Source organism: Mugil cephalus, chromosome 9 (assembly GCF_022458985.1).
Source record: "Mugil cephalus isolate CIBA_MC_2020 chromosome 9, CIBA_Mcephalus_1.1, whole genome shotgun sequence".
Classification (NCBI taxonomy): domain Eukaryota; kingdom Metazoa; phylum Chordata; class Actinopteri; order Mugiliformes; family Mugilidae; genus Mugil; species Mugil cephalus.
Window position 1 is genome coordinate 19,040,523 of NC_061778.1, and position 61,273 is coordinate 19,101,795.

At 42.1% G+C, this 61,273-nt stretch overlaps 5 protein-coding genes across 7 annotated transcripts; 3 read left to right on the forward strand and 2 right to left on the reverse strand.

Annotated features, from left to right (window-relative positions):
- The first annotated feature begins 367 nt into the window (after positions 1–367).
- serpine2 (serpin peptidase inhibitor, clade E (nexin, plasminogen activator inhibitor type 1), member 2) lies at positions 368–7,474 on the forward strand. 2 transcript variants are annotated; one of them, XM_047593985.1, is made up of 9 exons: positions 368–543; positions 1,758–2,036; positions 2,141–2,368; positions 2,967–3,164; positions 5,466–5,664; positions 5,751–5,848; positions 6,400–6,486; positions 6,617–6,700; positions 6,938–7,474. In XM_047593985.1, the coding sequence occupies exons 2-9, from the start codon at positions 1,775–1,777 to the stop codon at positions 6,973–6,975; spliced, it is 1,194 nt and encodes a 397-aa protein (XP_047449941.1). In that variant the 5' UTR covers positions 368–543; positions 1,758–1,774; the 3' UTR covers positions 6,976–7,474. The 2 variants fall into 2 exon arrangements, with proteins under 2 accessions (XP_047449941.1, XP_047449942.1); XM_047593986.1 differs by having other exon boundaries at positions 368–539.
- An 875-nt stretch (positions 7,475–8,349) lies between these two features.
- Positions 8,350–24,391, forward strand: wdfy1 (WD repeat and FYVE domain containing 1). The gene is made up of 12 exons (XM_047595162.1): positions 8,350–8,568; positions 10,317–10,384; positions 10,515–10,588; positions 10,718–10,772; positions 14,183–14,333; positions 14,408–14,520; positions 17,887–18,013; positions 18,792–18,897; positions 19,034–19,135; positions 19,221–19,351; positions 19,437–19,545; positions 20,685–24,391. The coding sequence occupies exons 1-12, from the start codon at positions 8,432–8,434 to the stop codon at positions 20,742–20,744; spliced, it is 1,233 nt and encodes a 410-aa protein (XP_047451118.1). The 5' UTR covers positions 8,350–8,431; the 3' UTR covers positions 20,745–24,391.
- Positions 24,392–24,443: 52 nt separating this feature from the next.
- On the reverse strand, positions 24,444–33,742 carry dhrs12la (dehydrogenase/reductase 12-like a). Its single transcript, XM_047595163.1, has 10 exons — positions 33,592–33,742; positions 31,391–31,524; positions 30,225–30,307; positions 30,020–30,115; positions 29,773–29,854; positions 29,620–29,681; positions 28,330–28,434; positions 27,184–27,274; positions 26,936–27,073; positions 24,444–25,330 (listed from the first exon to the last, which is right to left on the reverse strand). Exons 1-10 carry the CDS (start codon positions 33,645–33,647, stop codon positions 25,215–25,217), a joined length of 963 nt encoding a protein of 320 aa, XP_047451119.1. The 5' UTR covers positions 33,648–33,742; the 3' UTR covers positions 24,444–25,214.
- Positions 33,743–34,361: 619 nt separating this feature from the next.
- On the forward strand, positions 34,362–38,863 carry ap1s3a (adaptor related protein complex 1 subunit sigma 3a). 2 transcript variants are annotated; one of them, XM_047595166.1, is made up of 5 exons: positions 34,362–34,663; positions 35,562–35,740; positions 36,219–36,327; positions 37,475–37,612; positions 38,277–38,863. In XM_047595166.1, the coding sequence occupies exons 1-5, from the start codon at positions 34,661–34,663 to the stop codon at positions 38,310–38,312; spliced, it is 465 nt and encodes a 154-aa protein (XP_047451122.1). In that variant the 5' UTR covers positions 34,362–34,660; the 3' UTR covers positions 38,313–38,863. The 2 variants fall into 2 exon arrangements, with proteins under 2 accessions (XP_047451122.1, XP_047451121.1); XM_047595165.1 differs by lacking the exon at positions 34,362–34,663 and adding an exon at positions 34,752–35,402.
- scg2a (secretogranin II a) lies at positions 38,634–42,425 on the reverse strand. The gene is made up of 2 exons (XM_047595161.1): positions 42,303–42,425; positions 38,634–40,979 (listed from the first exon to the last, which is right to left on the reverse strand). The coding sequence occupies exon 2, from the start codon at positions 40,969–40,971 to the stop codon at positions 39,034–39,036; it is 1,938 nt and encodes a 645-aa protein (XP_047451117.1). The 5' UTR covers positions 40,972–40,979; positions 42,303–42,425; the 3' UTR covers positions 38,634–39,033.
- Between the last annotated feature and the right edge of the window lie 18,848 nt (positions 42,426–61,273).

Consider the following 61,273-nt stretch of genomic DNA (forward strand, 5'->3'; position numbering starts at 1 on the left):
ATTTCTCATATGACGAAACGTGACTAAAGTCACACAACTTAGTCATTAAAATGTCTTTCTATTTTTTTAAAAAACTATTTCATTACTTCCTGTTTTAAAAATATATCGGTTACGTCAAAGTTGACACACATAACCGGAAGTAGCTGCATTAACGTAAACATGACAGTATGCTCTGTCTTTTTTTGCGTCTCTTTGTATCTCTTCTGGAGACATGAGCAATGACTATGTAAAATCTAAAAATAAAATCGCATCCCTGCGTTGTTGTTATGAGAAATAATCGTAAATGTGTTGCTTTTACTCTGAAAGTCTAGCGGAAGCGCTGGATCTGTCATGTTGTGGCGGACACCCGTAGAGACGTACACACACACACACACACACACATACGCAACACTTCGTACTGCGCTTTCTGAAGGCGGAGTTGAGACCAATAAATTGCTCCACGAAACAACGGTGAAGTCAGTAGTAGCGCTCACTTTCACTGGAGTAAAGAGTTTTATTTTCCTGTGTGTCTCGGGAGCCAGGAGAACTAACGACTCGTGGTAGGTACGAACTGACTGTTTTTTTTACGCTCTCCTAGAAACTCAACGTAGTATATCCTTAACAAGTACTAACGTTATCACGCAGCCTAACAACATCTTGTAACCTGCGTTTGTAGCGCAATAAGTTCCTTCTTTTCTATTTAAATAATACTGCCGTATAATCATCACTAATATGCAACAGACCCCTTGGTCGAGTTTGTTATCTTTAAATAATTAACGTTAACCTGCCACAGGAAATTTGCTTTTCGTTTATTTTTAACTTGTAGTACAATTGTTCAAACAGGAAAGTGCGTTTCACGTCCTAAGTTGCTTCCTCCAGTCTCTCGCCTGCAGAGAGGGATGGTGGCGTTTGGTATTAAAATTCTGCTTCACTGGACATTTGTTGAGTCCTGTACGAAAGACTGTACGAAAATAAAAATAAAAATAAGAACGTTCTCCACATCTGCATGTACCTGGGTCTGCAAATATTATCCTGCAAAACGTTTCGTAATTGGGCCACTTTTTTTATTTATTTAATTCAATTGAAGCATAATAATTTAACATGGCACATCTACTGAAGTTAATCCTGGATCGGTCACGTTAGGTTAAAACGTGCTTCACAGTGTGAACCATGTCTTAGTTAGAGCTAATTGTCGTATTATTGTTCCTACCAAAACCTGAATCGATTACAACCCTCGTTTGTTTGTTTTTCAGTGTTTATTTTTAATTGTGTGTCTTCACCTTTTTTTTTAATATAGAGCAAATAGAGTTGCCTTGTGCTATACAAATCCAGCTGCCATGCCTCAGCGCAGTTTGATTTACGGAGCGTCCATTTACAAAACCTGTCCTGTTCCCTGTAGGAATGGATTCAACTGAGGCACAGTTCACACTGTAACTGCTTGACGATTTAACATGTTTACACTGTACAATAAATCATTAGCAGAAATCCAGTGGCAAATACTTTCCGTGCACTAGATTTGAACCTAGACTGCGATATTTACACAGTGTGAGTAAGGGTTAGTCACATCTTGCAGCATTGTATTAAAGGTTTTCATCCAAGGAGAGGTGCCTGGGCTAATAGTTGCATATGCTTTTCACGTGAGTCATCTTGGTCAAACTTCCTATCTTGGAAGTGACTTTATCCCAGTTCTTGGAAACTCGTAGTTGGTGCGGTGCTCGGATGCCGTGTGCAGACGAGATGATTCATAGATGCTGATCTTCTGCTCTTTGCTTCTGCAGGTGTTGTTGGAATCAAAATGAAGCGCCTCTTCTTGTTTTGTCTGTATGCGCTGGTGACCCTGTACGGTCATAAGGGCGTGCTTGCCCAGCCTCCCTCCTACGGTGAACGGGGCTCTGATCTTGGCATACAGGTGTTCCAGCAAGTGGTGCGCAACAAGCCCCTGGAAAATGTGGTGCTCTCGCCTCACGGAGTGGCTTCCATCCTCGGCATGCTGCTGCCGGGGGCCAACGGGGAAACGCGGAAGCAAGTCCTTAATGGGCTCCGTTACAAGAAAAATGGTGAGGCATGTTTATTGCATCAGAATATCGTTCCCTGGAGAGAGTTTTTAATGTTTAAACTTTACACGGTGTCTTAAAGTTAAAATTCTAATTGGTATGCACAGGCCCGTACAAGATGCTGAGGAAGCTACACAAGAACTTGACGACCAAGTCCAACCAGGATGTTGTGCTGATTGCCAACGGCATGTTCAGCCAGAAGGGTTTCCCCATGGAGGAGAGCTTTGTGAAAACCAACAACGACAACTTTCAGTGTGAGATGAGGGGCCTGGACTTCAGCAACCCCAATGCTGCGGCAGATGAAATCAATAAGTGGGTCAACAATAAGACCAAAGGTAGGAATCATGGTGGTGGCAAATAGAATAGTTCAGAATTCTGCTCATCCTTAAATTGCATTTTAAGTCAGTTATGTGTTCAAGTGTATTTACGTAGATTTCTTGAATTTTAACGGGATAGACCTGTCAGGAAGTCAGTTGTGAGTTGGATGCAGAATTATTTGATGTAATTCCAAAAAAACAGGCTGAAACAGGAGCAACTGGACTTACGGAGTTTCTTAAAGATACTTTGCCACGCGTCGGTGTAGCTTCTCCAGTTCTAAAAGACTGGGGGAGACTTGTGAAACACAAACATCTGTGGGTGTTTCCCGTTACAAACTAGCACGACAAGTGACTGTTAACAGCCAGACACTTACGTGGATGAAACGGTTCGAACCAGTTTTCTTTCTCCAGTCTCACTGATGAACCATTGTCGTCCAGAGACTCCACCCGATGTTTGTGAATGGGGGTGAAACTTGCTGATGCGTGTCCTAGCGTGGCACTGCAACTGCATCATTTCTTTGTCATTTGTCCAGAAGTGAATCTAAAACTAGAGGTTTTTTTTTTTTCTTCAAACCTCACACACTTGACAATGTTCTCCTGTTGCATATTTATTCAGGTCACATCCCCAGCTTGATCAAAGCAGACATGCTGGATTCTGCTCTGACCCGCCTGGTCGTTGTCAACTCCATCTACTTCAAAGGCTTGTGGAAGTCCCGCTTCCAGCCCGAGAACACCAAGATGAGACCTTTCACCGGGGGAGACGGGAATGTATACAAGGTCCCAATGATGTCTCAGCTGTCGATCTTCAACATAGGTGAGCTGATGTGTGAGATGACTCGAATGATGTAAATGCATCATGTAGCTGTGGCCTTTTAGCCTTTCTTTAAAAGCTTCCGCTGTAGATATGCAAATAAGATACAGGCTGTTTAAAACAAGGTGGCCAGATAATGTTATCAGGTTTACCATTGAAAATAACCAGTTTGATCTGATAACCACACGTTTGTGAGTTGAGCAGGAATTCAATACAGTAGTGGGACTTTTTTTTTCTTTTACCTTGGATAATACAGAATCACTCTAATTTTGTAGTGATGCTCAATTTGTAAGTACATTGTTGAAGTATATGGTGAAACAATAAGACCAGTGTGTTACTTATGGGTTTGTGGGTTTTCCTACAAGTAATATGGAATACATGGTTTCCTGAATTTCCCTGACAACCATTGATTGTATATTAAAATGGACAAAACTTCTTAAACGTTACCCGTGGGTTTCCTGAAGAACAGTTTTAAAGCTCAGTGTGGTGACTTACCTGCTGCTTGTTTGGTGAGCATAAGCGTATGTGTTTCCTGTTTTCTACCAATATACATAAGCCACATTCACAGTGGTCGAGTATACCACGACCAAGATCCTCTTATTGTGCCTCCTTAGCTTACCTTTGTATTTTCATACTGAAACCAACAAAGCCATATAATTCTGTCACAGAGTGTGTGCTTTCAGAAAGCATGGCTGTGTTCAGGGTTCAGAGGAGCACAACAGGGTTTGCCTCTGGCGTGACACGTAGCCTACAGCTGTTTTGTCTCTGCTTTTCACGTAGATGTTGATTCTGCTTTAGAACTACCTCAGCAGTCCGTCTGACTCTAAAGTAATACACATTGTGATCCTTCAGATACAGCAAACTAATCCAACAGCATCTGACGTCGAATTCTCATTTGCCAAATTGATGTGTTTTAAATTTAATTACGTTTAAATTCGGTTTTGTTTTCCAGTGTTATCTCAGCCATTTCCTGTTCGTGATTCACAGACGGGCTTGTGTCGAGCTGCAAAGAAATGCAGGCTTAGACATGCTACATCCGTAGCATATCATTTAGTCTTGTGTGAAATGAAATGATATACCAGTCAGTGGTCTATATTTAGAGGAGCTGTCAGAGTTGTGAGCGCTGTGGATAGATTCTCATACAGCGCTGCTGATAAACCGAAGCCATATTCAGCAGTGACGTACTAATGTTTGTTTCTCCCTGCGGTGTATTAACTTGAGTGTGAATTTCCAGATTTATTGCTGAGATTATCACCTTCCAATTACCACTCTTAGGTGCTCAAGAGAACATCATTTGTGCAAAATAACTTTCTGAACTTACATAACGCAGTAGGGCTTTATGACTATAATGTGATTTACACATTGTTGACTTAATGACTTCATAAGTTAATGAGATGTAATTTAGCTTGATAGCTTCACAATGCAAGAAAAGCTATTCAGTGGATGCTTGTGGTGTGAAGCAGGTACTGCTGTAACTTAATGTGTTTTCCAAAGCCAAGGGTAACTTTAACATGACTACGCTTATCAGTCTTGATACTTAAGTATCTCCCAGAGAGGAAAAGTCAGGCCAAAAGGCATAGAGTACACTGTCATCACAAGCCTCAAGCAACATTTGAAAGAATTCAAAAGCTCATTAGAGCCTCAATAAAACCCTAAAATTGCATCCTGAGTAAATGAAGTCATAACTCGTCCCATTTATTTTTACTGTTTTGATTAGGAACTGATATGACCTAGTGTTTTGCATTTGCTGTGTCGCATTTTTGTCTGGTATGTCTCTTTTGAGGCACAATGTTTCTCCTGAAGAAATGCTGCGTTTTCAACAGCTAGTTTGACATAATAAAAACACAGTTTATCACAGTGATGGCGATAAAGGTCAGACACACACAGAATTGATGTTGACTTAAAGTCCTGTTGAATAAAACCTTTAAACGTTCTTACTACTTTATGCAGGGATGCAAATACCAACATTAGGGAACTAGTAATGTCATTTAGTTTCTCTTACACATCACACACGCATTGTAAAAATCTGATTGTTGTGTCTATATTTCTGAAGAGGTGAAGGGTCAAATGCCTAGTTTGCATTGGTCCTCACCCCCAGCAGAAAATAATGGATTAATTCAGGGAGGCCGTTAACGTAGCGCTTTCCTCCTTCTGGCAGTAACACAAGTGATGAGAGAAACTTTAGTTTAAATTTATATTTTTGTGTGTATCTCATGTTGAACTGTGTCATATCGTCGAATTAAATCTAAGAAATCAGGAGAAGGTAGAAGCAACACTAACTCATAACCTCTCTCGTTCTGTCAGGCATTGCCACCACTCCTCAGGGTCTCAAATACAAGGTAATCGAGCTACCCTACCACGGGAATGTCATCAGCATGCTGATCGTCGTGCCCGTCGAAGAGGAAACGCCTCTGTCTACTCTCATCCCACACATCAGCACGGCCACAGTGAAGAGCTGGACTACGCTAATGCACTCAAGGAAAGTCCGCCTCTTCATCCCCAAGTAAGACGACTCAAACACACGCGCACATCCGCCAGGCTTACTGAATGTGGTGCTAGTAAAAATTGTGTGCGTGTTTGTGTTCGTAGGTTCACTGCAGACGCAGAGGTAGATTTGAAAGCACCACTGTCTGCACTGGGAATAACAGACATGTTCGATCAGGCCAAAGCCGACTTCAGACACCTGAGTGAGTAAAAGAACAGTCACCGCAAACCCGACCATTATGCAATGCCTCTACGTACATGAAAGTATTTATCACATTGTATGCGGATATGAGCAAAGCTTGAAGGTATGAAAGGATTGCTGGTTGTTTATTGTTGAATGCCAGTAAGACGTATGAATCGTGTCTGGCTGTCCAGTGTGACAAACTGAATCACTGCTGTTTTTTTTTTTCTTGCCTTACATTTTCTTCCTGAGGGATGGGAGGGAATGAAAAGAGCTGTGAAGGTGGAGCTTTGGCGCCATCATGTGGTATATTAAGAGTTGATACCGTTACTGTGTGTAAAATCCACCCAAGTTGGAAGTTGCTCTACTGCCATCATGTGGTGTAATGTGTGTGTACACATGGACTGTTACAGACCCTCATTTATAATCAATCATCACTCCTCTAAAATGCAAAGGGAGCTCCTTATGTTGGAGCTGGACAGTTTCAGCTGATTCATATCAGGAAAAGTGAAAATGGCATCAGATTAAACTAATATTATACTAAGGTTTAACCATTGTTTTTTTTTTTAATAGGTTCTGAACCTGTGTATGTATCCAAGGCGCTCCAGAAAGCCAAAATTATTGTGAATGAAGATGGAACAAAAGCAGCAGCTGCCACTAGTGAGTGTTTGTGTTTTCTGTCTGTATTCTTGATTGATGAGAATGTAGCGTGTGACAATTGAACTTTACTACATTAATAACAGTATTTCAAGCCGTCGATATTTCTGTAATGTGTTGCCTTTTTGTTTAGCTGCTATTTTGTTGGCACGGTCCTCCCCACCATGGGTTTCAGTGGACAGACCTTTCCTCTTCCTCATCAGACATAACACGACAGGTATGTAACGTCTTCATGCAGGGGAAGGTGGAAACATTGCCACTATATAGATCTGATAGAGGAATGATGGAGGAATACTATTGAGAGCAAGGTAGAGATTCAGTAGATGGATAAATAGTACAGAAATGCAATAGATGGATAGATAGATGCTTCATTATATATAAAATATAACCAAGACTTTCCAGTTGAAACTTTGTCTGCATTTCACCCTTCACTTTGACTTTTCTCTGTCCTCAGGTACCATTCTCTTTATGGGCCAGATCAACCAGCCTTGAGGCCTGCCAACATCACTTGGTAGCACAGGAAATGCTTCTCCATTGCCACGCATGAACAAACGAGTACACACGAACACACTTTGCTGTAGACTTATGTACAATGTGGACATATGATGTTATTTGTTTTAAATATTGCTTTTTATGTTACCCACTTTCTGTGATGCATAACATGGTGTTTCGCAGACTGCGTTTTGAAGCTGTTTTAATTTTTTTGTATACTTTTTTTGAATTTATTACATTTTTAAATGACTTTGAATGTCGTTTGTGTATTTTTCTCAACTCTGGAGTAGGGTAATCAGTTTATTTATCATGTCACAGTTTCAGTTTAAAAGTTCACCTATTCAAGACGTATAACTCCAGTCTGTATTTAGTTTCACTCCTCATCTTGAAGACTTTGCACTCATCTACTGTGTGATGATGATTTCCCTGGATGAGGAAGTCTTCTGTTTTCATACTTGCTTCACATTTGAAAAAATAAATACACATATTTATAACATCATTGATTTTGCCACATTTATTTTTACTGTAAGAGTGTCTTTGATATTTTTTAGTGCTGTTGTTTTTTTATCTTTCTGTGTTGTTTAGTTTTTTTCCATAAGAACATTTTCAGGTAGTGACACACATCCACACCTGTGTATTTCATAAACCGCTTGATTGGAGTTGTGGCTCACATGTTCCTCATGGGGATGGAACAAATATAAACGGACTAAAGAAAACTGGTGTCAAAAGAAGGAAAAGGGAGATCTTGAAATATTCTAACCAACATTCAAAATTAGAATGTGGTTTAACATTTATAGAAAAACAAACAAAACAGTCATGTGCAAAAGTAGATCTGGAATACAGTTTAAAAATAATTGCCTGATAGTACTGCAGCATTGGATCAGAATTTTAGTTTTACAGTTTAGCAATGGGTTTTATCAAAATCTAGTGTCAAGTTTTTATTTGTAGCCACGTTCAGGTTCTGAAACTGGCAATACCAGATGTTCTGAGTGAATCCAAGTTTCTTGACTTGGATATAGTAATGGCTGTTGTGCAGAAAATCTATTTTTTTTTTTTTATATATATCAAAAAAAAGTAGAACATTAAATCTCAGTTCTGGAAATAGACTTAAAAAGAACCTCGTTTCTAATGCAGATTTATTTGTAGTTTGACATTTATAGGTTCTACACTACAAATGTTTACTGTAAAATTCAAATAACTCTGATCAGTTCTGTATTATATAGAATTTAATCATTCTACATACGTGGTTTTCTCCTCTATCAGAGAATTTTCACTTCTACATCCCCAAACCGCTTTCTCGCTCATGTTCGTTTTTCCCCGTCTGAATTTGTATGCCGCACTATTGAGGTCATTACGGTAATCCTGACAGCGCTCCGGGTGTCAGCTGATCCTCCTTCACTGGCGAGTGAGGAGGAAAACCAGCTGAGGGAAAACACTGCTGGCTAGTTCAAAAACCATGGCTGCAGAAATTCATTCGAGGCCCCAGACCGCTAGACCGGTGCTTTTGAACAAGATCGAGGGGCACTCAGACTCTGTCAATGCCGCCGTTTTAATACCAAAAGAAGACGGGGTGATTACGGTCAGCGAGGACAGGTGAGTTTGCCAAGCGGGCTAACGGTAGCAGGAGCTAGCGGGCTCCGTCTATTTACTGGTCAGTACATTCCTAATATTTGGCACACTGGCTTAATGTGGGTGAAATGAAGGAGGAAAAAGCCAAACATTTCCCTCTCATGCGGACATTTTTTTACATTTTTTTTTAGCTAGCTGTTCCATATGGAACCAGAGAGAAAGAGACTAGGGGGGTGTTGGGACACTAACCCACCAAGAGTGAGTCCATTCCACAAATTATCCGCAAATAACCGACTGCAATTTAAAAAAAATAACATAAAAACACAAAACAACACTGGCTTCTATTCTGTTTTGACTCATGGTTTGATACAGAAAGCCTTATTAAAATGTGTCTTTGTTGTCTTAGCTATCCAGCTATAACAGTAAACATTAGTCTCAAACTAACGACCTGCTGCTTTCATGTGCTCCTCGTAATCTCCAAAGGTCTTAGTGATTCCAAGACGCTTTTAGCAAAACCTAGTAGCCGAAGTGGTCATTTATTAGCCAGTGTTTAGTGCAATACAGATATATGTTTTAAAAAGTATACCATAAATTGAAATGAGTCTTTCTTTGATAATACGTGAGATGTGGAGTAAGCGGGGCATGGCATGTTTTGAAGTGACCGTGATCTCTGCCGCCTGAACACCACATCAAAACATGTCGGGTATCAAAGGAAATCACTTTGTTTCCTTCATAGCCACCAAAACCCCAAGACGCCGTTGAAACTACAGTTTGGCAGCAGTTAAATAATCTCAACTGTGAAAGTGTAAACGTCGTCGGATCGGTCCATCAACTTCAGCGTTGTACTTGCTCTCACACTTGGTTAGAGAAGCAACGTCCTCTTCAAAGTAAAAAAAGGAGCTTGGCTGCTGTGGAGAACTGCGATGCAGTTTCCATCACACATCTAACGCACTTGACACAGAAAAAGGAGAAGTTGTGGTGCGGGGGTTCCGGCAGGTTCCTTGATGAAACAGGGTTGCGCAGCAGCTGCTGCTTTCAGTATCGTTTATTCTGCATCATGCACTGAGATATGAGGACAAAAAGGACAAAGCAGAGCTTACTTTGCATGCACTTGAACTGGACACTGCTCAAGACACGACAGTTATGTTGCTGCAAAACTCCTTTTGAAAGAATAAAGGTCAACTAAGTGTCTATTTCAGAGTGGGGCTGGTAATGAATCAGCACAGCTTAGATGTCTTTTTTTCCCCAGAGCTTATGAACAAGAGGTCAAGTAAAGTAGTGTGATAGCATTAGGTCTCATTTTCCACATGGAGAATGCGTTGTAGTCCAAGATGAAGGCTCCTTTTAATGGATATTTCCATTACTGGGAAAAAGGGACATTTTTTTATACCACGCAGGACATTTGAGTGGCTCTTGCAGAGATTGCTTTAAAAGACATACGCTGATCGGACATAACATTACGACCACTTTCCTAATATTGTGTAGGTCTGTCTTGTGCCTCGATATCAGTTCTGATTCATCAAAGAATGGACATGGGTCTCCTGAGGGTGTCCTGTGGCGTCTGAAAACGGGATGTTGTTAGCGGGGGGGTCCTATGAATTGAGAGGAGACGTGATCAGTTTGGGATCTAGTGAATTCGGAGGTCAGGTCAACACCGTTAATGACAAACGTTTCCCAGCAGAGCACTGAATTGTCACAAGATGGTCAATCTTATTTACTTCTCTTGTTCTCAACATAATGTTGTGGCTGATCAGTGTGTTTCCGATCCTCAGAACCATCCGGGTGTGGCTGAAGAGAGACAGCGGTCAGTACTGGCCAAGCATCTACCACACAGTCTCCTGTAAGTAAGACTTGTATTGCTTCTTAGTGGGAAGAGTAATTATTAATGTGCGTGTGCGCGTTTATTTATGGTCATGAAGGAATACCACCGCCACCATGTCCCTACTCATGTCTGCGTCTGTCTCCTTCAGCTCCATGCTCCTGCATGTCGTACCACCACGACAGCAGGCGCATTTTCATAGGCCAGGACAACGGAGCTGTTGTGGTGAGTGAAGTTAATTCAAATGAAACTTTGTATCGTCACACCAGGCTCATGTTTTCGGTTGCTCTAAAAGCACCTTAGGTTATTTGTACTGAAACTAGTTTGAGTGTGTGCATGTGTTTTGCCTCGTAGGAGTTTCTCATCTCCGAAGATTTTAACAAGATGAACCACGTCAAAACATATCCAGGTGAGAAAAAGACAAATCAAATATGGGTTCCCCTACAGGACAAACGTTAAGGTATCTGTGAGGATAAACAATGAGTAGAGGAAATGCATTTGTCCGTCAGTGGCCTCCTTTGTGAGGGATGTGCCGTTACAGTTCTTCAAAAATTTTACCTCTGTAAAAACTAGAAAACACTAAAAGTAAATTGATTTGAAGCACATTGTGTTTGGTCAACACTCCTTCACGTTTTGTGTGCGCTTATGTCTACCTATATGCTCATGTCTGTGGACTTTAAGATTAAAGACCGTTTCACTAAACCAAGCAAGTGTATCTCCTTCCCCATGTAATGTTTACAAAGCTAAACATAGATAACTGTGCGTCGCTCACTTCTGTTCCTCCGATAAACACCAGACTGTTCAAGCGTTTATTGTTGGAATAGTCTGAGTTCGATGTCACGCCCAGGTTCATTACACCCATCTCCCACATTGCACTGTAGGCGCCTTTATAGCAGCAGCGGCTGATGGGTTGTTTACATGTATCTACAGTTTCTATGCCAGGCCTTTGACAGAGTGAGGGCTTAGAAACAGCTTGTTACTGATAGCGGACGAACTGGTGCGCTGTGTAAAACTGTGAATCATGTTAACCTTGACCTAGAATTAAAAACAAAAAAGAAAGGAAAAAATCAGTGCTGCATATGATCACATTAAGGCCACTATGTTATTAGTGTTTTTTTTTTAATTTTTGGTTTGACAAAACATGTAGCTTGGCTTACGACAGTGCACACATCTTAAACCGACTAATAAAAACGCTGATGTCATGCTCAACTTTGGCATTGGTTGTAAATATGTTGTCTCTCTTTTCTCAGAATTATAAAAATGTTAGAGTGCAATGAAATAATGAGGTCGCTGGTTTGGTCTCCTGGCTGAGGTGACGTGTGCAACCTGTGCAAGCACCTTTAAACGTTCACTGCATGGCTCATTTGGGTGTGTTAAATGCACACGACAAATTCCTTGTATATGTGCACATATGTACATGGTGAATGAATATGATTAAAATTAGCGCATCTGAATATGCTGAAGATGGTTTAGTTTATTCTAGTCTCCTGTATCATCGAGGCATGTCGGCATTTACTGCGATAGATATATTTGCACTTAGCACTGTCCATGTTGAGTTTCAGAAATAAAATAAAAAAACATATTCACACACATGTGATTGATCAGCGCTAAATGTGTCATTTTCAGTTGACCATGTGTCATGAGGGACAAAGCAAAGCTCTTATAGTGAAGTGACCTAGTGGTGCTGTTATTGTTGTTTCTCTGGCAGATTGTGTCTTATCATATACCAGTACACACCTTGCAATTAAAGCTGTCTGAGGTAAATATTTCCGTGTATCTGAGAGAACTTAAAAGGTACCAGTAGTGGAGGCTTTGGGACCAGGCTTGGGCTTTTTAGGCTCGTCTGTCGTTCATTTTCCCCACCTGCCATATTGACACCATCGCGTCGTGATGAATAGAACCTTTTCATGTGACTGCATCAGCAACTATTTAGCAGCCTCAGTAGAAAATCAAGCTTTAGGGGCAAACCGGCGGCCTGAAAGAACAAAACGCCACGTGTCACCGCTGCAGCGCTCCGTCTGCTTTCTACCGAGCAGCTGAGCCCAAACAGCAAAACCATGACTCACAGTCTGATCACACAGGCACTAGTGTGTGTCTGCACTTCTAAGACACATTGAGCTTAACATTGTTATTTGCCTTTTGGCACTCAGCGTTGCTTTCTAAAGGAATATTGACTTGTTCTGCAACCCATTTACTAGTGATCAGAAACGCAAACAGCTCGAGTAGTTTCAGTCTGGTTATAGGTTGCTGTGACACAGCGATATGGAGACAAGCTTTAAATCTGCCCACATTCATTGCTAACCAAGAAGTGTTTGATTGGATGCAGACCAACTGTGTCTTTTGAATTTACTGAAAACGTATATAAGTCGTAACTTCCATTACAGAGACAGCAACCGACTTTTAGTACAGGGATCAGGTTTTCACCACAATCCAAAAACATACAACACCTTAACATAAAAAGGATTAATAAGAGAGGAAAGGACAGGGAATCTGAGAGTGTTGGCCTCATGGACCAGAGCTATGACTCCTTGTTTGGTCATGTGGCTGCTATGTACAAGAGGGCACTAACGGAATGAGTTTTCTGATTGATGCTATGCTCTTGAGACAGAGGTGACTCATCACTGATGTTTTATATTAATATCACATCTAACAACTTGAAGCACAGTCCACCATAAGGCCAGACCAGTCTGCATGGAATGCTAGTTGTAAGACTACAGCGATAGTTTTAGGTTTTTCCCTAAAGACCACTACTGCCTCGTTTTGAACGACTCAGTAGTGGCCGCTGGAAAACACATCTCGTGGTGTTTTTTGGAAGCTGTAATGGCTTTCATTTAGAGCCGCTGTCATCAATTCTTAATGCTAACAATGGCTCAACATCCAATATAGTTAGTGTGCTATATTGGATGTCAGAAGGACTGTTCTTATCATTAGTGGTGGCTGGTTCTCTCCCACCAGTTTGGTTTTATCGACAGTGTTTCTAGTCTGGAAGCTGTTTACATGCTGGAAAGAGTAAAAAAAGAAAATAGCTTTACTGTAATTACTTGGAAACAACAAGCTAATGGACACAGTGGAACAGTTAAGAGAGCCCATGCTCGCCAAGCCTGGACTCAATTCTTATGAGATTACTAACACCATTGGGATGTGTTGGAGAGCCACGCTGATTAAAGCGTTCTCTCCAGATGTTTTTATTTCTGTTAAAAGTCGAAAGTTATTGTCCCGTCATTGTCTTTTACAAAAGACGCAAATCTAACAGCTGTTTAGATGCAAGCAAATTCAACTCTGTGGCTCTCGGATGACTTGATGTATGACTACTTTGCTTTTACTCCTCAGTCCTCCGTAACAACTTGATTGGCCCTGCAGATCTTTAATGTATTTATGTTTCAGTGGCAGCCAGCATTAGCCTGGAAGCTGATTATGTTCCGGTAAAGTCCCACTCTGTAGCCGGCGTTGGGTTTGTCCATTCTGGGTTGGTGTAGAAACGTGGCAACGTAGTGGGTTCTGTGGAAGAGCTTCCACTCACCATTTCCATATTAAGAACTCGTTCAAAGCCGGTTAACAGTTGCAGATGCGCTAATAACAATATATTTATTTCTGCTAATTGAGCCCCATGAATCGAATGGAGCACAACAACAAAAACATACACTTGGAGGTGATCTGAAGATGGACCATTAAGATTTATGGCAGCACAAATCCTCTGAAGGGATCCGTCTGTCTTAGTCTGGATTACAGCGACACTAAGCAGGGCCTCTGATAGGATCAGTTTGCGGAAAGGGCACGTGTTGATGCGTTTTTTTCTGTTTGTGTGTTGTGTTTTTGCAGCCCACCAGAACCGTGTGTCAGACATGGTGTTCTCCTTGGAGAGTGAGTGGGTGGTGAGCACCGGCCACGACAAGAGCGTGAGCTGGATGTGCACCCAGAGTGGCAGCATGCTGGGCAGACACTACTTCACCGCCTGGGCCTCCTGCCTACAGTATCCTTCATTCAGCATTCACGTAGTAAGTAGAGGCCATCGTAGAGCCCGTTCGAGCCCTGACTCCCGCTCAGATACGACCACGAGACGCAGCACGCCTTCGTCGGCGATTACTCAGGACAGATCACGCTGCTGAAGCTGGAGAAGCAGACGTACTCCACCATCACTACGCTGAAGGGTCACGAAGGTAAAGGCGCTCGTTCTGATACATGATAACACTGTGTAAGGAATGCCACTCACAACGTTCCCTCCCAGTGCCGGCGACGGCACAAATAACTTCCTCATACTCCCACGCAAAAGCAGGAATTCGATGCTGAAGTGAGATTTGCGACCACGGTAAATAATGAATGACCCAGATTCCTCTGTGACTTTGTGAAGCAGGAACATGAGAGGCCAGTTGAATCCAGTATGGATACAAGTGCTCTGTTTCTTTCTCTACAAGGTTTCAGTTTTAAGAGATACATTTCTTTATGTTCAAATATCTACATATGGTTTTAAGAGGAAGTTAAATATTTGAATGAATTCTTCCAAATTTTTTAGGATTCCATTGATTTCACTTTATTTTAACTCCTTATTTAAATCAACCCCGTGAGTCAAGTCTGAGCTTATTGTTTGTTTGTTTGTACTTAAGTGATCTGGTGCTGCATTCACTTGCCCAAGGGAAGTTCTGACAAGAGAAGCGCTCAGTGCCGTGTGGCAGAATGTTTATAGGACTGACTCAATAGGTGATATCAAGAGTTAGCAAGCACGAATTTCCTGATCAGCCTACCATAAAGGTGACGGTCATTCTGTGGACTTTAGAGCGGATGCCACTTTTGGCTAATCACATTATCGTTATAATGAGCCGTGCAGCGACTTTGAACTCCGGAGTGCGAGTGCAGCCGCAGAGCGAGTCCTGCAGAATGGTGACGCATTCGCCATAAAATGTCAGACAGCGATTATCGTGATGATGAGGAGCCCAGAAGAGACGACAATTACACTTTTTACGGAAAATATGTTGCGCTCAGCGTCAGCCAGAGTTCACTGAGGAGGAAGAGGGGGGTGGAAGTAAGCAGAGACGGTGCATAGGACTACTCATAGGCAGGAATCTACCATGCTAACCACTCATATAACCACACTCTGATAAGGTGTGACCAGGTATTTGGCTTCAATGTGTAAAACTGCTGGTATTTTCCTTCTGATGCCAACAAAAAGGAACAGTGCACACATTGTGTCATATATACACATTGTGGGGGATGTCATTTACCTTCTAAGTGAGAAACACATTCTTTCAGTCCCATTTTGGGTGATGATAAAGATGATGGAAATTACCATCACTAGTCACTAGTTACTCTAGAATTTCCCATAACTGTTTCTGTTTCATAAGCACTGAGCGATTCTGTAGCCGTTGAAGCCTTTTAGACGTGAGTATTTCCATTGTCATCAAGACGGAAACGCATGAGCAGACGATGAAAATATGATTCAGATTCTGTTTGTATTCAGGGGATCAGCGCTGAGTAAATGGACGGGACAGTAAAAATGAGCCTCTGGGACACTTCGTCATGTGTAACAGACACTTCTCTGTGCTCTTCTTTGGGCGTTCATCGCTCACGAGCCGCTTGAGAAAAAGGCGGAGGTTGACTCATCCGACCAGACACAAACAAAAACACTATTTCCACTATTTCACATTTCGCCTGCAGCTTGGCCACATGATACAAACATGTTAGAAAGTCCCTTTAGAAAACGGAAGGGATGCAAACCCATGCGCGAAGTTACTTTTGAGCTCCCTGTCTCTCTCTTTGATCTGCAGATATGCCTTGTGCTCATAATAATACATATTAATTGGACAGACTGTTATACATATTAATGGCCAGTGTGCTGCGTTCAAGCTGTGCACAAGCCGAGCACCAAATATTTAATGGAAAGTATCATCAATTAAAACAGGAGAACAGGATTAGTAGGTCACACTTGTTCCTGTATCAGTTTTTTTTTTTTTTTTTTTTTTGTGAAAATCTCCCAGAAATAAAGCTTATGGCTTTTAATCAGTGCAGTAAAGTGAATGCACATCTTGGCTTCTTCAGCATCAAAAAATTCAATGAACATTATGGGAAACACAGATACCGTTTACTTTGAAGAGCGTCCCGTGTGGTAAATAGTTTATTAGTTTAGTTCAGCACAAGTACTGGAAGAATGTGGGCACAACTTGCCTGGCTCTGAATCTGAATATGACACAAGTCACATTTAAAGACACTTAAGTGCTACCTAGGTTATAGTTTGGTTGTTTAATTTATGCAGTAAATTTATGACACAGTAAAAAAGCCAGGCCAGCTTTTTCCAATTTTTTCCAATTCCAACGGGTATTTTGTCTTGATGTACGCCTAGAGCAAAAAAAAAAACATCAATGTGCACAGTATGAGTGTTTGCCCTTTGGCTCACATAGCTGCAGTTCCTTCCTGCCTAATTATTCTACCGCCTCCTTCCACAGACTATTATTCATCATATGAATGATTTGAACAGTCGAGAGGGTTTAATTTTTCTCTCCCACAGTTGTTTTTCATTTTATATGGTGAATGTTTTAGCAATTAAGTCGACTCTTGCGTAACAGCGTAACCTGATACATTTTAAGTTACAAATGCGTTGTTGTTTTTTTGCACATAGTGAACGAAGGGATATGAAGCCTTTGTATTTGTAATCACATATAGCTTAAGGTAAATGAAAAGGAATTCACAGGTACCTCAATAATACTTAAGTAAATGTGACAGAGGAAAACAAATGACGCCTAAAATCTGCTGAGCTGTGTTAGAAACAGCAACCGCAGCTGCTTTCTGTTACTAACCAGCAAAAACGTAACTGGCAAATTTCTAACTCTGTGAGAACTTGTAAAGCAGCCTCCAGCAGCTAATACTAGCATGGCAAGGATTTAAGTAGCCTTGTGCTGAAGGAATTATGCCACCTAAAATTTAGGATTACAGCAGGACTTATTCCAAAATAACAGTCTTTGAAAAACATGTGGTCAGTTCAAGCTTTTCCAGTTATAGCTGATGCTTTCTGGTCCGAAAGCTGTTCAGAAACGCACTAAAACCCACACTAACCTCACCCAATATATTTGATTGATATTTTGTTTAGAACGTTAACCACCCAGATTGCTTACGCTGACACAGCCTATCAAAAAAACAATGCACTCAAAGAATAAAAATCATGCAGCGGCCAACTGGCACAACTACTACAAAGACTTCTGATGACTTCACGTAATCCACTGATGGACTAAACTTCTGATTTGTTTGTAAATGATCTCATCAGTTCAATAAAGTTACAAAAAAGGAGCACTCCCCTAATTGAGGCAAGACCCAGGATATCCATTAAAAAGTAATTGCAAAAACCATAATAAAGGTAAAACTGGAGAGTTACCAGTTAAAGGTATTTGATTGAAGCCGCCTGCGCTTCTTTCAGCGAACACCGGGTGGAGCCAACAGCTCAGACCATAAGATTCTCTCTCTACAAGCAGCACATGGTAATAACTGAAATGGCTTCATAAAAATAACAAACACATTTTTTTGTGTGTGTTTGTGTGCAGGTAGTATAGGAGCCCTGTGGTGGGACCCCATCCAGAGGCTGCTCTTCTCGGGGGCCTCAGACCACAGTGTCATCATGTGGGACATCGGGGGCCGCAAGGGACGGACGCTGCTGTTGCAGGGACATCAGTAAGTTGTTGGGTGTCGCTCACGTGAATTCATGACTGCTGAGTTTATGTCCACTGTGTTGACAGGGAGAAGTTAGAATCGTTAAAATTGTTGGTAATTGTGCCACGTCGGTACTTTTCGTTGTTTCTTTTGTCCCTCTGCGATGTCCTCCGTAACGCTCACATCCACACTCCCTTGTCAAAGCCAGGTCTCGGTGGTGTCAGCAACAGCTGTCCACAGGCAGCGGCTGGCTCTGTTTTTATCTCCTTTCCTCCTCCTTCATGCATTTTTCACCGCCCTCCCCGTTAAAGGACTTATCAACAAAGCCCATGCACACTGATGCGTGTCAGAGCAAGCCTCTGTATATCCGGCTGCATCGTAGGAGGATTTGTCTCTTAGACACCCACAGAAATGAGAACAGTGGTGCTCCTGTAGTTTTCACAGGTAGTGAGAAACTAGTCGGCTCAAAGAAGCACAAATGCACAGAGTAAAGTGATGCTTCTCAGCTGGATTGTTACTACCTGGTTAATCATGTTGGTCATTTCGCCTGTTACTAATACGGAGGTGTCAATCATAGCGGCTTATTTTGGTCTTTCCCAGTGGTAGAGGAAAATCCTTAACGCCTTAACAACGTGCTCCGCCATGTTGCCAACTCTTGTCTGCTGTTTGGCTCAAGACAAACAGCTCACAGTCTGTTTAGATTTTACTTGAAATGTCTCCCCGTGGACATTTTTAAGAGCTGCTGAGAAATGAGCCTGAGTAAAACAGAAACTTTTTTGCGACTCCTTCACCCCCGCAGCGAGCGCGTTCAGGCCGTGCGTTATCTCCAGCTGACGAGGCAGTTGGTGACATGCTCCGCCGACGGAGGCATCGCAGTGTGGAACATGGACACGCAACGAGAGGAGGTACAGTCACGCTTTTTTTTGGTGTAAATTAGTTTCTGCTCTTTGCCTGTACGCAGATGACTGGTCAGTAAGGAGGCTACAGGACGGGGACTCTGCATGTTTAACGTCGGCCTTCACCTGTTTGTTTTCCCTGCAGGCTCCTCAGTGGTTAGACAGCGACTCCTGTCAGAAGTGTGAGCAGCCTTTCTTCTGGAATATCAAACAGATGTGGGACACCAAGACCCTCGGGCTCAGACAGGTAGGAGGGTCTTACCCGCGTCCTCGGTCGCCGTGGTCCCCTCATCGTCAGCAGTGCTAACGTGTGGGCGTTTTCCTGTGTGCAGCACCACTGCAGGAAGTGTGGCAAGGCTGTGTGTGGAAAATGTAGCTCCAAACGCTCCTCGTTCCCAATCATGGGCTTCGAGTTCCCCGTGCGGGTGTGTGACGCCTGTTTTGACACCATCAAAGAAGAAGAGTGAGTATTTACATTTTTTTAATGTCACGTTTGGCTCTTGTTATGAACTGTTAAAAATGTTTTTATTTCGTGTGCGTCGGTGCAGTCGAACACCGTTGGCCACGTTCCACGAGGGGAAGCACAACATCGCCCACATGGACATGGACCCATCCAGAGGCCTGATGGTCACTTGTGGAAGCGATCGCATTGTTAAGGTCAACAACAGCTCTTTGGTGCCAGATGATTCACACATGCGATCAGACTGTGGCAAAGGCCGACCCTTTAAAGCACAGCTTAGCACAAAGCTAATCAGATCCCCGTCAACACATTTAAGCTGCTGTTTCCTCAGATTCGTATTTTTCGTTTGCTCGCCTCAAAATGCGAGTTTGGTAACAACACTATTTTGATTTCATTATTGAGTGAGTTTCAACCAATACTGCGGCAATTTGATAGTCCCACAACTGATCAGTGCCGCTTGGTTTTAAGCAAAATCAACTGTCTATCCTTGCATAAAGCACACCGAGAGATTTGATTGGGCCGTCTGATCTTTGCTGGAGCATAATCGATTCCCAGCGGAGCTACTTAAAGACGACTTTTGGCCACAAACATTTTGTAGCCGGGGAAGTTGCGTTAGCTTCCAGGATAATTTCTTGTAGGAAATAAATGTTTTTTAAGTTCTTACAAATCCTTAAAATTTAGTTTTATAGGAATAAACTTAAATAAAAGAACAGCCTCCTGTTCTAAAAACAACCAGGACAAATCTATATCATCATCATCATCATAATGACCTAAGTCTATGTCCTTTAGTGTTACACAAAATTGAATGGTTTATAATAAAACATTCAGGTGTGAATTCTGATACTTTTTCAATGTTCCTTACCTCAAACTTTTAATTATAGACCCTGTGATAGACTTGCGTCCCCTGCCTGGGGTGGACCCGTCCAATGACTGCTGAGATAGGCATTAGCATTAACTTTTTTACTTTTAACTGTTGTTTTAATTAAATATCCAGACATCAACTTCAAAGGCTTTAGAAAATCAGAAGAGGTATTTTCCAATGTCTGAAGATTCATTAACCCCATTAAATCAGTTTTGCTGCTGTTTCTGAATGAAAGTGGACGATGCAGCCAAAAGGGGGAACAGTTCAGCTCTACAAGCTTTAAATATGCTTGTTTTTTCCTTGGGTTCCTCATTTCAGTTTCGTGTTTATTGTTAGTCTCGGTGGTCTCAAATAGAGCAAATTTAATGCACCTTTAAATCTAGTTCACAAATCCTCTGGAAAGTGATGCTGAAGCTCTTGTGTCGTGCTCATTGGCTGTGTTTTTCTTTTTCTTTTTTCTCTTTTCCTCCACAGATCTGGGATATGACACAGGTGGTTGGCTGTAGCTTAGCAACAGGCTTCTCCCCGCGCTGATTGGCCCAGCCCGCCACACAGTGCCCCCTCTCGCCTCATGCTCCGCCTGCTCTTCCAGTGTCATGGAAACCCCTCTGTACAGTACATTTCCCCATCACGCCTGGGACTTTCAGCTCGGCCTGCTCTCTGTGAGCGAGTGTGTGTGCGTGCGCATGTGTGTGTGTGCGTGTGTGTGTGTGTGCGTGCGTGCGTGCGTGCGTGCGTGTGTGTGTGAGTGCGTGTGTGTGTGTGTGTCCACATTCCTTTTGCTTCTCAAAACAAACTTCTCCTTAATTTGACTAATTGTCAGTCTGGCAGCAAAGTGCATTGGACTGATTTTTGATTTTTGAACAGAACCCTAAGCACAATGGTGCGTGTGCGTGTACACGTGTGCATGTATTGTAATGGTGTCTCCTGTGGGAGGACTGGTATTGATATAACTGTTTACATTCAATATATCTGATGCTTCTTTTGACAAAGATGGTTGTTGTTTTTTTTTAAATTGCCCTTGCACTGTAAAGTTAAGTTTCACTAAATCGCTGACTTCCCATTCCTGTAAAAAGCGTCCTCCTGTTTTGCTATGAGTGTGGCCCACTAGCTGCATATTAACCCACTGTAACTTAAACCCCCACTCATGTGTATATAACACTGCATCGCGTGTGTAGTAGACGCCAGAATCGACTCCCACCCGTCAAAGTCACCCGCTCCGCTCTCTCTTTCTCATTTCCTCTTCTCTTTCACTAGTTGGCCTTAAATCGCTCTCAGGAGGTTTTACATCAGTAGGTTGTCTGTAGTTGGGGCTCTGAGGATGTCAGTGGTAACCGGTATTAGTGTGTGATCGCTGGCGCACGCCGGGAGAATCGATCCTCCTCCTTGATGGATGAGGGAGATCTCTTGATGGGCTCGAAGCCGCTGCCGTGGAGATGGGATTCAGATGTTTGCGTGATAGCGGCGACCCCTGCTCCCACCTCGTGACACCCAGGTGAGCCGCTGGGGGAATTAGAATGCGTCGCCATGGTAACGAGCGCCGACAGTGGCAGCATCCTGTCGCAGCTTTTCCCGAGGCGGCCACTCGGGGGTGGGGGCGATTGTTGTGATTCGTTCCAGTCTCCAACTTTATGCTGGTAGAAAACAAGTAAAACAAATAAGCACAGCATCACCACCTTTCAGACACCTCTGATTTCCTGTTTCAGAAACGTGTCTGTTATGGTGCAAAAGAGAAAAAAAAAAAAAAAAAGGGGGGCAGAAAGGCCCTCGGGTAATGACAGGTACTAAATGTAGCACTGTATGCTGGCATGCTGAGTTGTCTCTAGCTAAACGAGGAGTCTGATCAGGACTGTTTGTGCTCCTTCAAAAGCCTTAAAGAGAGAAGGACACGCTCACCAAGCCTTTTCCAGTGGTTCGCCCGTGCTTACGACTGTTCACTCATTCTCTCGAGCCTTCATCTTCACGTGTGCGCTTCCTTTACATCATGTGTTTCTTTTCCTTGCTCCTTTTGTTCTGTTTTCTGTCCCCAGTTCTCCTGCCGCCACAACCCCCCCCCCCCCACGCATACACATCTGTGCGTCTCGTCTCACAGCGCTCTCGGCACTGCACTGAATTGCACAACTCTCCGTCCCCGTCTTTTGAAACGATCGTTTTTTTGTATGTTCCGATGTGGGAGAGGTAAAAGCTGGATTCGATGTAGCGTCCTTGTAAATAGCGGCTAATATCTCCTAACGTTAGACTAACGCTTGCCTTATTGTAAGTGGAAAAAAATGATAATGTTTGATTTCACGATGTAGTCACATTCCAGTTTTTTGATCATGTAGTGTATATTTATATTTGTAGTAAAGTATTTATCACTGTAAATTGTCGTTTTATTTTAGCCCATCTAGTATTTTTTGTTTTTTAATTTCCCTAGAACACTTGGAGCGCTCCATCCGTGGAGGAGCACATTCGTAGTGGGGAGTGTGTGGGAGGTCGTGTAGTGTTTTCCACGCTAACGCGAGTGGAGATTGATTATTGGTTAATTGAGTGAGAGCAGAGGTTGTCTTGTCTGCTATTGTTTCCGTCCGTCGTGTTTAGATGTCACTCAATACTCATACTTGGGGTTACACTGACACTAAATGCATTTGTCAGTAGCGAGTACTTCACACTTCTGTGATGCTTAAATTGAACCTTCCTTTCTGCCTCCAAAACCAGATTTTTCTCGCCTTCAGTCGATGTCAGTTTATATTTGTATTTCATTATGGGCCGTGTTTCAACTGACACAGAGACCTCTGCGCGGTCATTTTGTTAGTTTTCCGTCCGTCAGCACATATATAAAGCCCTCCCAAACGATTTAATTGGCCTCTTTGCTGGAGTGTCATCAGTTTCCAATGGAGAGACTTGAGACTGGAATGGTTTCTAGGTCAGGAAATACCTGTAAGAACCGGGTGTTTTGCATAATGACACAGGAGAAGCACCGCTTTAAAGCATGCTTTAAATATATTATGCATAAAAGACCAAATGTATAATTAAAGCTGCATTAACTGATATTGACGTTGCCTTTCGTGGCCAACCAAACCGGTGAATGTGCTAGCAAAACATCACCAACACACTGATGCCACAGAGTGACTTGGTCAGTTGTTAAATTAAAAGCATGCATTGGAGGAAAACAACACTGTCTGTGATATGTATGTGGCATTTACGGCTGAAAACGGCAAATTCTGAGGGGATGGCTGCCAAGTGCTAGACGTGTTTACCAGCTGGATGCTAACTCCGTCAGCTATGTTGCGCTTTACACTCGCGAGTATTAAAGACGCTGCTGCAAACGCGGAGCTGCGAGACTGAACCAAAGCCCGTAAAACCCTAACAGCGAGCCTTAAGACGTGATGATTAATCAGTTGGGTGTATTATTACGGCAACTGATTAATGGTTAATGCAGCTTATAAAATATATTTGCATGTTTTTTTTTCCCCTCTTTTTACCTGTGTGTTCTTAGTCAGTCCTGGCGAGCTGATCTGACAGTCTTACCCCAAAGTGTCACACAGAGTCACTCCGCAAAGCGCCATCAGGGATCTACAGGGTTAAAGGCTACAGTACAATCAGGAGTCAGAGCTCTCCTTTCCTATTTCAGTAAACTGGACACCCAATCTCCATCCAGTCATTTCTCCTTATCGCGTCCTTGTAAGACGGGCGCGGCAGGCGGACGGGACGCTATATACAGGAGGCATGATGGATGTCGGGATTGGCCGTTCACAGAGAGAGGTAATGAAATAGATCTCCAGATTGTGCGCCAGGAAGGAAGGGGTGGGTTCGTCACGTTGTAAATGGTTTCTGTGTCTTTCGCCAGATGGAACGGTTGCAGGAGTCATTTAGTTTTTGTCATCTTTAGTTCGACAGGACGCTAGGACGGATGGCGGCCACGTGGTCGCCCACAGGCCACAGCGGCGTTTAAAAAGAGCTCGAACGCCGCGGCCCCGTGACCACAAACCCTGTCCGCCGATTTGACTTTTTCTCTTCCGACTGCTTGTATAAAACCCACTCTCTGTTCCTGCAGGATGTTGTTAATGTATATCTCCAAATAACTGTATTTTTAAACACTTTTGTTGACATTACAGTACTGACTTTTAGTCTTCCTGTGCCCTCAGATCTGAGCACAGCGAAGGAAAAAAGATGCATAATAAAGATATTTGATATCTTCATTTGACTCATTTCTGTGTCCTGGAGTGTTTGAGCAGCACAACAGCACAAAGCAATCAGTAACGTTCTTTATTCAAGCGTGCACTTACAAGATAAACACAGGTCGGTGTCAGTAAAAAGGACGTTTTAAAGGTGCTCCGTAGACGCCGCTGACAAAAACACGGATTTTATTGCACATGTTAAGTGATGCTGCCGTGCTGTGTATTTAAGGCACACGACTCGTAGAGAGGACGCTCTGTCTCCAGCTGGGTCCAACCTGTACTGTAGCTACACTACGTCATAGCAGATACACGAGTTACTCACATGGCTTTTAAACGCACATCGGTTAGTTTGTCAAAGCGTGACATTGAACCCGTAGCTGGAGCGGTGAGTGACTTTGGTCACATCAGATTCCCATCTGATTGACGGCTTCAGTAAAGTCACAGCGACTGACTGGGTTGCTACGAGGGTCCTCTCCGTCAGCAGCATCACCATCAAACACAATACCACTACAGTAAAACATTTAGTCCCGTTGAACTCGCAACACTTTATCGTATAAATAGTTAAAAAGCATAAGAAAAACCTTCAGTTCTAGTTAAGTCTTAAATAAGGCTGGGTTTCACGAACGCATCTTAGCTTCCACTTCAAGCCACTGGCAGCGCAACCGCCACTGCTTCTGATCAAATAAGACCCAGATCTCTCCTCCCTTCCCTTCCCTTCCCTTCCCTTCCCCTCCCCTCCCTTCCCCCTCCTCGGGCAGACTTGCAGCAGCGTGATGACATACTGAGCCCAGCCTCGGTCAGGATAAACTGGCGGCGTTAGTGTTGGTGGGGTCCTCCCGCTGACTCAGTGTGGCTGAAACGTCTTCGCCAAGTCCTCCAGCAGCGACATCAGCTTCTGTTCCTCCAGATCAGAGCTGTGGGTCCAGGCCAAGGGTAGGTGGGCGGACACCATCCTTCGGTCTGCACACACACACACACACACACACACACACATTGATGTTAACCTTAAGGTTCAGACTTGTAAGAACTGTCTTGACTGCTGCACATCCTCTAAACTGGGCTGTTTTTCATGTGGAAGGACATATTGATTTCTACATGGGGTCAAGGAACAAACACTTCACTATCAGCTTTCATATCACAAACGGCAGCATGTTGGTCTGAATTATTTTTTAACCTTCATTCCAAATTGGACACTGTTAACAGTAAGACATTCCTACTACCAGACAGCCTCCTACTGAATTCTGGTAACTGAAAACGATGAAACATGATTCAATTAATATGTTGGAATTAACAAATCAGTTTGCCACGGGTCTGATGGTGAAGGGACTAAACACACTCCTACAACATAACACACACACAAGCCTGACTGTAGATAATGCACAGTAGAGATAGTTGTGTTAAACTACTTCAAACCAACCTCTTTAACCATTTAAACCTTTATGGGGCACCTCAGCACATTTTAGATTGCCTCTCAATGAGGTTTAGAAGCATGTGGTTTTCATTCAGCCAATCAGAGACGACCGAGGAAACATTCTCAGGTTAAATGTGGTCTTCAAGGTCCACCTCTACATGAACGCTGAGTGTAACTGCTTTATTTGGTACCACATACAGCTGGCCTGATGTGGTCTAATGTGATGATAATGTTGACAAGTGCTTGAATCGGCACTTATGTTCTAATGTTCTAAATACATGTTTACATTTGTTAACCACTTAAGGACAAGGAGCCATATGTGGTAAATTCATTATTTTTTTTTAAACACAACTTTAAAAAATTCTAAAAAGTGTTCTGATGTGGAAATTTAGAATTTCCAAGTATTTCAGTGAGTGCTCTATAAAGAGTTAAACCTTTTTTCCCATAAAGTTGGATGTTTTAAAAAATACACACAAGTCGGAACTGGTAATAGACTGAAACACTGCAGCCCAGCTTTTTAAGAGACATTTCTGTATAATATTTATAATTTCCCATCAGCTTGTTTATTCATAATGCTCAGCAGAAGAAAAAAAGAAAATCAAGTTTTAACTGGAACATGTAGAGCAAGATCTAAAAGCTACAATCAAAGTTAGTCTGTGGTGTTACACTGGCCGTGCTGACAACTACTATGATTTTATCCTAGCTGGTGTTCACGTAGCAGAGCCAGCTTCAGAGAGCTTAACTGTGTGTATATATATATTTTTTAAAACCAAATGTATTTATGTGTGAATCCTGAAAAATGAGGACATCAGAAATAACCGCCTCCTGTTACATCACATGAGAACATGAATGCAGTACGTTTGTGTCCTTTTAGGCTACAGCCGAGACAATGTGTGTGTTCTCATAGAGGCACTGTACACTCTGGCAGTAGCTGGCACCAAAACCAGCCCACTCCAGCTGCAATGGACGCATGCCAAGCCCTCTCACACACACACACACACACACACACAAACACACAAACGGTTCAAGCACCACTGTTCTCCTCTCGCTCTTTTTTCCCGGCATGGGAAATTACACCTTTAAATGTTCGGTCAAATACGTCGGCCTCTAATTGATAGCATGATGAAGGAATGTGTTTCGTTTCTGCAGCGTACCTTGATAGAAGCGTCCACTTGGGTTCGTGGTGGCAGCCTCAGAGATGGCCAGCCACACCACGGTGTCAGCTCCCTGCTCTGGGCTTCTCAGGCTGTCCTTCATGGACTGGTGGAAGTCTGGCATGGCATTGGCCACAGCTGGGACAGACGGAGGAGAAACCGACATGGACGTTAATCTATATCTGGTCTTTTCAATCCACAATATTCCAAAATATATATGCATGTGTGTAGGCGACAGAGGCCGGTACCTGGAGTGTCCACCCAGCCAGGATGCATGACAGAGAAGTGGATGTTAGTGTGTGCCTTTGCCAGCTGCTCTGTCATCACCACCTGCTGCCTCTGGAGAAAAACACATGTACGAAGGTATCTTAGCAAGATGAAGTGCACGCTGTAGATTCAGACTATTAGCACTTAAATTCACATAATGTAGTTGATGGACTCATTTTAAAGGTGATATTTTCACATGTTTATTTTGTTTTTGTTCATTTCAACCCAGCAACTTTAACAGTAGAGAAATAATAAACACTCAGAAACACTAGATCTATTAAATCTATTAAATAATTCTTGTACTGTTTTCATTCAGTTATTTTAGGAAACATCTATGTGGGATTTTCAGGGCTGGCAATGATAACAAATGATGACCTGTTTCTTGTGGTCAGTACTGATACCACAGGTGATCAGATTGATACTGCAAATATTCATACATTTGAAGTTGAGACTAAATCATTTGATGGAGACATGATGGATCCTCTCTCTTCTGGCTATTCTTTTGTAAAGTGATTTTTTTTTAAATTTTTGTTGTTGTTGTGTTTAATTACTTTCATTCCATCTGTGTCATTGCTTTTATTAATCAATTGTTTCATCATTGAACAAATTATCACAAAATACTAGAAGAACATTATATAAAAATATTTCTTTTTTATTTTCTGACCAACACGTTCTCTGTGATTTAACAAACTCATTTATTAGCTAATCATTGAAGCTCTTAAGTACAGGGTGGCGTCTGGCTATTAAGAGACTGATGTGCACCTTTGAGGTCAATAAGGTCAGAAAACTAACCCTCGAAAGGTTAATACGTTCAGTTTTAAATGAAATCCATTTTCTGCAGCCACATTTAATTATTCTATGAAATTCTAATCTCTAAACAACAATCTTTTCTTTATCTCTTACTGGCCAAATATGTTTTAGCCACAAATATGATGTGCTGTGCCTCCCTGATTAGTTTGTGTAAAAATTGTATCCAATTAATTTTGTCAGATGAGTCAACAAATGAATTCAATATCTGGTTGATTGATTCGTTCTGATTGAGCTCATTCCGTAAATTACATTCAGTTTTGATTATTAGTTGTGTCTGAAGGCGCCACCGTTGGGCAGGTTTCAAGCTCAGGTCTTACTTTGTGCTGGGCGTAGACCATGGTGCCGTCGTAGCGGCCTCTGTCAGACTGCAGGTTTCCTGTCCTCAGCTTCTGCACCAGCATCCCCCCTGATGAGACTGTGATCTGAACATGAAAGAAAGAATAGAGAGGTGATGGTAAGAGAGGGAGCTCGTCTTAATAACCACCTGATAAAATCCCGTTTTGAATCATGTGCGCTGCAGCTAACAATTGTTTCCATGACTATTTGATCTGGTAAATGGTAAATCCTCCTCACTGTTTTGTAGAGAATCTAAAGATATTCAGATAATCAGTTAACATTTATTTTTCACTGATAAAGTGCAGGTAATATGGTGTTTTTCTTAGAAATGATGTCCTTGGGTTATGTATCCAGTAGTGGACGCTCCGACTGGTTTCATGTCAGGCTTAACTAGCGTTGCCAGACATTTTACAATTATCGTATTTGTACGATAATACCACCCTCTGTATGATCAGTAATTCCAAAAATCCCTTAACGTATGACAATTTGACCGCTTCAATACATAGTTATTAGCAAACACAAACTGTTTGTCTATTTAAGTAAAACTGCTTTATAAGCTATACTATATAGGTAATGTTTTACTTGGCAAATGGTCCTTAGCAACCTCAAATCGTATGTATATACGTTAATTTTCCTGAAAATATGATCATTTTTAGCTTCTGGTACAATAAGTATTAGTTGTGTATTAGTTAGAGTGAAGTAGGCTACTACTGAAGAGCCAACATCGATATGTCACCAGCGCATTACGTTATCTGCTTTATTAGTAAGTTTATAACTAGTTTGTGAAATAAACAATAGATCAACAAGTTTCCCATGAGGTGCCTAATTGACTGATGTGTTAGCAAGGTAGAGTTAGGATAACCTAGCTTAAAAATGAGATTGCTAATGACTTTTACCGAGTCATTAACGGCTAATGTTAGGGTAACCTAGCTTAAATATTATCTTGCTAAAGAGTCAGTAATGGCACAATGACCGTAACGGTAATGTTACAGCACCTCAAAGTAATTAGATACAACTGGAGCAACTTATATTTATTTTCAGTAGCGCGCCGGTGTGGACTGTGTTGTCCTTGAATGAAATAACTCCACTCTCCTTCCACCTTCTTCATTAACTGTACAACAAACTGTAAATACAATATAATCTATTTGCATGTGGAGCCTACTGTCTATATTTAGAGGTCAATAAATGAGGACTAATGTAGCTTCTGTGAGAGGCGGCAGAGATAAGTGAGATAAAGTCTGAGTGTGTAAAGCAAACTGGTCGCATCTCACCACTCTGGGGTCCGCGCTCTTCTCCAGCAAGGGAATCAGATTCTTGGTGAGAATGTAAACCCCTTAAGAACACACAAAGAAACGTTTCAGAACTGTCCTCATATTTCCTCCCCATCAGCATCTTTCACACCTCAACCCTGACCTCTGACTCACCCAGGACGTTGGTAGCGAAGCTCTTCTCGAGCCCCTCGGCGTTCACATCCCTCTGACTCATAATGGCGCCTGCATTATTGATCTGCACAGATTCAAACGCAGCAGGAAAGTATTCACTGCAGACAACATTGTGCCCTGACATATTCAACATCATACTCATAATCAATCAAAAAATATCAGAAAAAAAGCAGGGTTTAAGCAGGTGTTAGCACAACGCATCCAAATGAGCATAAGTCACATTACTTACCAGCACATTGAGGGCCTTGTACTTCCTCTTGAAGGCCTCAGCAAACTCCCACACTTTCTTAGTCTCAGACAGGTCCAGGATGTGAACATAAATCTCCTGCAAGGACAGCAGACATTTACATGAATGAGTAATGTGACATGCGGAGCACCAGGGTAAATTTGAAGGCTGCCCGTGTTGTTCTGGTGAAAAGTGCGTCACACTCTACTTTGTTTCCTGTCTCCTTGACAATATCAGCCCGCGCCTCCTCAGCCTTGTCCTTGTTCCTGCACACCATGTGGACCGTTCCACCTAAAACACATGTGAAGTCATTATGCAGACTGCAAGAAATTGTATCTGAACACAACAAATAAAAAAAAAAATAAAACTACATGCTAGAAGTGGATGTTGTAGCTTTGATTTATACCTTAAAGAGTCAGTCAGCTAAAAAGATAATTGATGGGTCACGATCCATGGACAAATTGGGTACATAAACTGCGCATCTCTGACAACTGTCCTGAAAAGAATGTTTAATTTTCAGTAGTGCCAATATAATTTATATAAACTGGACCTATTTCCTACTATTGCAGTAAAATTGCAATTAAAAGCATTTCACTCTCTTAATAGTTTGACGATGACGTAGTCACAGAAAATGCAATGTGTTTTGTCAGTGAGTTCAATGCTTACTGCTATCGTACATGAAAAATGTGTCCACAACATTTTTTTTAGTATTTTTTTAACAGGTTATGAAATACTGTAGGTCAGAGAGTAATGGAACAAAAAGGAGTAACCACAGTGAGCTGTTAGATGAAGAGCTGCATGGGATCATCCATAAGATGGACAAAGGCCAGTTATTGCCTTGCTTATTTAGTGAAACACAAATAGTCTGTTTTGGTTCCCTCTGGAATTCTGTCAGCCGTGATATTAACTACATTCACCAGTAACTATATGCGTTGCCACATTAACCAGGACAGAAACATTCAAGACAGTCAGTGGAAGTAACTTAACTCATAAAGAAGTGTGAATGCACCTAGAGACATAACTATAAAGTACTGGGTTTGTTGCTGTTGTTCACATACACTCTTTAATGCAGGGGCAGTTGTAACATAACAAGCAATATATATGAATATCCTCTCGTATTGGAGTGCACCTAAGTATAGATATATATGATATGGTACAGTATGAAGTAGGCAGGTATTGTTGTGTTTGAATGTTCTGTTTAATTATTTAGATTTTTTGAAGAAATATATGTGTGTATTTTTGGTTATATCATTATTAATAATCATTAAAAACATGTTTATATTTATATATGTATTTGCCAGAATATACAAGATGTTTTTTTTAGTCTTTATATCGGAGCTGACATGGTGACATACAGGGCGGTAGGGGCGGTACCTTTCTTAGCAATGGCCATGGCGGTGGCTTTCCCGATGCCGCTGTTGGCTCCAGTGATCATGAAGGAGCGTCCAGCCACGGACACCTCCAGGTCCTTCTCCACGAACCGTTTGGAAGCCGACAAGAAGGCATTCCTGCAAGACATCACCATGCACTGTATCACATCACCTGTCACCTGCAAATCTAACTGCTTCCATGTGGCTATAGCCCTGCCTGGTGGTCGGTTCACTCTGTGTGTGGTGTGTTTGTGTGTGTTCAGGTCATGAAGGATAAATGTCTGAGGTCATCCTCTTCACTGTACGTCTCTTCACTGCTTTACTGTACAGATACAATGAAGGAGAGAGTGTGCCTGGTATCTGATGAGGAGGGGTTTGGGGTGAGGCTACCAGCGGTGACAGCAGCATCGGTTTATCTCTATGTGTGTGTGCGTGTTTGGAAGGGTGTGTGGCACCAAGAGCCTCAATTCCCCCCTTTGTCCTGGATGCCATTGTTGACGGCGGCCGAGGGGGAGGATTAAGGGGACGGGCAGGGAGGGAGGAGGGGGGGAGTAACGCTGAGGTTAAATGCCCGCTCTGTTCGATGGTGTCATGCAGAGAGCTATTAGTGCAGGGTCAGAGCGGGTTGCTGGGCTGCTCTCCGGGAGAAAAGATAACACAGAACAAAGGGGAGAAGGGAAGCAATCACAAAAGCACCTCTTCAGACGACTTGGCTCGATGTGTACTGATGAGGAAAGGCGCCTCAGGGCTGCAATAGATCGGATAGGACTGATAAAGCATTTGTAGCCTTGTTCTGTTGAACGACCGACTTATGGTCTTACATGCCTCCTGCTGAGTCACTGTAATCGGTGCTTTGATTCATAAATCAATTCAATCAGTAGGACTGGTACATTAAAAACGCCCATCTGTGACTATACAGTACACGGTGACACAAAACAAAACTGCAACTGCCTTTTCACATTCACGTTTCACAATACTGTCCTTTAATGAGCTATGACTTTAATCACATACAAGACAAAGACTTTACATACTGGATAAAGTCACTATCCAGTTTGGTAGTAAGATTATAAAGCAGAATATTTAAAATTACAATCTGCAAATGATTTTATCAACTAATTCATAGAGAGTTTGTTTGTCTATTAAATGTCAGGTAATATTATATAAGGCTCATCAAACTCACAGAACCTTGACTCACAGAAGACATCTGCAAATAACTTGTTTTGTACAATCAAAACCCTATAATATCATTTCAGATATAAAAAAAAAGGTTAGGAAGCAAATCCTTAAATACTAGATTTGGAAATCAGTTAATTATTGACATTTCTTCCTTTAAATAAAAATTATTATTATTATAATTTTTTTTTTCTGGATCGACCAATTGAATCATAAACATTTTCAGCTCTGCATATCATGGTGTTAACTTTCATCATTTAGATTAGACAAAATCTTTAAAAGAAACACCCACACTAAAAAAAAAAAAAAATGCATTAGAACTGTTTAGTTCACATTCTTTAAAAGTGACAAACTCACCCTGCACTTTGGAGTCTATATACTACAGTATATAAACATGTCATCTAAACTTCAAACTTTCTGTGGTGCGTATACACATATACAGTTTATAGGATTTAAAAAAAAAAAAGTTGCCAGCTTTTCAAATAAGGCTGTGAGTGTTGCATGATATGAACTGATGTTAAATTTTATAACGCAATTTACGTGAGAGCTGTTTACTCTCATCCAAATCAATACAATAAAATTATACTTCAATAGACTTGATGATCCACAGGGGAAATTGCCTGGCCACACTAGCTTAGCTGCACATAAAAGAAACACTTAAAAACCATCAGTAAAAAGAAAGATAAAATAAGATTAAAATTACACGTAAGTAGTATAATAAAGCACAGAAAGAAAATAGTAAGCAAAAAATGCACAGAATAAACAGATGAATAAAAATAGTGAGCAAAACTATCTAAAGAGACAAACAATTAGGCAACATTATTAGTAGTCACCCCATAAGCTATTCAGCCTTTACATGTCTTGCATAGTGAGTTTCTTAAATTCCCACTGTGCCTGTGATGAGTTCACTGCCTCCTCCTGCAAAGTTGACACTGTTTGCTGATCTGAAATAACACTAACTTGTGATCTTAATTTTCCTGTCTCCCTCCAGGTCCTCAAACGCTCCTCGGCTCATGCACGGTCATCTCTTACCTGGTGAATTCGGTCACTCCCTTCAGGAACCAGGCGGAGTTGCGGTACAGAGACATGGTGCTACTCTGGAAGCCTCTCGCTGTGCGGGGCTCTCTCCTCCGCTTTAACTGGACCCGAACCACGTGTGGCTCCGCAAAATTTACATCAGTGGGAGACGGCTCCGCCAGCCACCCAGCGGCAGCAGGAAAACATACAGACATACAGACAGTCGTGTTGTTTAACAGACAAATACAGATATGGATATTGCTACAGACCTTATATTATATGATATTTGTCTCCCGCGGGAAAACAGTTCATATTTGCAGAATGATATAGAAGCTCAAACACAGTTAAACTTAAAGATAATGTGTTAATTGTTTAAGAAGAGCTGAATGAAGTCGACGTATTTATCTATTAGCTAGCAGTTTAGCTAAAATAAATTAAGTAGCAATTAGCTTAGCGGACATGAAAGCTAGCTCTATCTTTTTAGCATATAATCTCTCTTTCTACACACACACGTATATATATACTTAATATTCAAGACAATTAAAATAGAACGTACCAAATATAACTATAATACTATAATATAAGCCAGACGGTCCTAATCGTTATGTCATTTTTCATTTTTTTAATTTTTTTTTTCATTGATACCCTCTAAACTTTGTTTTGTTTTCAAGCTCATAGTTTTGTTTTGTTTTAATTCAAATTACAGCAAAGTGGGTGCTTCACAGATTTAAATACGAGTGTACTTTCGCGCATGCTCAGTCGTTCTGTATATATAGTTTGAAGCCAAAAGAGCCAACAAGTCACTAAAATGTTTTCCAGGGGCCCGTCTCCCCGTCTCTCCTCCCCTGGCTCACCTGTCCGAGGGCAGCTCGTGGCAGCGGGGCGCGGCTCTGACGGGAGAAGGTGTGACTGTGAGCGCACTGCTTTTAGGGAGGATCAGATCAGCAATGTCGCCGCATCTCGTATCGCGCACGGTACAATAAGAACTCTTTCTACAGTCACCGAGTAGGACGGGACAGTAGGATTCGGGGTTTATTATAGGCTGCACACTTTGGGTTTGGGTGGTTTCCCTCGGACTTGGAAAATGGTGAGTAGCCTATTATTTTGCCTTGTTAGAGGCAACAATACCGCCTAACAACCTGAGAAACATCAGTTTAATCCCATTGCAGGGGAAAACAGTACTTTGTTCAAAGATTGAATGCACTTAGTTTTTTTTTAGAAGCCATGGGGGTGAGTTTACTTTTTAGCTTCACTGCAAATCAGGGAAAGACTTCCTTGATCAAAGGTCATGAATTTGAATTTGGTATTTTCTAAATGCACACATGCACAAGACATAACACACAGGAGGAAACGAAAAACGATTTAGCTCCTTTATATTAAGATAGCTAAGCTGTGGCTGGAAGAAAAACTGCCGTGAAGCCACAGTGGTAGACAGGCGAAGGAATGCAAATCTGTGATGGTGGATCAGCTTATTTGACTTGTATGTAAACACAATATATTCATATTAGCAAAATCCTTGCGTCCTGGTGTAAAGTAAAGCCCTTGATCCCGAGCGACTGTTGCGCTCCTGGATACTCCAAATGCTCAGACTGATCTCGTTTAGGACGGAAGCAGCGCTGCTTGCAGCTACACCCCAGGGCAAAGAGCTCTCTTTAATTGCCCTTGCACAACACAGACGTAGCATTTAGTGTGTTACAACATTCAAAGGTGATTTTGGTGGGTTGCGTTTCCCCGGCGATCACATTTGTAGTTGTGAAATCTAATAGGAGGTTTTACTTTACTTTTTACTCTACACTGTGTGGACATGCATGTGTCTCAGAGAGCAGGTAACAGCTTCATCACATGTTTGTGTTCTACATTTTAGTTGTGTGTCGATAGATAGATAGATAGATAGATAGATAGATAGATAGATAGATATATAGATAAGGTTAAAAAAAAGCATAGTATTGTTTTCTACTCTCTTCCACACTTTGTGCCCTCTTCAGATACGCTTCCTGCTGCTGTTCAGTCGGCAGGGGAAGCTGCGTCTGCAGAAGTGGTTCACGCCATTTACGGACCGGGAGAAGAAGAAGGTGATCCGGGACATGATGGCGATGGTGCTGGCTCGCACGCCGCGCTCCTGCAACTTCCTCCAGTGGAGGGACCTGAAGATCGTGTACAAGAGGTGTGCGGCCAAAGACGCAGCTGTTGCTCTGTTGATGGTTAACTCGTGTGCCCTCTTTGCTCTTGATTCAAAACGCACACACAGACACACCCATTGTCAACAGTGGGTTTTAAGAGGACCAGAAAGAGTAAAGGGTCTAGGCAGACACACAGATTGTGAGCTGGATCCCTGGAAGGACGACTTATAATAAAAACAGGAAACGCCATACGGCGTAATGCAGCTTAGTGCAGTAAGTAATTAGTAATAGCTTAGTCATTTTTTGTTTGTATGAAGACAATTAAATACAACTTCACTATAATCCTGTAATGTCGACTCAACAGGTTCTTTACACATTTGACATTTATCACTTTGTTTATCTTGCATCCTGAAATGATGTGAGCTCTTTTTTTTATATGTGTGTGCTTAAAGTCTGGTGTCTTAACAACACAACGGCAACCCTCGGCCTAAACGCGTGACCTTTATCCCTTTTCGACGGCAGGTACGCCAGCCTGTATTTCTGCACTGGCCTGGATGACCAGGATAATGAGCTGCTGGTCCTGGAAGTGCTGCACAGATACGTCGAGCTGCTGGATAAATACTTCGGAAACGTGAGTGGAGCTGAATGTCACGGAAGGTCGTATTTTTGAGTGTCCTCGGATGTTCTGTCTAATTAGACCTCTGCTCACGTTCTACCGGGTTGTCGGACCCGTGCATGAAATAATTTCAGCACATCATCGTACTGTTTAAGGTCAAAGTTTTCTAGTGCTAACAGGTGCAAAGATTAATCTAATTTACAGAGAATTGGTAATACGTCAATTGATTCTTTTTGTAGCTAGACACACATGTAGACCAATGGTAATATGCTAGTTTTCTGGGTCACAGTATCACCTTTTGGAAAATTGCATTTGAATTGTTAAGAGATATTTTTTCAATGGTAAACACAATACAAAACTGATTAGATGTCACTTTTTTATTTATCCCTCAACAGTGTGTGAGCCACAGGATCACCTAATGTAACATCTGTTACACTGACTTTATGTCCTAATGGTTTTTAATGCACTGTAAATACAATCACATGCAGTTAGCAGTCACGATTTACTGCTTTAGATTATTAATGCTGAAGCAAAATTCCTGTCCTGACTCTGGACATATAGATAAGTCAGACTCCCTCTGGTGTCCACAAGTTGCCCCTGCTCCAAAACCTTTGAGGCGCTGGTGGCTTGATTTGATTTACACGACAACCACGCCATCTCATTTACAAAAAAAACAAAAAAACTTAAGAGTTACTTGCAGTTTACACAGTAAAGACCCTCAAGCCAAAATGTATTGATACTTGACAGCAGATGGGAAACTGCAAATCTAAAAGGAATAATAAAGGAAAATAATTTTTCTATCTTTATCAAAAAATATGTCTCAGACCTTTTGTTTTTTTTACATATTACATATTTTGTTTACCAACTTAATTAGGGTCTGATCATCTCTGGTTGGAGAGCTAGAAAAGCTAGTTGTTATTTTGTCCTATTGTTGATTAAGGAAGTGTGTGTCATAACTTCCTCCCATGTTGTGACAAAAAGTCAAAGTCATAACTTCAAATATGGGGAGTTTCAGTTAGGGATGTAGATGTGATTGTTTGACGAGATGTACAGTGTCCTGAAGCAAATCCAAAGTCAAACAGGAGGAAGCTACACTGGGCTTTGTGCTTGTCAGGCAAGTAATTGTGTCTGGTCTAATGGGTGGCGTATTGTCCTTTTTTAGGTTTGTGAGTTGGACATCATTTTCAACTTTGAGAAGGCCTACTTCATCCTGGATGAGTTCCTGATGGGAGGAGAGGTCTTAGAAACTTCCAAAGCTTCTGTCGCTGTGGCTTTGGAAGAGGCTGACACACTGCAAGAGGTATTTTAATCTTTAAAGCGCATAACTGGCTTTTTTTCCCCCATCATCATGTTTGTAACACCAACCAGAGTCTGATCCACTGCCAAAAAGTGACGGTTGTTTTGTATTCTAGACACGATTTTAATGAAAATAGCGGAAAGTGCACATCAACAAACAAACTATTTTGTAAAAAGTTGGAGCTGTTCTGCATTTTTACAGGGCCTTGTTTCTGTAGTGGTCCTGAAAGTGCTTTACAGTGTTTCTCAGTCAGCCATTCACGTGCACAAGGTTCTCATCCACCTTCACAAGGAGCGTCTTCAGGCCCAGTGTCTTGCTACAACCGGCACTGCAATTAGGGTGCAGTCACAGTCACCCATTGTGTTTCGCCAGTGCTTTTAATGTGAAGCTGCAGCATCACAAAAATCTCTGAATCCATCAGTTTTCCTTCTGCATTCATATCTATTCTCATGTCTATCTATAGAGATTATATTAGAAAACAACTGAGTACATACATTTTCCAGGTATGTCACCACAGGCACTCAATTCATATACATAGATATGATATGAAAATATATGAATATCATCTGTAGGCCGTAGGCCCTGTCACTGTTCTGTTATCGGACACATTTTATTTGTTGTGACTCATATTAAAAGTGTTAAAAATGTTCCTCTTCTGTCACCACAGACAATGGAAGAATACTTAAACAAACCTGCCTACTGAGCCAAGTGAAGACGAGGATGTTTCAAGACGAAGGCTGAAGGTTTATCACTGCAATTGTTTCTTTTAGTGCCTAATGATGACACATTTGACATGGTCAGTGATACGGCTGTAGTGTCATTAACTTTTAAGAATTGTAATTAAATGTCAAGTGACTTTTTAAGGCTCGCATTTATGCAGTGTTGTATAAGAGGTGACAAAACTGAGAAGAGGCTGTATTTTTCCAACTGGGTAACCCCTAGTGCACAGGAAATCTTGGCTCAAGATATTTATTTTTAAAAGGAAGCTTTGTGACGGTGAAAAGAAGAAACACGACACAGTAAGGAAAAACTAAAGTCAATGCTTTATTTACCTCAGGTATGTCACATATGACCACATTTAAGAAAGAATTACCAAAAAACACAAGTGAATCTAAGGGATCCAACACTGATTTAGGTTGTGTGTGTTTGTTTGTGTATGTGTCTGTGCATTGAAATGTAAAGCTGGTGAGACACGTTTACTGGTTGTTAAGTGTGGTTCAGCAACCAATTCATATTAAAAAAACATCAAATGAGTTTGTGAATACTCTTATTTCTGATAACAAATAAGAACGTTTGCAAACCTACATAATAACTAAAGTTGACTGCATGTTTTTATTCTTCAAAATACTTTATTTCCAACCTCTTCCCTCCACCAAAACAATATATATATATATATATATATGTATATGTATTTACAGCTGTCTTTATATTCCTTGAGCAGTTTTGGCATCACTTTCCGGGTTCAGGTAGCTCAGCAGTTTCATCATCGCTTCGTTCTCAAAGCCTTGCATTTGCATGTCGTCGCCCCTCTCGTCGCCCTCAGACTGTCTTTTTTCGTTTGGGCTTTTGTCTGAGTCCATTTGATCTAAATATTCCTCTATCGCCTTTTCAAAAGAGCCCGTCGCGCTTTGTCCAGCGTCATCCCTCTTTTGGCTCGCCTTGTTGTTGCCGTATGCGGGTTTGGGATACTGTGCCAGCATCTGAGCCGCTAGGTACGCTGCCAGCTCGTCCTCGTCCACGGTGTCGTCGTAGTCGTCCTTGAAGGTGCCGGGAAGGCGCCTTTGCGTGGGAGCGGATTCCCCCAAACCGCCTGCAGGCTGAGCGTGAAGTCGTGAGAGTGAGCTCTTGTGCTGCTTCTGCTTCCTGACGGGAGCGGGAGCCTCCGTGCCGCCCAGCCCCAGGATTTTGAGGATCTCTTCTGTCCTCAGCTGTTCTGGGGTCTTTTGCACGTAAGGCAGGGGTCTGCTGTAGAACCTGGGCTCAGGAATCTTGTGCGTCTTCTTTAAGGATACCTCAGGGAACCTGTTCCCTGCTCTGGCTAATCCGTTGCTCTTTCGCGACTTGTCTTGATTCGTCTTGTCTCCGATTTTGAGCATGTCCATGAGGTCTTCTGGTGGGATCTGGTATTTCTGAGAGAACTGAATGAGCTGGTAGATGGCTCTTGGATCTATGTTGTCTCTGTACTGAGCCTTAGACACTCTCCTCTCAGCCCTCCTTTTCTCCTCTTCCTCCTCTATCTCTCGCTTATGCTCTTCCTCTTCAGTTTTCTCCAATACTTTCAGGAGGTAATAGTCCACTAAACTGGCTACGTCATCTGGATCTTGCGATCGTTTGACTGGGTAGCTTTCGTCATCTTCCTCTTCATCACCCTCGTCAGTTTCTTCGTCATTGTCGTCGATGTAATCGAGCCCACGGTCAACTTCGTGTTTGTTGTCACTGTCCCCGTCCTCCTCCTCCTCCTCTTCTTCTTCCTGTTCTTCTAGAGGACCCCAGTCTGCGAGATCTCCGTCCATGTCATTGTACGCTGCGCTCCTCTCATTAAATATATCACCATCTTCTTCAGCATCTTCCTCCCCGACATTATTTTCCTCCTCTTGGCGCTTATGCACGGTCTTCGCACTGGTCAGCTTGTCCAGTTCGTCGAAGACCGACTGCAGCGTTGCCAGGTTCTGAGGTGTGTACTTCTCCTCCACGTTCTCGTTGGTGCGCTTGAAGGGGCTGTCGTGCTCCGGCCTCTCGTCGTCCTCCTCCTCATCACCTTCACCTTCTTCCTCGTCCTCGAACAGTAAGGGCAGCTTCTTGTGAGGCGTGATGCCGTGCTGTTTCTGCTGCACCCTGGGATACAAGCCGTCCTTTGTGCCTGTTCTTTCTGCACTGGGGCGAAGCAGAGCCGGCTTGGAGGCCTTTTCTGTCTGTTGGAGCGTACTGAGCACAGCTTGGAGCAGCTCCTCGCTCTTATCCTCCTTCCCCTCCCTCTCCTCATCTTCCTCTTCGTCCTGCTCCTCCTCTTCGGCTTTGCTTTGCGCCGGGTTCGAAGCCAGTCTCAGCATGGCACGCAGCTTCTCAACATCATCCATGTGGCCGGCATCAGAGCCTGCAGCGAGAGGGACGTGCTGCGGGGATTCCATGCCTGTTCTTTGATGGAGACTCTCGATGTACTCCAAGGCTTTCAGCATATCGGCATTAGGCATCTGGCGGACATTTCCTCTCGGGGAGTCTGATTCACTTCCCCGCAGTCTGTGCTCTCTAAGTGAAGCCCCGTGAACATCAGGAAAACCGAGGAAGAGAAGGATCGAGAGGAGGTTGGCAAAACAGATGAGGGAAGGCTTTCCTGTCGCGGGGGCCTGGGGCAGTGACAGCATGGTGACGCCTGCAGAGGAAAGACAAAGAGGCACATGTCAGCGCTGACCTTTACGCGTTAAACTAACAGATTCACGTTGGTTACCGCTCTGGCATTTCCTAAATGTCTTTTGCTCGTCACGTTAAATGTCTGGTCTGATCATAACACTGCAAACCGCTGAGATATTTGTATTGATTTTGAGGCAGTAGAGCTATTTTTTTTTTATGAGAGGAAAGCTTTTGTTTTTTGACTTCTGTGCACTGATGTGGACCAGGAAAAATAAATATATGAATCTGAATTATCTGACAAAATCTAGTTAAAGAAAAAAAACTCAAAAACTGCGATTTTGCCTTAATTTTATATAAAAATGTTGTTTTTTGTTTTTGTTTCTTTGTGTTTTTTACAAAGTTTGTATTCTTCTTATTACGTTTTTCATATTTTTTAGCATACTGTTTTTTGAACTTGCAAGATTGCAGGGAAAATAATATATGAAACAAATAACCTAAAATAGCTGTAAATATTTAAAATGTATCGATCTTTGTGGCTCTTTGAGTGTAACAGTTTAACCGAGACTATTTGCGTCCATTTAGCTGCCTCCTGCTCGTTGCTGGTGTTGGAGCATCATACTGGGACCATGCCTCCAGTAACAGCAGCGGCATTCAGCTCTCGTGCAAATCTCATTAGTCGTCAAATTGCTGCTCTCTGTGAGTCATGGCCTCGTTGTCAAGGTAACTCGTTAAGGCTGATGTTCCCGTGTTACCTCTCGTTTTCTGTGAAGAAAGCACTTGGCTGGGGCTGTTTTCCGGGCTTTAAGAAGAATAATGTCGTCTTAAAACAATTTGTCTTTCGGTGAGATAAAGTAAGAATTCGCAGTTTTTTTTTTTTGTTTGTTTGTTTGTTTTTGTGATATAATTAATTAAAGTATTTACAGATACAGAAACTTAATCTAAAAGAGGAGGCAAGTACCATTGCGTAAAATACCTGTAGCGTCGACGCGAAAGCAAATGTGTTACTTTTTTGTTCGTATTTGAATTTAAATAGCCAAAATTCACCTTACCTGTTTTGTTTTTTTCACTGCCGTTGTGGTAGAAAAGTACTCTAGTTATTGTATAGTTATTTCTACGCGCGGTTTAAATTAAAACGGGGCTAAATGAGAACAAAGACTCGCTGCGGACAACGAAACCTCTCGCTTCAACGTCCGTGACGGTGCATCAGGTTGGCAAACAGCGAGTGAAACAGAAGCTCAAGTAACAACAAACAAACAAAAAACTTACTTAATACGAGTGTTGTGGAACAACATTCATTGGAGTGTGAGTGGTGCGAGGTGTGCCGTCGGCAGCACCGAAGCCTTACCTTACTGTAGTTAATTCGTGCGGAGCGTGGTGAGTGAGCTGAGCATCTCTCTGCCTCCTCGCAGTGTGAGTCTGGAGTCAGCACCGCGGACAGCTCCTCGTGCTATTAGACGAACCACCTGACTCGTGCGTCAGAGGAGGTACGCAACACGCGCGCACGCGCTCACACACAAACAACGAGGCGCGAGCGCGAGCAGGTTAATTTGAGCCCGCCAAACAAAGACGCCCCTGTGTTTGTGTATGAAGCGAAACTAGTTCTCACCCAGCAGCAACACGATAATGAATTGAATGACAATGAAGCTGTGTATTTTTGGGGCAGAACTCAATAACGTGTGACAGAAGGCGGTTATAAGCATGCATTACATCAAGACCTGTGGTTTGTTGTGCTCTCCAGACATGGTGGGTGAGTAGTAGCTATAGAAGTAAAGCTCTCAGGTAATTCACTTTTTATTCCCAGCTAAAATGCTAAGTGAATGGCGTTAAATAGCAGTAAAAGGCTCGGCGACTGCTTCTATAGTATGATGTATATGTTTGACTGGGGGCCGTCCAATGGCTGATGTCACTGGCTGCTGTTTCTGCTGCAGCACGGAGGGACGGAGACTGTTTAAGTCCACTGATGACTCACATACGGACCGAGACGGGCGGGGTGACAGAGGGACTGCGGAGGTGCGTGCGTGTGCACGTGCGCGTCTGTGAGAAAGAGACGGGGAGAGAGAGACAGAAAGAGAGAAAGAAAATTAAAAGAGAGAGAGAGAGAGCAGTCTTTTGCCGTCAGCCAGTGCGCACTGTGGCCTCTATTTTTGGCTGCCTGTCAAATCTTATCTAGCATATATCAGAGTGTGTGTGTGTGTGTGTGTGTGTGTGCTCTTGCGGTTTCATTCATAAATCTCCTTTGCTGCTCGTTGGATATTAGCTCCAGTTCTCCTCCACTGACCTGCTTGTCTGCGCAGCTCTTCATGTTTTCAGCTTTGTCACAGTTGCAGTGCAAAAATAGTTCTTTTTGTGCTGATTAAAAAAAAAAAAAAAAAACTGTTTTCAGCATATTCAGATTTGGCATCCTTCCCACACGGACTTACAAACAATAAGTAATACAATGTAAACCTTCGTGAAGGAGGTCCGTGTTTTTTGGCTTTCGATGTTCCCATATGCTGCTGGTTTAAAAGCCATTGTGTTTAATGTGTGAAAAGAAAAAAGACGCATACACGTGACACAGATGAGTCACACATCCTTTCAGACTCATTAAAGAGCTTTAAAACCTCAGTCCTGTCACACTCACAGCTTCTGGTGATAATTCTATGAATTATTCTGAGTCACACAAAATGCTCGCCGCTGATCTGTTTTTCCTTGCTTCTTTCTCAAGGGCCACAGTGAGAGTAACCTGCGTAAGAACAAAGTTCACCTTTGTAACGTTTCAAAATCCGGAGACCAGAGGAAACCGGGACTAAGGAGCTGATTTTAATCTCATGTCTCCTGCAGCCTAATTACACTTTCCCCCGTGACTAACACACATCCACATGCATACACCCACTGTGCCAGTTTTGTACATATAAAGCTCAAGCTGTCTAGCTAATTGCTTGTGGTTGTGACCGTGGCAGGATTACTGGTAAACAGAAACCAATTACAGCTCAGTTCCACCCCCACTTCTACTGCCTGTCTTCTGATAAAGAGGAAGAGCTTTCTCTGGTCAAATGACAAGGTTCCTACTGGCAATTAACATTTTTCTCTTTCTCATAGTATAGTGTTGTGAGACGGTTTAGGGGTCTCACTTTGTATATAATGAGTTGGATATTGTTTTCGTATTGATTTTTGCCTCTGGTTGAAGTGTCCTTATAATATAAGCAAAACAGCCGAAGAGACTCGTCGGGTTGCAGTCCACTCTCCCAGGAATAACAGTTCAGTGAAGATGGAAGATTGTCTTCAACAGCTGAATAAATGTGAGCATGTCAATACATCTAGATGATGTGCAAAGTTATAGGTTTAAGTTTTATCTGCTGACGAAGACCTTTTCATACAGCTAAAAGCTCTGGAGCGCATGGGTAAGGGGCACATAGGTGGGGAAAGTTTTGTCAAAATGTTGTATTGGTAAACATCTTTAAACCCTTAATAATTGTACTTGTAGTGCACGCAGTGTGATTTTCTGGTGTTTACTGCAGTCACATCCTGCAATAAACCAAAAGGCATTACCATCAGCAATGGGGTTCAAAATGCCTAAGAGAGTGGGGACATTATTCTCTGGGCTTTGGTGCTTAAGAAAGACATTTGGGCTTGTGATTGCCTTTGCAAATCAAGTAAGCCAGGTAACGGATTTGTCTATTTTATCCGTTGGACCTGTTGGCACAGTTTGCAAACAGACAAGGCAAACAACTATTTGACTATTTGGGCCAATGTGTCAAGCTTCCAGTGACAAAAAGCCTCCCCAAGGGCCCCCCACCTGACACAACTCAACTCTGTTACATGTCAAATGCACAACTCTGTAAAGCAGTGAAGTATGGGAATAAACTAGAACTTGAAGTATAAACACTTAATTATGAGCCAATTTAGGTAGGACACCAAACAGTGTTCTTGTCCTTGCATGGGTGTACACTCGCTGCAAGGAGTTCTAGCAAAGATGTGATAAGAGCTGTGTAATGAGTATCCTTAGTTGATTGAGGTCTGATCTGTGCTCAGAGAAGAAGAAAGCACCAAAACAACAGCGCCTTCTGTCGGAGGATCAGATGTGAGTAAGTACACTTAGTGTAACAAACCAGACAACTCTGATCAGACTCAAATTCAGATGCTAAATACTGATGGTGCATCACCAAGTGACATCACCCATTTTAAATCTCCACTGTAAAGAAAGCCAGTTGCTCTGAATTTGGCTAAAAATTAGTTCACGTAGAATCTCATCGCTGATATTGTGCACGCGCTGTTTTTAAGATGCTACCAGTGAAGCGTATTAATCCTGATGTTCGTGGGGTGTCAGGTACGAAGCAGAAGAGAATCTGTACTCTTCACACACAAACGCTCACCTCTCCCGGTTGAGGGCATCTCTTCTTTCTTTACCGTTTCCCTCTGTGTGTTTGTCCCCTGGCGAATGACCAGCTGCTCCCCATTCATTACTCCTGGGCCTGACAGCCAATAATTCTGCTCCTTAACTCAGGTTGTCAGAAGCTTGGCAGGCACAATGTAGAGACAGAGGCAGAGGGAGTGGTTGTGAATGGGGGTTTGACGTCATTCTCTTTGCTTGGGTCGATTGCGTGCGTGCGTGCGTGTGTGTGTGTGTGTGTGTGTGCGTGCAGGTCTGGGAAAAGGTGTGATGCATCAATTTTGGCTCCTTTGTGAAATGTGAGATGTGGCACCAGGCTGTGTCAGAGCCTCTCAATGGCGTTTATAGTACATCGGGGCTGATGCACAAAATGTTCCTCGCCATATTTGTCACATTTCTCTGAAACGATGAAAACAATGAAGTCACCAGTTTGGAAAACGACGTGTTTATAGCCCTCACATCGCTCTGCGAGCTTCGAACATGACTAAAGGAGTCTGCGTGCTTCACACAGAGAGAGGGAGAGAACAACACACCGTGCCTGACATTTATGAAATGTTATAAGGCATTACACAACTGTGCTCGAACCCATTTTCATGTCACATTTGCTGTTTGTATGAAAAGAAGAGACATGCCGCAGGATTAAAAAAAAAAAAACAAGTATCCATAGGAGCATGAGTCACCCGTTTACTGATGCTCTGTGATGAGAATGCAGCGGAAACAATCAAACCACTTTGGCCGTTTTTGCCCATCTAAATGGACTTGGCAGAGCCTTTAGCACGTAGGAAGAATTACAGCAGGAAGCAAAAAGTACAGGAGCAGCTTTGAACAAAGGCTCACAGGTGTTGGTGAGATTGGTAGCAGATACTAACACTTTAAACCTTCAGTAAGTAAGAAACATTTCACATCAACTTAACAAGACACTTACCAGAGAATGGACATGGGCTTTCTGAGGGTGTCCTGTGGTGTCTGTCCCAGCAGAACATTGAATTATCACAAGATGGTCAATGGTATTTATTTCTCTTGTCAGTGGTTTTAATGTTGTGGCAGACTGGTGAATATGTGCACGTAAGAGCTTGTATTTGTGTACATGCTACTATTCCCAATTTATAATGCCTGAATTTTTTGTAAAAAAAAAAAGTCTTTTATTTTGAAAGCCCAGCATATTTCTGGGTCTCTGATACTTTTAACATTATGTTGTTTGTTTTTTTTTTAATTTCCAAATATCCTTCTTAAAAACATTTTTCAAAGTGGCATTTTTCTCAATGACACTTTTATTATTATGTCGCCTTTCCTAACGCCACTTCTTTTTTCACGATGTCACTTGTAACGACCCTGTTGTGTCACCACACCTCTCGTTTCATCTAATCACAGGCTCGCAGCCTCGGCTAGCTCCCGTTAGCTCCGGCGGTGTTTCCCAGCCTCGTCGGCCTGTGACCACTTTCTTCTTGTCAGTTAATTATTTTGTGACTGTGACATCTTGTGGGGTTCATAAGCTCCTGGTAGGTAATTGCTTAGGTGGACTAACAATAATGTCAAACTAATTCTTAATTAACCAAGGCTGCTAACAGACGTGTCACGACAATATAACAAGGCTTCACATGTCACGAAGCTACAAAATTGCAGAAACAATGAGAAACATCCGTGAGACTAAAATATATCTTCCAAAAATAATACGAAAAAATAGCTAATACACAGCTATCAGTCATAACATAATGTAAAGGCACCAGTCAGTGGGACATATTAGAAAGCAAGTGAACGATTTGTCCTCAAGGTTGATGAGTTAGAAGAAGGAAAAAATATGCAAGTGGAAAGATTTGTGCGACTTCGACAAGAGCCAAATAGTGATGGCTGGATGACTGGGTCAGAGCATCAAAACCAGTACAAAGAAGGAAAAGAGGTGAACTGTCGACAGGGTCATAGCAACCAGTGCTCGCTGATGGACGTGGGAAGACGGGCCCGTGTGGTGTGATCCAACAGAGCTACTGTGGCTGAAATTTCTGAAAGTTTACACAGCGTATCACAGTTTGTTCTGTGCGAGGCTGCTTAGACACAGACCGGTCATGGTGTCCACGCTGATCCACTGCTGAAAGCTCCCACAGCGTGACATGGGAGCATCAAAACTGGAGCAGAGGAAGAAGGTGGTCTGATGAATCATGTCGTCTTCACTGCGTATGTTTCGATTAGCTGAGGAGCACAAGGTTCCGGGATACAAGTTACCAAGGTCTGCAGCAGAGGAGGGTCCCACATGAACGTTACATCATAAAGAGATTATCAGTGGTTCATGTCATTGGTTGACGCTTACAGTGTTGTGACTGAATAGATATTATAGCCGAGTAAATTACCAAATCTCAGAGTCATCTCAGAGAAGCTGTATTATAGCTGTTCTGGGATGGAAACTATGACATGACGCAAATACTTTTGCTCTTGCTGCCGCACGAATGCCAGAAATAAATTTTGTGAAGTTAATGATGTTACATTTACAGAAGAGAAAAGGGCACATTATGGATGTAGCAGCCACACATACTGGTTGATATTTGCTCTACGCCTGTGTACTTTATTTACAGAAGTTGCTCAGGGTTACTTTGATGCTGTTGCTCTAGGAAACAGGAGCGAAGTGGCTAAATTTGAAAGCAGCTGTCGTGGTCTCGCAGACAGGCTTTGATTGGCTGACAGAGGGGGGTGTTACTCGTGACAAATGCGGTTTTAAAAGGAGACCTTATGAAATAAATGTCATTTAAGGTTACATGTTACTTAATAATAAAACCAGCTTGAACAGTGATAATTCCTCAAATGAGTTCAAACCTTACTAATTCATTTTGCACAATGTGTTGACATGATTATATATTTGTATATTTATATACAAGTTGTCATTTTACTTCCTTATTTATAACAACTTTTCTCTACTGCAGACTTTCTGTGAAGTAACCTCTCGAACAAACAAAATGCCTCACAGTTCCTGTAAGACAATTCTCTCTTATCTTCACCACCTACTCACTTGTGTCTATTCCCAGCTCTCTCTCTTAATCAGTCTTGTCACAGCGCGTCACATGGCAACATGGCTTTGCCACAGCAATGGCACAATAGTGCACGATCCTTCTTGCCTGATACATTAAGTATCTCTGTTTTATCTCTGCTTTTCTTGCCTCAGGCAGCTGATGAGTCCCAGAAAAAAAAAAGGCAAGAATATAAAAAACTGATAAAAATAAGTTGTCTGAAAGGATTATAAAGAAAGAACCGTATTTTCCTCTGCAGCATCTTAAAGTATTACCATCTACGCTCAAATTATTGCCGCCAAGTTACACGATTAGGTTCACTGGAACTGTTTGAGCGCATTAAAAAAACATCCGCACTATGCTCATGAAACACAATACAGTGAACTGTCGCATGTCATAGTCCTGGGCTTTGATGTTGCGGCTTTTGTGTATGCATCCTGTTTCATTCCTCCATCTTAAAGTCACAGGCTAGATGTTGTGCTGTCAGCACTAAGGGTGTACTTGTTGTTTACCTCCTCCTGAAAGACGGAAAATAAATCTGCCCCTCCGTCCTCTGCTACCCCAGTGGCATCTCTGAGAAGTGGAGCATATTTGCTGTGACACACCATAAAACCAAAGGGATACTTGTAAAGGAGCTGGGGCCTGAATGGGAGCGTTCTGAGTAAATATACGTAGCCATCCATAGAGAAGACAATGAGATGCAGAGGTGAGGCCATGACACAGTAAAGAAAGTTGACTGTTGTGTCATGTGAATCTGCATCATGGACAGCGTTGAAACTTTGAGCCACCAGTCTTCACACTGACCCTTTGTTCCAGTGGACATCATTTACACCGAAAACAACAACAATGCATGATATACTGTTGAAAAATGTATAAAACAAACAGCTGGCCTGTGTATGAAGATGCAGCGCCTTTAAAGTTGTAGTTCTGCAGCATAATAATCCACAGTTACTACAGTGTTTAACTTACATCATTGACTGAGACCTGGGGCCTTTAGGGCCTTGGAAAGAAAAGAAAACACTTATTAATAGTTAAGCCAGTTACACAGAGTTGTGAAGAGAGAATTAAAATTCTAGTTACATCGATGACTTCAATTGGCCTTGGACTGGTTGAATTTTGAGCTCAGATCATTTCAAACCGCGCTACAAAATGTTATCTGATGAATGAATGTGAGTGTACAGTTCTGGTGGGAACGTTACCTATGACTGATTTTAGCCAGGAGCATCAACATCTGTCACATGAGCCAGTTTAGATTAGTAATACGTAAACAATAGCTAAACAATAGGCTGTTGTGAACACTAATAACAGGGCAGTACAGTGGTGTAGTGGTTAATACTGCAAGTTGGTTTTAGGCCACCGGCCAGCTGGCCTTCCTGTGCGGAGTTTGCATGTTCTGCCTGTGCCTGTGTGGGTTTTCCCCGGGTACTCAGGCTTCCTCCCACAGTCTAAAGACATGCTGAGAGAATGAGAGAATCACTGGTCCTACTTGGCAGTAGGTGTGCATGTTAGCATGAACGGTCTGTCTCTTTGTGTTAGCCCTGTGATAGACTTGTCCCGGGAGTACCCCGCCTCTCAGCCACTGATAGCTGGGATAGGCTCAAGCCCCACGCAGATAAAAAGTAAACGAATACTAAAAACCTTTTTTCACTTTTAAAATGTGGTTTTGAAAATATGTGAAAGGGTTTTTCGAATTCTCTGCTGGTTTCAGTTAACAGTGGAGGCTCAAGGCCGTTGCAGTGTTTAAACTGGTCCACAGTCTAAACTGTCGGCCATGACTCATATTAACAATTGTTACATAATCTTGGAGTGTGGTCAGTAATTTTAAAGATATGTCTCAAAGAAAGCAGTGAAAGACTCTTCTGGGAACGAGGGAGCCAAATTGTTTCCAGAACCGCCTTGGCCCGGCTAAGTGATATGGCCCTCCACTTCAAGTCTAAACTTCTCTCTAAGTCTTTTTTCATCCTCTAGTTATCCAACTCCATCCATTTTTCACAACCAAGAGCTTGTCTTTGAAGAAAAAACTATAAAAATGTGCGCAGTTATTCTCATATTTAAATGACCATCGCACCAGATGCAGCACTAAATGATGGAAAAACTGCATTTACATTTAAAGTGTTCCAGGTATGCTTGTCTGTATGTAATTGTCGGAAGCAGCATGATGATGATGATGATGATGTTACATTGCAGTCGGTTGAGTCATAGGGTAATGGGATGGGAACCATAGCAGACGTCGGAAAGCTCCACTTATAAACCAGCTAATGGAAATGTCACAGTTTACGTCTGAGTGCTTTTATGTCAGTTACGTTTTACAGCCCTCATCCATTAAGCCCGGAGATCCTTTGCATAAGGCCTATGATATTTATATCCAATCATATCTATGTGGTCTCTCTTCATCAAATAGACTCGCTCCCTCAATATTAATTTCATCCAGTCACTTCGTTTCAATCTCTCCAATTCACGTCTGGAGCAGCCATAATAATTTAGCGTGCATATGAATTCAGCCACATTACACATCTACTGCTCAAGATCATCTGTTTTGATTAGACTTCTTCCCATATTGTTGTATTTCTTTTTTTTTTTTCCTAGCTCTGAATATTCAGATGAATATCTTTCGTTGTATACGGAGCATCATGAAGTAGCAAATGCGATGTCCAAGTCTCGGAAAGAAAAAAAAAACCCTGTTGCCTGCTGATCGTAAAAAAGAAAATCATAAAAGAGTTTCCTTTTATGAGCTTTCACGCTAACTGTGATCCATCTGTTTTTCGAGCATGGTGACAAATTAGAAGCTGCAGCGTCAATGGAAGGAAATCTCTTGTGGGAACTAGTGGGAGTGGATGGTGGGGGAAGCCTGACAGCTCCTGACACTGGCCAATATAGTACAAACCGGCAATACAGTCAATACTGTCTGCACCAGCTCCCATCCCCTAAGGCTGGAGAAGCAGAAGCCATTAGTCTTTTGTGTAATCTTCCCATTTTGGCCTTGTTGCTTTCTTTAACGTGCAGCATGTGCAACCTTCTTTTTTGTCATGTAACAATGTTGCCACAGATGGAGCATCTGTTGCTTCCTGTTATTGATTCTGTTGATCCCAGCGCTCTCACTGCACACATCTCTTGAATCATTTATTGTCAGCTTTTTCCTTTTCTCAGGCCTGAAATGATAGCGAGGTCTTCATCCGTGGCCTCTGCTGCCTGTTAGAAATGTTTCCTTGCAGCTAGAAATTCGTGGTCCGGAACCCTAATAAAAGCAGCGCTAAAGGTGGCTTTCTACGTGACAAGTCTTGTCACGGATTCATCGCAGGGTCCATTTCCGTTGACGTTTAGTATGTTCAGATTAGGGCTGCAATGACGCAATAACGTAAATATATGTAGAAACAAGTCGACATGTTTTCGTTCATCCCCAAGTACGACAGTCTGGCATGCTGAGAAAAAGAGACGAAAAACGTAGAATCCAACACTTGGAGGAAATAAACATTCAGATGATGTACTGGTTCAGTAGAATTAACCCTCATTATCTTGCTAATTAGTCAATGGAAGCTCCATGGGTGAAAATGTAATCTCCACACTTTCAAGTTTTCAGCTCATTTTCAAAAGAGGACAATGGGCAATGATGACTTCAATAATTAATGAACTTGTCCTGTTCATACATATTATAAATTACCGGGTTGTGGCAGACGCTGCACGTCAGTGTCAATAAGAGAACGCAGTAGCTGGTGATATTGCTGCATATTGCCTGGGTTTTAATATGGCAGCAACCAGGACCAGTCACTATTATCTGTAACTCTACAAATTGTTAGCAAATGCTCCTTAGCCTATAAGTGCTAATGTGCGTTCTTGTGAGGTTGGGCCCAAATGCAGGGCACAGAGAGAGGCAGTAGCACATGACAAGAACATCAGGAACAAAAAGGTGCAATACAAGAACCTGAACATGAACACAAGAACATGCACAGGGGGTGACTCCACAGAGACAACAGCACAGGGAAACATAAGGCATAGAACTTGACAGGGGTAACAGTACAGAGTACTTGACAAAAGGAAAGGCAGGGTTTTATATATATATATATGTACACTCACACGGGCTTATGAGATAACAAGAGGCAGGTGAAGGTATAAGCACACTTGGACACGAGGGTAAAGAGACACGGGAAACTAATGAGGGCAGAGCACACATGAGGGAAACCAATCAAACGATCAAAGAGGCCAAACACAGAAAGAAGCTTACAAAATAAAAACAGGAAACACAAAGAAACCAAACATGATCACAACACAGGTAGCAAAAAAGTACAAGATCATGACAGACTGGGCAGTAGGTCTTCTGTGTTTTGTTATACTTCATAACTGCGATTGCTTTGGTGGACTTCAATTGACTTTGACTGTGAGGTTGTTCGCTGAAACTCAGATATGGAAAACCTGTTGTTTTCCAATAAATCCTCCACTCCGTCATTGTCCGTAATGCAAAGGAAAAAAATCAATCACAACAAGAACGCTAGTTTCATGAAGGTCAAATGCCATTTCCAGTGGACACATCTTCTGCCGTTAAGACCTCAGGCTGGCAGGTATCGCAGCAACACCCAACTGCCTTTTGTAGATATTTTCACCTCACAGGTCGTCGGCCATCAACACCCCGGAGGGACCAGGAATGCTCGACAGGTTATTCTGCCAAAAAATATAATATCATCCAGGCGAACGTGTTCGTGTGCTTTTCAGTTGGATTGTGGAAACAACATGTATGCTATAAACGAGGTGTGTGCATTTTTTAATACTAACTGTTTGAATATGAGGCAAAACAGCTGATATAAATCTATCTATCTATCTATCTATCTATCTATCTATCTATCTATCTATCTATCTATCTATCTATCTATCTATCTATCTACAGAATCACAGCTAAGAGGTTATATGAGAGTTAAGAGAGACAGCAACAGGTTATGATTGTCCACCTTTATTGAATATCTGTAATTTATACAACCATATAAATAACTTCTATAATAACATATATTTTCTGTAAGAAAGGTGAAGATAGAAATTCCTACTTTACAGAAACACAGAACTGGTTGATTAGACATTTTTTGTATATATATATATATTTCCCCCACGAATTTAGATTTCTGTAAATACACATTAACATGAATCCAACATATCTTAGTGAGGCACAATGTACAATGTATATTATTTGAATACCCTATCCCAGCTTTCACTGGGCTAGAGGCGGGTTCTTCCTTGTGCATTCCTGACTGTAAACAGGAATTAGACAGAGCATAAAAACATGATCAAAACATGATGCATGGTGCATCACATGTAGATGACTGACTGTGGAAAAAGAGACATATTCAAATTTATTATGAAACGCGGCCCTACGGTGCTCCTAATGTTACCATATTAAACAAATGTCTAGTGGCAGCCATGATATGCTCTCCAATCCAGTCCATCTTTATTTATAAAGCACTTTAAAAACCACTAAAATTAACCAAAGTGCTATACAGAATAAATGAATAACAGACATCAATTAAAAAAACTAAAACATGGATGAGGCTTCTACTACCAGCTGAATGGACTCTACTATGGACACTTAAGGGAATCTTGTAAAAATCCTCAATATTAAGTGTTGGCAGCTTGCTAATTAGTCTTAAAGTAAATGTCTATTTTAATGGAAGAGGAAAAGCATTTGCTACTAGATGTGATAGACGGCCACAACTAGCTTAGTAGCTATTTAATTAACTACATCTCATAATGGTTTGCTAAATAGTTTCCCTCTTTTAAAAGTAGTAATGTTTTCATAAAGTGCAGACACGTATTTCACGTTGATTGATTTGTTTTGATGGAGGCATCCTAACTCTTCCGTACCGGCTCACTAAAGCTCCCTCCAGGCTGGTGTATTCGAGGGGTGTGAGGCCCAGAGGCATGCTCGCAGTTCAAATTCCCATAAAGCCCGAGTCGGACCAAAGACATATTTAACTTCCAACCAAAACGCTTTTGCATCTGATTTCACACGTCAACCCTCCTTTCCCAGACTGGGAGACATCATTGATTGAAGTCCATTTCCACAATCAGCGGTTGTGGGTAAATTCTCAAAGCTTTTGTTTTGTGTTATCCGGTCCTCTCCCTTCTCCGCGTTCGTGAACGATGACAAATTGGCCCCTAAATTGCCAGTTAAGCCCGCCCTCGGCCGAGCAGTTGCTAAGTGCCCGGAGAGAGACAGGAAGCGGCATTAAGACTGCGGCTGTCTGCTGCATCCATCTGTGACATCCAGTGGGTTAGGGAGGTAAGGAGGGGCGTCTGCAAGTAGAGCCAGGATGACTCATAGGTCAGATTTGTGTGTGTGTGTGTGTGTGTGTGTGTGTGTGTGTACCCGTGTGTGCTTCACATTATGCAAAGTTGTGGCTCTGTGTTAATTCATTTTTAAGAGACAGCAGAAAGCATTCATTCGCATCCACCCTTCATTCACCAACTGTGGTTTTTACAACCCTGATAAAGAAAAAAGAAAAAAAAAGCATTAAAGTCACATTTGTCCTTGATGGAACATTTTCTTTTTATAACGTCTGTTCTTTCAGAGCGAGTCTCTTATCACGGGCAATTTACACACAGAGCCAGTGGGCCGGCTCGAATGTGATGCTCGTGGAGCTATTTAAAGGAGACCTTATGAAACAGTCTCTTCCATTACCGGCTGCTATGATTACACCTAATTGCTGCTGGCACTATATTTTATAAGAATCCAAAAATAAAGCTTAGGACGGGAGCAGAAATAATAAAAAAATATATATAAAAATAAAAAAAAGTAGGCCACTAGTTCTGCTAGTTCTACCGATTCCCTGCGTGGATTACAGAGTGTTTCTTCAAGCTGTGTGGACTTTGCGACCCCAGTGTTCAAGACCCATTTTGTTCTCTTATGTAGCAACAGTAAGGCTCAGTTCACATTCGAGCGTCACAATGCATAGCTACGGCACAGAGCCATAAGCGGCCCACCAGAGGCTCTAATCTGGCCTGCAGCATGTGCGGAAATCACATATAAGAATGCAATTTTCCAATGAAAATAACTGCTATCCCTAATTTGTCCACTGTTTTTGTGAAGTGGACAGAAGTCAGAGTCCTGGGACTAAACAGCAGGTAGTAATGTGCACAAATTGCACTTACTTTTACACATTCTCCTAATTTTCTTCTTCTTTGCACTAAAACAAATGGAAAAGAAAATCTTACTTATAGGTTATTATGCTATAATCTTACTGGTGCAGCCACTTGAGGTCAAATTTGACTGGATGTGGCCCCTGAACTAAAATGTCTGGCTGCCAAGGACAGGTAGGACTCAACCTTTGTCCCCAGAGCTGTCTTCCTGTTCATCTGACCTGCTGGTTTAAGGATAACAATCCACTTACCCCCCTCTAACCAACCTCAAATCTTCCTCTCAAGTGGCCACACAAGCACTGAAAGTTCTTTCTTACTCTGCCTCAAACATCTACTCATCTACTCAGATATCTCCTCCATGTTCTGTGTTGCAGTGATTCCAGTAAAAGTAAATCATAAACTTCGACTCGGATGTGGCCTGCTAGACTAGTCGTTTTTTTTTTTTTTTTTTGAACGATGCTGACACACCGCTCTCACAGGCTTAACCACCTATGACGTAGGCTCAGAGCTCAGCGCATCCAAGCTTATGGCCACAGTTTTGACCAGGTACAGTTTGTTGAAAGAGAGAGAGATTATGGGATTATGGGCAGTAGCACAAGATAAATGCGTGAGCTATTCCCCCCCCCCAGGAACCAACATGAATTAAACATTGATCTGTGTGATACTATAATACTAATAATGAAAATACAATCCAGCTAACAAAAAGCAACGTGAAGGCATAAAGAACAGATCCAAATGCAAAGCAAAAACAAGGCGACTGTGTTGATTTGTTGTGTTTTTTATTACGATGTCTCGCTGCTCATCCAAGCAGCTTTCTTAAGGTTGGGTGTCAGAGAGATTCAGGAGGATTTTTCAATAAACCCTGCATCTCTGCGCACTTCAAAGCCAATACCACTGAGGTCATGTTCACCCCAAAGACAGTGCGCAGAGACAAACACGGAGCAGTGTGATTCATGCAGTTCGGTGAATGAGGAACGCACAGACTTGTAATCAATCAGGTGCACGCGTCAGCAGCACGAGTCAGCTCCTCCGGCCAGGACTGTCACATCTAGCTCCGTGGAGTCGGATCGTGTTTAACTGTTCCTGGCTTTTTCATTTCCTCCAGCGCCATTTCCTAGTCACCAACTCTCTATCATTTCAGATGTCTTCACTTCCTCCGTGTGGTTGCTGTCCCTGATTGTTTGCCCCGCCCCGATGTGTCCCACCTGTGTCTCATTATTCCCTTTATATTTAGCCTCAGTGCCAGTGCGTCATTGCGCCCCATGTCAGTGCCGTCCAAGTGTTTTCCTTGTGTGCTTGATAACTTTTTTTAGTTACTTTTTGAAATTTAAGACTTTGTTATAATCTCACCTTGGATCATCAAGACTTCTTTTTTTTTTTTTACTTCTTTTTTGGAGGTGTCAGGAAATTATTATCTTAGAAACCACGCCACAGAAACAACCGGAGAGTACTTTCTTGGCTGTCAGAGTTTGTCAGCGTCTCCATTCCCTCTCCCTTGGCACACATCAGACGGCTGGCGCACCCAAACAGCTAAAAAACTCCGTCGCCATCTCTTTTCATTAGCTGCTTATTTGCCTCCCTCCCTGCAGCCAGAACTCACGCGCATGCACGCCTCCGATTCGGGGGAAGATATTCATTGTGAGAACTGTCCAAACAACGGCATGATCCTGGGTGCGTTGACGGGGGTGGGGGGTGGTGCACTGGGAAATCAATTATCTTCTTCGCATCAGAGAATGGAAGTGAGACCCCGCGCTTCTCATGTCACATCATGTAGAAGCCCACGCAAAAGAGTTTGATTGCTGTGAAAAATATGACTGCAATTATCCTGAGTCACCGGAGAGACCGAGGGAGGGTCTGCACATGCACCGGAGGAGCACGGACACATGTCGCCCTCTGTTCTCAGAGTGTCACGGACACGGTCGGCTCGTTTAAACCACCGCCGTGACGCACGCGCGTTCACACACACCTACGTGCATTATCATCGAGCTGTCTTTCACTTCCATCCAACAGTGAATTCCTCTTTGTTCAGGTGCACAGCTGGTATCCATGGAGACCAGAGGAGGTGCCTCTCTGGATGGTCGGGCTCCTTAGGAGCAGCTAACGTAATGTCGTGGTAATGTCACTGGTTTTTCAGTGAGATTCAAATGAAGCACAAAACACACACATATACAGAGTTCATGTTTGGTATCCCATCAGTCTACGGGTGCTTTCTATTTATGATGAAATGTTTAGGACAGAAACAATACACCACATACTGCAAAAGAAATACTTTTTCATTTTTCAGACATATCAGGGACATGTCAGTCTTCAGCTTCAGCAGGTCATAACTAAACACCAGAACAGGTAGATGACCTGGGACTCCTCACAACAAATTATTATACTGCAAAAATAGCCCTGTGACCATGAATGGAGAATAAATTAAATGAGTGCCTGACTTTCAGCCAGGAGACTGGGGCTCTTGTCCGGAGATGGACAATTCACATGACTCACCCATGATTCTGATTTATTTGGGATTATTGCTTCCTCCCTTTTATTATTTCTTACAAGAGGTAAAATGATGCCGTGTTTATTTCGGAAAGGAACAATCGACTCTATTTGACTTTTATATCCTTCTGAGGACGTTTCATTTAATACTGCGTGGTTTTTTGGTGTTTTACAGGAAGTAGTTTTAAATATTAATTTAACTCTTACTGAATATTCCTTTTTGCCAGTCTGGTACAATGATGAGTCTGGTATAACAATATGCCCAACCCGACACTAGAGGATGTCTCCTGTCTCTTATATATAGAATGCGGACATACACACTAATCAGGCATAACATTATGACCACCTTCCTAATAATGCTGTGACTCATCAGAGAATGGACATGGGTCTTCTGAGGGTGTCCTGTGGTGATCATCCCACAGACACTTGATCAGTTTGGGACCTAGTGGATTTGGAGGTCAGGTCAACACCTTCTGGCGTTCTTCGTGCTTTCTGAGTTGCTCCTAAAGTGTTTCTTTTTGTGTGTGCCTGTTTCAGGATGCATCCTGCTGGGATGTCAAATTTAGTTTGCAGTGTGTTGCTTGAAGACCCTGGTGAGGCCAGCAGCAAAAATACATCTGTTTAATAAGGCTGTTCCATATACAACAGTACAACAGGTGTTGCTGTAGTCTTGCCCGTTTTATATTTCTTTTCCTCTTCTATGCATCTTGTTAGTAGGGGAAGTTGCAGCATAAATATTAAAGAGTAAGAATACCCAGGTTTAGATGAGCATCGTGTTAAACACGTGTTAAACGCATGCTCTAAGGTCAGCTTTTCCAACATGCAACAGGCTTCTCCACCCTTCTCCTTAAAGTCATTTCCTGGCTGAGAAATTTTGCATGCAGTTATTTACACGATGGCAGGGGTTGTCTGAGGGTTGTCATTAAGACTCATTGTTCTCTCATTAACAAATTTGATCAATTGTTAATTTTTAAAAAATACAGTACCTTTAAATGAAAAATGATTCATGAATGATTCAAACTTCTGTCTAAGGGCAACTGACGAGACTACTTTATCGCGTCCACATTATATCCTCTCATGCCGACATTTTGTCACGGCTTTGGGGTAACATGAGCTGCCAGGTGACAACCTTGACACTTGGATTTGTGAAAAGAAACATATAAATATCAGAGGCCAGGAGGCGTCAGTTCTGAAAAACAGACATTGAAAAAGCGGCTGCGAAATGTCAAGGCCAGGTACGACGGAAGACCTTTCACGAAAGGCTGCTATTGATGTGGGGATCCATTCATGTTGACTCTGAACATTTGTCAGGTATGGGCAACATGGGGGCAAGCCTAAAGCTTTGTCTGCATGCAGCGAGACTGCAGAACTACAAAAATATACCAAAGGACGTAGAAAGTAGGGCACTTCTGAGCATGTTCTTGTTAAGGCTGAAGAAGTCCTGAATTCACCTGGGGGGTAATGCTGGAAGGTAAAAAGTGTTACTCCTGAACAGTACAGAAAACAAAGTAGGAAGACTGTGAAGGTCAAAGCCCGCTCTAGTTTATTGTCAGTAAACTCCTCGGGGGCATAGTGTTGGAGATGGATTAGACTGGCTCTCAGATAGTGGAAATTGTCGGGCTGCTGTGGTCATCGCGTCTGTTTTGTGTCTGTGTGGGTTTTTGGGTAGCAGTCAGATTTCCTTTTGTTAATTTTTTAAGGTGCTTTCTGTGCAACATGATCTGGAGAGCTGTCACTGCTTCCAATCCATTCATTACCTGTACCATCAAAGAAGTAATTCTCCATCAAAAATCAGTTCTTTGAGATCCAAACACCCACCAATACTAGACTTCAAAAGAGGCTTTGAATCTTCAGTTTTTCTGTGTGATAAACAATTTTCACCCTTGCTTCTGGTGGTCTCTAGCTGTTCTGATAGCACCACTTCAGAGACTTCTCTTTATTTATGCTCCTGAGCATTTGAATAGCATTAAAAGGACTCAAAAGCAACTGTTATTTAAAACAACAACAACAACAAAAAAAAAAAAACATCCCCCTTGACAACCCCCAGACCTCTATGTGATCCATTATGTTTTAATAATGGAATTAGTTCTGTTCAACTCTGTTGCTCCAAGGAGTGTGAACAGACCACCTACATGTTGCTTTAAGCCTGTTCAGTATAGCGGCCCATTACACTTTCCTGCTCATAGCAATAGTCTTTTTGAAGCTGACACTTTTAAAATCGGATAGTTAAAAAATGTTTATCGTCACCACATGGTAGACACATAATACTACTGACAGCATCCCCGGTTTAGTTATTTTTGGAATGGATGGCCCAACAATATCATCCCGAACTGATAGCAAGGACTTTTAAATTTTTTGGAGAGACGGAACTCAGGTTTTATAGGTGCCACTTTGACTTCATTGTCTGTTATGCAGAGCTTCCCCGAGACATAAGCGAATAGGGCCTTGCCACCACTAGGGGGCCCCCAAGAGCAATTAACAAAGAAACTTAATTACTTAATTTATTTATTTTTGCATGTATGAGTGATGATTTCTAAATGTCCACAACTATATTATTAATCCTCACTAGGGTCGTGGGGGTTGCTCGAGTCTATCCCAGCTGGCATCGGGCGAGACGCAGGGTACACCCTGGACAGGTCGCCAGCCCATCACAGGGCTAACACAGAGACAAACAACCATTCACACTCACACCCACACTATATTACTGTACGAAACACAATTTTATGTCAACAGAGTGCTGCTGCTGATTTAAGCCTAACATTTCTTTCAAAGCTCTGCTGCACCACTAATGTGGCTCCTGCTGTACAGTGTGTACATCCAAAGCGCCGGTAGTTGAAGGCAAAACAATGTCTCAATAAAGGACATGTCCTTCAGGGGCACAGGTAATAAAGAGGAAGAAAGAGGAAGGGGAGAAAAACGCCAAGATAAAGGTTTGTTTGCATGTCTTGGTAACGGAATGTTTATCAGAGAGATTTGTGTAGCTGTAAATAGCAAATTAGCTAGATAGTTAAAAACTAGAGAATTTTATCTTTTAACTGACTGATTAAATTGCTTAAAATTCATGCTAACGTGTTCGTAATTGTGTGATACTGAGATTTAACTGTGACAGAGTTGATTGGCAGGGTTTGCCCTTCATATTTCTGCTTTTTTTGGCTTTAAAACTTTTGCTAACGTTTGATAGCGAACATTAAACACCATCTTGTGCTAGCAAGATGATGTATCAATATGTTATACTAGCAAACACAACTTGTGTGGACCGTTACACCCCTAAGTTTGAGATATGTTGTCTGCACAAATTGTTTGCTGCTGGTAATTTCTTTAAGTAAAATAAACACATACTTTTTACATCAACTC

Excerpts from the sequence above, each read along its gene's own strand:
- scg2a (XM_047595161.1), bottom strand. The coding sequence starts at position 40,971 with ATGCTGTCACTGCCCCAGGCCCCCGCGACAGGAAAGCCTTCCCTCATC.
- dhrs12la (XM_047595163.1), bottom strand. The coding sequence starts at position 33,647 with ATGTCTCTGTACCGCAACTCCGCCTGGTTCCTGAAGGGAGTGACCGAA. Across the intron at positions 29,855-30,019 it reads ACAAGGCCCTCAATGTGCTG|ATCAATAATGCAGGCGCCAT; the intron begins GTAAGTAATGTG and ends GAATCTGTGCAG. Across the intron at positions 25,331-26,935 it reads AAGTGGACGCTTCTATCAAG|ACCGAAGGATGGTGTCCGCC; the intron begins GTACGCTGCAGA and ends GTGTGTGTGCAG.
- ap1s3a (XM_047595165.1), top strand. Across the intron at positions 35,741-36,218 it reads CTGAAGATCGTGTACAAGAG|GTACGCCAGCCTGTATTTCT; the intron begins GTGTGCGGCCAA and ends TTTCGACGGCAG. Across the intron at positions 37,613-38,276 it reads AGGCTGACACACTGCAAGAG|ACAATGGAAGAATACTTAAA; the intron begins GTATTTTAATCT and ends CTGTCACCACAG.
- serpine2 (XM_047593985.1), top strand. The coding sequence starts at position 1,775 with ATGAAGCGCCTCTTCTTGTTTTGTCTGTATGCGCTGGTGACCCTGTAC. Across the intron at positions 2,037-2,140 it reads GCTCCGTTACAAGAAAAATG|GCCCGTACAAGATGCTGAGG; the intron begins GTGAGGCATGTT and ends TGGTATGCACAG. Across the intron at positions 6,701-6,937 it reads CATCAGACATAACACGACAG|GTACCATTCTCTTTATGGGC; the intron begins GTATGTAACGTC and ends CTCTGTCCTCAG.
- wdfy1 (XM_047595162.1), top strand. The coding sequence starts at position 8,432 with ATGGCTGCAGAAATTCATTCGAGGCCCCAGACCGCTAGACCGGTGCTT. Across the intron at positions 14,521-17,886 it reads TACGCTGAAGGGTCACGAAG|GTAGTATAGGAGCCCTGTGG; the intron begins GTAAAGGCGCTC and ends GTTTGTGTGCAG. Across the intron at positions 18,898-19,033 it reads TGGACACGCAACGAGAGGAG|GCTCCTCAGTGGTTAGACAG; the intron begins GTACAGTCACGC and ends TTTTCCCTGCAG.